Source organism: Peromyscus maniculatus, chromosome 4, assembly GCF_049852395.1.
Source record: "Peromyscus maniculatus bairdii isolate BWxNUB_F1_BW_parent chromosome 4, HU_Pman_BW_mat_3.1, whole genome shotgun sequence".
Taxonomy (NCBI): domain Eukaryota; kingdom Metazoa; phylum Chordata; class Mammalia; order Rodentia; family Cricetidae; genus Peromyscus; species Peromyscus maniculatus.
In genome coordinates, this window is record NC_134855.1 from 62,593,179 (window position 1) to 62,664,996 (window position 71,818).

The window sequence follows — 71,818 nt, forward strand, 5'->3', positions numbered from 1 at the left end:
CTTGTTTTCACCCTCACTCTAGCCAGCCTTGCCGACAAGACTGGGCCTTAAGTCTTCCTGTCTTCTACAGACGATCTCACCTATCATTTTCTCAGATTCCTCAGTTTCTCTTATAACACAACACACAGTAGGAACCATTTCTCTTCCTTTCCAAAAATTTGACTGAAAAATGACGTCAACGCAGCCGCCAGTCCTAGTGACGGACTCAGACATTGTTAAGAAGGCGTCTTCTGTTTAGATGTTACGTGTGCTGCCTCTGTGTTTTAGAGGCTGGCATTGTCCCTCTGTGAGCACAATCTGGGCACAGCTGGGCTTTGCTGCCTTCTATTCATTTTTGTGATTACTATTGTGTCAATGACTGTTGAATTCTAGGGCTCTGCTACGGAGGCTTCCAGGACATTCTCTTCCCCCAAATGCCCAAGGGAGCACTGGAAAGAGAACCACGGCAGAACTGAGTCCAGCGTTAGGATGAAGTCATACTCATCTTGAGCCTCTGCTTTCCTACATGTAAAACAGCGTTTTGGTTTGTTTCCCACACAGAGTTGTGAGAAGCCAAGGAGAGGAATGCAAAAGAAGCTGCCTGGACTTCCCAGGGCCCAAGAAGACAGGGAAGATCTCAATGAAGCTGATGACATAGATGAGGAATATGGAGATGACAAAGACGGTGATAATCATGTTTCCACACAGTCCTTGGTGCCTGACTGATTAGATACAGATTTCCTCAATGGAGTCAACAGTCATATTCTTTGTTTACACAGATAACTTGGACAAGAAGCCCAGCTCTCTACAATGAAATTCAGCTACAATTCAGCTGCAAAGTGGGAACAGTAAAAACGGTCTGGCAGTGAGAATGGAAAGAGATGAATTAGAAAATATAACCATGCCCAGAGCAATGCCTGGTCCTTATCAGCAACTTCATTAGCATGGCTTGAATTTGAATTTACATAGCTTTAGAAAGAGTTGTGATGAAGGATACTGATTGTATTTTGATCATGACATAGCATGCTACCTTATCCTTTCTGAGCCTGATGATCTCATCTGCAAAATGGGAACAATAAATCCCCGAGAGCTGTGGTATGTGTGAAAGGAAACTGTTGAGGAGGGAGCTTCTTACACTGCCCCACACTAGCAATCAGGAATTAATAGCTCTCCTTCCTTTATGCTCAAATGAGTGAGTTAATTAGAAGAAAAGACATATAATCCCATGGTTGTGAATGTGGTGGCTTTATCCTCCTGCCCTGGGTACTGACATGCTAGGCTCCAAGCCCTACAGTGTACTTTCCTGGTGAGTTCCTTTGGTGTAAGCACCATGGAAAGAGCCATCACACAATTGGGGTCCCAGGGTGCCAAGACTGTTGCTGCCACCATGGTGGGGGCCTTCTGCCTTCTCCTTGAAGACAAGTCTAGAGTCAGAGTCAGAGACAGGGATAGAAGGAAGGGTGCTGAGGGTGATTACCCTTAGCCGGTTGTCTGTGACCTCACCATGAGGCTGCAATTGGGGCAGCATAGGGAAGTCCCCGGGGGTCATTTTACCCCAAAGCTGCTAGTGGAAGGGGGTCAAGGAGCTGGGGGCCATCTCACTCCTGGAGGGCAGTGGCAGGCTACAGTGGGGACTGGAAAATTGAGTGTCAGAGGGAAGTTTTGCTTTTGCGTACACCTCCTCTACACACTTAGGCCACAAGGAACAGTGTGTTGCTCTCTCGACATACCCTGCACAGTAAGCCCTATCATTTGCTCTGGTCATCCTTTCTCTATCTACTTAGCAGATCATTCTTGCAATTCTTCTTGGACTTTTGAGGCACAGATGATGGACCCTCCTCTGGGCTTCCCTAACACTGTGCTCAGCACTGACATTTTGTCATAAAAGGATGTTTTGGAATTGCTTTCTTTATTAAAAGTAAGTACCTGAAGGGCAGGGACTTGGTTAGATGTGTCTTTCATTCCCAGTTGCTAGCACAGTGCCTGGCCCAAAGTGGATGGATGCTCACACAAAGTTAGTTTCCCAACCTTGTCTGAGCTATGATGGAGGTGGCCAGGGCACCATGATCCCAGGTGTCCAGTGGTCAACACCAGTGGCAGCAGCATGGAGGGATGAGAGGCACCTGTGTCAAATCTCTTCTTCTTCACTGGCCTTGCTCCAGCGGTGACAGCAGTTGGCTGTGATGCCCAGGAGGAAGTTGGTGGCCACAGAAGCGATGGAGACCACAAAACCCACAAACGCGATGAAAAGGTAATCATCCAGGGTTAGAGTCAGGTGGCAGGCCTTGAAGCTCTCTTCAGTGAGTGAAAAGAGGGGGGCACCCTCAACTTCAGGGGGTCCCCGACACTCCGCCAGCTGAGAATCTGCAACACAGAACCCAAGCAGGGTGAGGCTCCTTTGGGAGAGAAGGGATGGGAGAATCTCCCATGCCTTCCAGACAGTCACTAGATTTCACCAATATGCCTCAAATATACTTATCATCTCAGCAACCAGCAAAGCATTTTTACCTATTTTTATAAATGTGAAAAATTACCTGTCATATGGTTGAGTGTCTGTGGAAAGTCTTATGGTTACTTCCAATGGTGGATCTGGGACTTTTGTGAGACATAAAGCCTGAAGTCTGGACATGTCACTCTCTGCTCTGTACATTCTTTTGGCTTCTCATTTGCACACAGAGAGGAAGCCAACAGCCCCCTTAGGGTGCCAAGGACACTTCCCCAGCCCTTTATTTTCTTAGCTTTTCTGCTCCAGAGACACATCTCTATCATTCCTCCATGGCCCCAAGCATGTCTCCTCTTAGATAGGAAGGGGGGACCTTGTTATGAAGATTCTGTTCTAGGTCTCCATATAGCCCATTCTCTCACTTCCTTTGTGACTTTGTTCAATACAACCTGCTTAGTGATGCCTTTCCTTGGGAGCACACCACACCGGTTTCCACCACACTCACTGTCATACCCATTCTGCTTTATTTTTCCCTATGGTGTCCTTGCCTGACAATTTTGTCACTGTCTCTCCTCCCTTGAAGATATGCTTCTCCCACAGCAGCCTCAGCCCCAGAACAGCATCTCTTTGTTGTAAGCACTCAATGGGTCTTTCTTAAATGGATGTGGGACTTTAATTTAAAAGCCTTGTGTCTTGTTACTAGCTCACATTTTTTTTTTCCTGGAGAATACAGTCAAGAGCATAGCCTCTGGAGATAACACCTGACTGTGAATCTCCTCACCCCTCATCAGTTGTGTGACTGTGAATATTTAGTCCCTCTGTATCTGTCAAGTGACAACAATATCTGTCTTCGGTAATTGTAGGCAGGATTTAGAGAACTAAAACACACAAATGCTTCTAGTGCATACTAAACATTAGGTAAAGTGCATGCCCTTTATAATCATCATAGTTGGGTCTCTCAGGTGTCAACTTGGGGTTATATTCTATACTCAGACATTGGAGGGAAGAAGCCGCTCCTTTAGTGGGATGGCTTTCCTCCCCAGCCTTGTGAAACAATCCTTTAGGGTCACTTAAACAAGTGCATGATGGTTGTCAGTGGTCTAATCTTATCTGTTTGGGGAGTGAGAGTGGCCCTCAGAGACAATTCCACCCACAGATCTGGGCAATAGCTTCAGAGTAACACCTATGTCTTGGGTCAGGATAAAAATACTAATTGAGGCTCTAACCTTGGGCAAATCTTGTTTATTTTTTTCTGTCTCTTCTGTGTTGTCTTTATAACAAGGGAATAATCCAATCTAAACTTTCCAAGCAAGTCAATGTAAAGCTTTAAAAATTAGTGTATAAAAATACAGGCTGTGTCAATGCTTGCTATTGATTATACAGGTTTGAGGGCAAAGAACAAAGTGATGGGTCTGGATTGATCCTTTTGACAGATGGATATGCATACATATTATTAGCCTTAAAAGTGTGTGTGTGTGTGTGTGTGTGTGTGTGTGTGTGTGTTCATGTTTGGGATAAGAATGCAGTTTCCCTCAAATCATGGGTTGAGTCAATCCCAGTATACTGTTTGCACAGGACTGTAGACTGATTAGATCCTGGTCGTATCTGGAGTTGACTCACAAGAAGCTCTCCAGGGACTCTAGAAGACATCAACTTCCAGAGTTGATTGTGTATCTATGTAAAGCTGCAGTGAGACAATGCAGACCAGCTAGAGAAGGCTGAGGGCACACAGTAGCCACACAAGGTGGGAGGTGATGGGCTGAGAAAGTTCTCTGGAAATCAAGAGATCAGTCTCGAAATCAGATTATATCCCAGTGGCTCTCTCAAGTCTATGTTTGAATTCTGTCTCCCAGCATGGATAATAGGGGAATTTCAGTAGGAGAAAAGAGAGGAAGTGATAAAAAAAAATGTCTAAGGGAATGACATCATCCAGGTCTACATACTCTAGCAAGCTTTGGCCTCTAAGAGGAAACGTAACCTGTCCTCTGTGGAGAAGGACGGGGGCCTGAGGACCACCACTGTTCTCTGGAGCTCGAGTGCCTCACCCGCAGTAATGTCTGAGGCCGCACTGCTGGGGCCTGAGGTTCTCCTGTCTCCTGGAGGCTCCAGTCCCCTTCTGTGTAAGCCTTCACGTATGGGAACTGGGCTTCTCACTCCTGTGGGGGAGAGCTCAGGTCCCTTGCCTGAGTTGATGTATAAGTCTACAATGACAGGAGCTGGTCTCATCTCCTCCTCTCTGAGGCAGCCAGGTCTTTGGCAGGGCAGCAGGAACCCCTGGAGATCCCAGCAGAAGAGGAATCCCTACTGTGAGGAGAGCTGAGTGCCTCTGAAGGCTCTTTCTGTCAATAGTGACAAGAGGGAGGGAGGCACAGCTTACAGAGAGATTGGGTTGGTAGGGAGATGGCTCTAGGCAGCCTCCCCATCCTAGTCCCCACCATCACCCCATCTCAGTCTCCTGCTATTTTGGTACTGGAGAACTTCCTCCCACAGCTCTGTGGAAACGCTGGAATCGTGACCCACAGCCCCCCTAAGTTATTTTAGTCTTGGGCTCCCCACTCAGTCCTCTCCCTCTTGCCTCATTCAGCATTGTTTTATTTTTTCCCCTTGAGTATGCTGAACTTAGGCTCTAGGGAATTCCTGGGATGGGGCTCCAGCAACTCCTATTGTTCTGATGCCAAGGCTGGGTGCTATACCATAAGTGCATTGGTGGCTGGGAGTATGGCTAAACTTTAGTGCCTCTGGGCCAGGTCTCAACACCACTGGATGAGACTAGGACCCACCAAACTTCTGTGACACTGGCTCTTTCAGGTCTCAGTCCATTCTCTGGTTGGGACTTTCCAGTTAAACTGCCTCATTTCAGCCCTTCTCCCCAGATGCCCACCCCATGCATAAACCTTGAAGACTCTGCTAAGGCCATTTGGCCAGCCCAGAGCTTGGTTATTTAGTTCAGGACCTGATTCTTGACAGTACAGCCAGAGAACAGCCACACTGCCAGGGTTTGGATCCTCGCTCCAACATGTGCTAGTTGTGTGATTTTGACCAAGCTACTAAATTTTTCTCTGCTTCTGTTTCCTCCTCATTAGGGTTCTTATGAGGATAAGAGGAGCCAACACATGAAATACGCTTAGAATAAGGCCTGGCACATAGTAAGTACTAAAATAAATAGGATTAGTCATGATTGTTTCTTTCAGGGTTTTCTCGGCACTGACAAGCGTTAGAGTAGAGTAGAAGTCAAATGAATGTGTTTTTATCTACGGCTCTGCCAATTTCCAAGGGAGTGACTCTGGGAAAGCCTTCTTACGGTCTACATCTCAGCTCCTTCACCTGTAGAATGGGGATAATAAAAACGGGGGTTCACTTAGATACTGGACGCCAAGGTCTCTGCTCACGGCAAAAGTCCAACAAATACCAGCAATGACCAGCTTCTCCTACTCTGCTTGTCATGTGTCTTCTTCCTCTCTCTGATCCTAGGTACCACAGAGGCAAGGGATGTCTGATGCTTTCGCAATTGAATTTCTCTAGTAGTCAGCATGCATCCTACATATTTAGCAAATACTTTTTGCACAAAAGAGAGGTGTGCACACAGTATCACCACCTTTTTTTTGGGGGGGGACATTACCTCTAGAAACCCTCCCCCTGATGACCAGCCCAGTTACCTCCCTTACCCGCTGTACAGCGTTGTATCCGATTTCGCAGCCACTTCAGCAAGGGCTCCATGGTGCAGCCGCACACCCACGGGTTACCCCCGATCTGCAGGGTTACCAGCCCTGGGAGGCCCTCAAGGGCTTCAAGGCTTAGGAAAGCCAGGCCACCATAGCTGAGGTCCAGGTCTCTGAGATGCACGAGGCCCTGGAAGGCCTGGGGGTGCACCCTCCGTAGCCAGGGGTTGTGGCTCAGGTCGATATGCACCAGTCCATGAGCCTCCCGGAACATGTCGGCTGGCACATGGCTGAGGTTGTTGTAGCTCAGATCCAGGTGTGCTAAGCGCTTGGCATGGAGAAAGAGGCCCTGCGGCAGCTCCATCAAGGAGTTGTTGCGCAAATCCAGCACACGGAGTTCCATGTAGCATGTGAGATAGCCCGGCGGCACCGCTGCAATGCGGTTGTGGGCCAGGCTGAGGTTGCGGGTGTCCATTGGCAGGTCCGGGGGTACGGAGAACAACCGCTGGCTGCTGCAGTCCACTACTTGGTTACGACATGTACAAAGGACTGGGCAACTGGTACCGGCATCAGACTGCATCATTTCAGCTGCCAAGAGGAAGAAGACCAGCAACAAGGCTGGGTGCGGAGGCCCGGGCCAGGGAAGCTGGGCCCAGGTGTCACCCATCTTTGGCAGCTGGCAACAGCAATACTGTAGGGAGCCCATGAGAGCTGTGTCCCTAGGTTCAACAGTCAAGGTACAGGGAGGCTGCTACATTAGAGGCCTGAGTCTGGGAGGTGGGGCTTCTGAGAGTGTGCTATCATAGTTGAAGACTTCCTTGGGAGCCTCTAAGCACCCAAGACTTCCCAAGATCCACAGGATGTCCCTTTTGTGGAGCCTGGGGAGCAAGGACCCAGCTGAGATACCCTAGGGTCTGAAAGCGTGATCAAAGCTTGAGAAATGAGGGGAACAAGGACCAAGCTGGGGCAGCCCTCAGCAGGTTCTGCAAGGGTCCCTGCAGATCTTTTGTGCCCCTGTCACTCATACCTGCTGGGTGCTTCCTCTGGGTGCTGGTCTGAGTGGTGGGAGGGACGATGTGAGAGAGATGAAAGGTGGCCTTTAAAGGTCCTGGCACTTCTTCTGAGAAAACTTAAGCTCTGTCCTAGGGCTGGGACTGATTAAGAAGTCAGAACTGCACCTGGATCTCCAGCTTCCAAGGTCTCAGAGGCCGTTTCCCCTGGTGATCCAGCGGGCATGAGTTCACAAAAGACCTGGGGCCAGAGATTTAGGAAGGGGCCTTGGAGAAGAATGTTCTCATGGCCTCCTGAAAGAAAGCCTGACTGTTTAGTCTCATTGGCCTCTGGAATCTCAAGGGATGCTCTTTGCTGCCCAGAGAGGGGTGAGTCCCGAGTGATACCCACTATCTGGGCCACTGAATCTGGAAGAAGCCATGAGTTCTGGAGGCACAGGTAGGGGTCAGTTAGGAAAGCATTATCTATGTCTTCAAGGTATCACCACAGCTGTGCACGCAGCAGGCAGAGGCAGAATTCACTCTGTCAACAAGAAAAGCGTTCAGGCAGAGGCATGGAGAGTCCCCTATATCTCTGTCCCCTTACCTTTGTCTTCCCCCTCTCCTCTTTTATTTCTCATTTCTTTCTTCTTTGAACCTTCGTCCCCAACCACAAAGTGCCTTGCTTACTATCTTCCCGATGAGGACCACGGTGAGCGCAGAGCCCAGCCTCCAGTCACCTACTCACTCTATCCACCTGACCTAAAATCCTTCTCCCAGGTTTCTGTCCGGAGCTGGATGCATTTTTTTTTTCTCTTGCTCATAGCTCCACCCTTGTGAGCACTGAACACCCCACCCTGAACAACTCCCTAAGAAAAACACGCATCCGCGCTCTGGTGGTTTGTATACCCCCCCCCCAAACACTTTCAGCCTCTCTCTGTCCCCCTCTCTTTCTTACACACGCACACACACACACACACACACACACCACGCACACGGACTCACGAACACACACACACTCTCACACTTTTGTAGTTTCTTTCTGCACACACTCTTGCAGAGCCCCCTCCCCACTGTGCCCCCAGCATCTTTTACACCACCACACAGCCCTAACCCCAGCATCCTGTTCCGTTCCAGTCTCCAGCTCCCAGCCTCCCTCTTAAGCCCACACACATACTTGGTCTAGCAAAGGGATCCCACCCAGGGCCTCACCCCGCGGCTCATCCCTCACCCTCTGTGGCCTCAGCTTCTCTTTTACCCACCTGCTGTCCTCACTTACCCCCCACAACCCCCACCCTTTTATCCCCTCGGTCCTTTCCCACCCTGTTCCCCACTGCTCCGGAGCATCAGTCTCACCACTGGGAAATCACCCCGGCACCACCTTATACAGACTCAATTTTCTCAGCCTCAGGGTCTCCTGCTCTACTCCCACAGACCCTCGGGAGACTACTCACTCTGTTCCAAGGACACAGACATCAATCTGCAGCAGACAAACGGCTCTGCCTCCCTCATCCTGGAATCCCCGCTTCTTTGCTTGCTAGCTTCCGAACAGATTGCCTACTGGGCTCTTCCCCTCCCCCGACTCTCCTCTTCCACGTCTCCTGGATCCCAGGCCAGCATCTTCTGCGTTTTCCTGTCCTGTGGTCCCTGTGCCCCTTCTTTTACACTGAAGGGAAATCTGAGAGAGGATGCTTAGAAAGTTCACAGAATCTGAATGCCTCTTGGGAAACTCAGCCGGTGCCGAGGCTGCCTTGGTGTGTGGCTTCCGCCAGAGCCAGGTCTTCCCCTCCCTCCTCCCTCTCTCCCTCTCTCCCCCTCCCTCCATCCCTCTCCCCTCCTCTCTCTCTTTTTCGCTCCCCTTTTTTCCTCGAGGGCCAGGTAATGACGTTTCACTGTCTCTTAGCAACTGCCTCCACATCTCTGAGCAACAGGAGAACTGGCTATAGACCCCATCAAGATGAGAGGGGAGAATGAAGTACTCCTGGTGCATTCACAGCCACGCTCAGGGTCCTAGTGGTAGGGTAAGGGGAAGAAAGAAGAGGAAGGTAGACAGCCCTAGGACAGGGGTGAAGGGAGAGGAACCTGCAGCGGAGAGAAGGCAAGAGGGTTCAGCAGGAAAGAATGGAATGGGCAGAGCACTGGTGTGGAATCTTAGATGGAGCAAGGAGAGTTTAAGTGCATCAGACCCCAAAGGGATAGAAGAGCAGAATATGGAGAAAGGAATTTAATGGGGTGGAAAAGAGCAAAATGGATGAGAACAATGAAGACAAGGATGAAAAGAAGAAAGGAACATGGTTGATTCTCGGTGTTTGCTCACCTGATGGGCAAACACTCTCTGTTAGCTGCTATAGTATACCTCTCTCCAGGTCTGAGTGTCCTTTGGTTCCCAGTGCCACGTGACTGGACGAAGACTTATTGGGAAGAATCCCAGGTGACTTGTTTCCTCTGCTCCTTCTATCTAAGTCCTTACCCCATGAACTCTCAGGAGTTAGGAGCTTTGGCTGGAGTGCTGGTTGATCTGAGAGCCCTGGGGAATGCAAACAATTGGCTAGTTCAGGTGAGGGCAGCTGGGCTTCTACAGAAATTTGGATTTATCATTAGGGAATGGAAATGGCCAGGCAAGTATTATGCTCTTGGGTGAGGGTGATGGCTCAGCAGGTAAAAAAAAAAAAATTGTAATACAAACACAAAGACTGGACTTTCCATCCTCAGCACCCAGGTAGATGCCTGATATTTGTGGCAGCCTCCTTGTAATCCTAGTGCATGGAAGGTAGGCATGGGATCCCCATGGCCAACTAGCTAGAGAGACTAGATGAACTGAGGGCTCTGGGTTCAAGAGTCCTCGCCTCAATGCACAAGGTGTAGAATTATTGTGGATGACACCTCTGACCTCCACATGCATGTGTAACATGTGCACACACATGCACTATTATATACATGTGCCACGACACATATGAGCATGGACACACATATGTATTTGTACTGCACATATTGCACATGATAAAAAAAAATATTATGCTTCTTTCTTCTTTCCAAGAGCCCCAGGAATCCCTTTGGCTGCTTTGTTCCCTTTAGGAGCGTCCTCCCACACTCTACGCTGAGTTCATGTGAAGGTGACATGTCACAATCCCTCTTTCCTTGAGCAAGTCTCTTATTCAGTGGGGCAGCATTTACAAATTGGCTTGGCTAGTTGGTTTGAACAAATAGCTGGCTTTCCCTCCCCCTCCCTTCCCCTTCTCTCTCCTCTTCTCCCCTTTTTTCTCTTCTCCCCTCACCACCCCTGCATCGGGGTCTTACTACGCAGTCCAGGCTGGCCTTGAATTCTCAGTCTTCCTGCCTCCCAAGTGCTGTTGGATTACAACCACCACACTTGTTTTCTTTTCCTTAAAACAAAACAAAACAAAACAAATAACTTTTTGAACATTTACTGTGTACCAAACAATTAACAAGATGGTAGTTTCTACCTTAGGAAATGGAGGTAGGATTGGGAAGATGGCTTAGTTGGTAAAGAACCTGAGTTCTACCCTTAGCAGCCAAGCGAAAAGCTGATGTAGTGATGCAACCTTCTAACCCCAGGGCTGTCTCAAAAAACTCCTAAGGAATGAATACCATCCAAGGTTGACCTCTCCACTACATGTACCTGCACCTGCATGGTACACACACACACACACACACACACACACACACACACACACACACACACAGAGAGAGAGAGAGAGAGAGAGAGAGAGAGAGAGAGAGAGAGAGATATGGATATGGACATTGACTCTATGGAGAGGGGAACAAAATAATGTTCTAGAGAAGAAATGTGAACTTATACAGGTTCTGGGCATTTAAGAAGTTCTCTAGATCAAGTGACCTCATCCTATCTACAGGGCTCCCCTTCATATGTAGTCATAGAAGGTCACCTTACAGACACTCTCCCTATTGTGCAGCCTTTTGCCTTTTATAGTGTCTAGTGCCGAGCAATATGCAACTGATTTGTGAACACTTGTGCCCTGATGCTAAGATACTGACTCATGAGGTTAGTATCTCCTCCATCCTCAAAGCAAGGTGGTGGTTGTTAAATCTTATTTATCCATTTCGAAATACAATACTGATCCTAGCCCAGTTGTAACTGAGGATGGTTGGCCTCTGGAATGCAAAGCTGTCATCTCATTTTACTAATTAAAAATGCTTGGAAACAAAATCTCACTGGAGAGAATCATGAAAAATAATTATGAAAGGCAGAGAAAGGTATTCACAGTCGAACATTTAGTGTTGACTAAAAATAAGACAAAAAATTTAGAATTTTTTTCCCTTTCATGATATGAAATTTACAGTTACAATAAGAACTAATGTGGCTAAAAGAAAAAAAATATAGTTGGTTTCCTTAAAAAATGGGGGGTGGGCAGGCAGACGGCTTAACCGGTAAACTACTTGCTGGGTAAAGACAAGGGCCTGAGTTTGGATTCCCAGCACCCACGTGAAAGATGAGCTTCATGTCTGAAAGCCCAGTGTGGGTGGCCATGGCAGTAGAAACAAGAGGGTCCTGGGGATTCACCAACTAGCCAGCCTACTCAAACCAGTGAGTTGCCTCGCCTCAAAAAATTGGGGCTGGGGATTTAGTTCAGTGGTAGAGGGCAAAAGGAGAACCCTTAGAGGGATTCTCCTGGGAAGGGGAAATAGATGAGCTCTCCTGGGTAAAGTGGGGGCGGGGCGGCATGGAGTGGAGGGGATGGGGAGATGGGAACAGGAGGAATCCTGTTCGTCCAGTCCAGTTAAGGACAGCATGGAGGGGGAGAGTAATGAAAGAGGTATCTTGATAGAGGGGCCAATTATGGGGTTATGGAGAAACCTGGTGCCAGGGAAACTCCCAGAAATCCACAAGGATGATCCCAGCTAAGACTCCTAGCAATAGAGGAGAGGGTGCCTGAAATGACCTCCTGTATTCAGGTTGGTGACTACCCTAATTGTCATCATAGAGCCTTCATCAGTAACTGATGGAAGCAGATGCAGTGATCCACAGCCAAGCACTGGCTGAACTCTGGGAGTCCAGTTGAAGAGAGGGAGGAGGGATTATATGAGCGAGTGGGAGCAGGCAGAGGGGGGGTGGAAGGGGGTTGTCAAGATGATGAAGGAGAACCCCACAGAAACAGCTGACTTGAGCTAGTGGGAGCTCAGGGACTCTGGACCGACAGCTAGGGAGCCTGCAATGGGACTGACCTAGACCCTTTGCATGTGGGTGACAGTTGTGTAGCTTGGTCTGCTTGTGGGGCCCCCTAGCAGTGGGATCAGAACCTGTGCCTTGCACATAAATTGGCTTTTTGGAACCTATTCCTCATGCTGGGATGCCTAGCTTAGCCTTGATGCAGGGGGAGGAGCTTGGTCCTGCCTCAACTTGGACCAAGTTGCCATGCTTTGTTGACTCTCATGGGAGGTCTGCTCCTTTCTGAAAGGAGGAGTGTATGGGGGGAAGGGTAGAGGGGAGGTGGGGAGAGGGAACGGGAAGAGAGGAGGGAGGGGAAACTGTGGCTGGTATGTAAAATACACACACACACACACACACACACACACACACACACACACACACACACACACACGACCTAGGCTACACTGCTTGCTCATTGGGAACTTCAGTTTTCTACTTGTGGAGCAGGATAATGACACCTGAGCCCTGGGGCATCTCACAGGCATGCTGTACCAATAAAGCATTTAACCAGCACACAGCACTACAGATAGGCTTGTCAAGTGAACAAATAAGAAGATCGGTGAAACACTGCTGAATAGTTATGCACAAAGGAAGACATTAATTTGCATGAAAACAGGCGACAAAGGAAAACAGTCGTGTTTGCTGACGATTCGAATGTATCCTCACACAAGGTGAGCCTCGAGATTTACAAGAAACCTTGATTAGAGAAAACCATGGCAGCATGTAATATATCTTCTGTAAATGTGAAGTTCAATGAAGTAGAAATATCTGAAGCATCTTTTTTACTTTTAATCATTTTTTGACTCATTAAGGGCTTCTGTGAATCCTAAATTGGTGTTTTGTGGCACACAATGTACTGTGGGAAAAAAATGCTTGTTCAAAATAAGTTTAAGAGATAGTGCCTTCAACAAAATGAAGCAGGTTTATTTACTGGAGGATGTATCTGAAGCTTAACATGAAAATAGTCCGTTTGCAAGAGCAGCAGGGAGAAGACTTCATGCGAATCTGACGCCCACCTGGCATTTCCTGCATTTACTTGAGATCTCTTTCTTCTTTTCTTCTTCCTCCCCCTCCTCTATCTCTTCTTTCTCCCTTTCTTCCTTTCTCTGCTCTTTGCTTCCCTCCCTTCCTCCCTCCTTCTCTTCTTCCTCCCTTCCTTTCTTTTCTCCTCCAGTACTGTCAACCAGGGGAACAGTTTTAAGTAGGAAACAGCTTTAGAAATGCTGTAAGTTTTTTTTTTTAACTGTTATTTATTAAAGTTTATTCTTGTTTTCAATCTAGCCCTTGTAATGGCTTAATTGGAACTCATTATTTTATTTGTTTATTTTGTATTAATTAAATTTATTTATTCATTAACATTGTCCTATCTACAATGATTCCTTTTCCTATATGGTTATAGGAAATCATATATAGATATATATCATATAAAGATATATATCTATATATCTATATATCTTTCTCCTATCCCATCAACTCCTCTTTCTTTCCTACAAGTCCCTAGGGCTATTCTCATGACCACGAGTGTGAAATTACTCATTGGAGCCTCACCAGTAGGTATACAAATGACAACGACTCCCCCTCACCAAGTTCTTACCCCAAAACCTCATGAGCCCTTCTCCCATCCATATGGACTGAGGTGAGAGTCCTCAATGTAGAAGTAACAAACCCCTGTTGAGACACTGTGCTGGGTGGTTGGTCACCTGGTTGTCCTTGCATAGTGACAATCTCTTGCATAGCAGGCAGTGGGGGTCAATTAGCAATATGATGAATTCATGACATATGTCTTTTCAGGGTTTCTTGCATGTTGTGGAGTCTCTGGACTGTAAAGAATTTTGTAGCTCAACTGATAGAATGTCTGGTGAGCATGTATGAAGCCCCGGATTTGGTTCCCAGCCTCTCATGAACTGGGCATGGAGGTACATGTCTGTAATCCCAGGAAGTGAAGGCAAGAGAATTAGAATTTCAAGGTTGTCTTCAGTTAATTTGAGGCCACTCCATACTACTCCAGACCTTTTCTGGAAAAGAAAAACAAAACATTCTATTGTGAAAATTTGTAGAAATCAGTAAGGGAGCTGGAGAAAATGAAATCAGTTGAAAAATCATTTTCATTATTATGATTTCCTGAATGCATGACAAATTAGTTGTAACAATGACAGAAAAAAAATTTAAACAAATGAGGATTAATTTAATATATCACATACAAATTTGTTCAGGGAAAACTATGACATGTTAGGAGAATGATAATAGAAGAGAAAATGGAAAGCTGATTTCTCATATTGCTGGGAAAGTGTAAAAATAGGAAAGATGGCTTTTGCTAGATTATTATAACTTAATGAAGCGTTTAGCAGAAACTGGGGAGCTGGAAATGAAAGCCATCTGGGGAAAACCTGGTCAAGAATGCACAGATGATGTTACTAAGACAATGGTGATGATGACAATATTGGGATATGCTTAGATTAATGACGGGAGATTTGCTTAACTAAAAGGATAAAGTACAGATTGCACGCTGAAAACCACTCAGTGGCATTATTCAATATGAATGCTTTGAAAAAATGACCACAGATGTACCATGTGCTTAGCAAGTGGTTCTCACTACCATCAGACAGAGCATGAAAAATGGAAAACAAGCCAACAATGTTGAACACAATCTCAGAGTAAGAATGCTATTAAGATACCAGGTCTATGCTTCATTTTTTCCATATATTGCAAAGACAATAACAAAAACACAAGCTAGGAAGAGAGGAGAGTAACACATTAATCCTAGCTGTGAGAGGAGGCATCTTCTTGTGTAAGGAAAGAGGCAATGCCATTAGGAATAAGATTGCATTTGTCAAAAACACAGCATTGAAAAACAAGGTTTTATAGAAAGAAATGTGATAAAACAGGAGAGAACAGAGAGAAACTCAATGGAAAATAGATTTTAGGTACAAATATTTGAAATGACACATATAAAATATATTGAGGATGCCACAAATGTATTTTTTAACAAATGGATGCAATATGTACTTTGCTCTAATGCAAAGACATGTGGTACTATTTTCTATCCTTTGGCAGAGAGACTAATACCTGTGCATACGTAACCTTTTAGGGCACAGGGGACTTTGTAGATGTGCTTAAATGGAGGTGGGAAGATTGTTCTGGATGATTCACATGGCTCTGATGTAAGCCTAAGGGTCCTTACAAAGAAAAGAAAGAGGTATAAGGGACAAAGGAGAGGAAGATGAAGTGAAGGTTGGAGGTATCACACTCCCCGATTTGAAGATGGAGGAAGGGACCATGAACTGAGAGACACAGGTAGTCTCTAAAGCCTGTAGAGAACCATGAAATAGACTCTCTTCAGATATTCCAGAAGGAATATAATCTTGGTGACCCACCAGAGGCTCCAATTTCTAGAACTGTGAGAAAATAAATTTACTTTTTAAAGTCACTAATTTTGTAGTAATTTGTCATAATAGCCATAGAAACTAACATAGTCCTCAAAATGACTACCTTCTGGGCGGGATAGGTGAGTAGGGTTGGTTGTTACTTCTGTGATTAAGTTACTAATCAGCAGCCTTCATACTAATCAAAGGGGATGGATGGTAGAAACTGGGAAAATGGCTTAGTCTGTAAAGTACTTGTCCCACAAGCATGAAGATCTGAACTCAGATTCCCATCAGCCTTGTAAAAAAGTCACACACTGGGAAGGTGGAGACAGGTGGGTCCCGGAAACTCAATGACAGGTCAATTCTGCCTAATTGGAGAGCTTCAGGGTCATTGAGAGACCCTATCTAAAAAAATGGAGTGTAGAGAGATCAAGGAAAGCAACCCAACATTGATCGTTGGCACACACACACACACACACACACACACACACACACACACACACACACACACTCACTCCCCTCTTTCTTCTCCTCACCTAGTCTTCCTGTGGCTACACCATTAGAGAAGATGACATTCCCTTTGCAAACCATTAACATTCATGAGCTCTTCAGGAAGGGGTGTGGTCTCATGGGAGTCTCCTCATCTGCGATGGAAAGTTGAGAATCAGTCTGAGCAGGTATCCAGTGCTGCTGTGTTCACAGCTGCAAAGAGCACACCCTATCTGGATGGCAGCATTTCATGGCACTCCTTTCCATCCTCCTGTCTTCAGTTCTTTCTGCCTTCTCGTCTGTGATCAAACTCTTGGTGACTTGAACGGGAACACCAGTAGGACATTAGCTCATCCAGTGAGTGATACTGAAGATGGAGAAACACATTGATGAGCCAGCACCAAGCAATAATTAGCCACTCACTTTGCCACTCATTGGATTTGTGCTCTGAAACTCTGACATGTCCTTAGTGTTCAGTGTTTTCGTGTCTAAAACGAGGATTGTTTTGGTATGTGTTTCATAGGCTTGCTGGGAGAATCCGGAGAAGCCACACCTGGTACAGTTCTCTGTCCTCTAGAAAAGCTGAGTGAATGAAGCACTCCCACCATTATTATAAGTATCATTTTATGGAACTGAACTAGGAGCTTCTGTTGCTGATTTGTTGAAACCTCTTGCTTCACCTTACAAGTAAGGGCTTTGAAATGAGATTAACACCTGACTTAGGCTATTAATTAAATGACCCACAAAAACATATCATAGTGTTTGGCACATAGGAAACTCTCAACAGACTTTTGTAATTATTATTTCTATCATTGTTACTATTATTTGGAGAGGAAATTGATAGAGGAGAGTAGGAAACCACAACCCAAATGAGGCCTTTGTTCTTTTTTATTTGTGACCAATTTCCAATTTCTTTCTTTTCTTTGGCTCCAGGATCTGTGCTCTAGGTCTTCAGTGGTGTTATTGCTGTTGCATGTGTGTGTGTGTGTGTGTGTGTGTGTGTGTGTGTGTGTGTGTGTGTGTGTGTGTGGTATTGAATACATGTTCATGTGTGGACGTTTGGAAGCCAGAGGTTGACAGACTCTGTCCCTCTCTATCTCTTTTTTTGAGACCTCGCCATTCACTAAACCTGGAGTTGAGTAATTTGCATAGATTAACTGGCCAGCAAGCCCTATAGGTCCACCTGTCTCTGCTGCTCCAGCCCTGGGATAGTGGGCTTGCCTTGTTGCTCCCTGCTTTTTATGTGTTGGAGATGTGAACTGAGGTTGTATGTTTGTGGGAAGCATGCGCACCTTCCCAGGTCCATTTCTTGATCTTTTTGACATTTTCTTCCTCTTCCTGCTTTGGCAATTCTCTAAATTATTCCTTTGGCATCAGATTTGGCAATCTATATAATTCCTGACCACTTGAGTGCAAGTGTGTATTTGTGTGCATGGATGGAGCTGTGTGATACATATATGTACAGTGTATGTGCATACGTAACAATCAGTGTGCATAGGTATGTGTGCGTTATACATTCTGGATGTGTGCACAAAAGAGAGTGCAGGGAAGGTGGACATGGCTGCTTTGGAAGCATAAACCATACATTTCATGATTAACTGTCTCAAAGAAAGGTGCATTCATACACGGTATGGCAGGTATCTCCACTCACGGAGCCCTGCCTCTGTCACCAGTAAGCAAGGCTAGATGGGGAATGAGAAGTAGATGGAGGGTAGGTTCTTTCACTGCCAAGTATTCTTGCAGACAAATCTTTCCTGGACTCACTTTCACTATCTTGCAAACCTCGGGCAGCTCTGAGACTTAGAAATGTTCCCAGTGGCACAAAACTGAATTGGTGAGTGTTTTTCTGAGAAATTAATTTTACTAACACAGAAGTAAAAGACTACTCTCAATGTGATTGCCTGTTTATCTGCCACTGTTCTAGACTATGAGTAATCTGTGGGCAGGTATAGTGGTTTTCTTTCTATTTTTCTCTCTCCCTGGTTTAGCACACAGCAACCAAAGCACTATCTCAGGCATTCATTGCAGTAATGGGTGAATTCCATTTTGAGCATCAGGCTAGCAGATCTCCCTGTGCTTCCACTTCATGGAGAGCTTAGCAAGCTCCCAATAGATGTAGTGGCCAAAAGTCTAATGTCTATACTACTGTTGTCCACTGGTAGACAAGACAGACAGGTACCCTTGCTTCTTAGGAGAAAGAAATGGATTGAAGGGATGAACAAAAAGATTCATAGTAGGATAGTAGCAATTAGAAAAAACAGATGCTATCACCCTGCATCCTGTGGAAGGAGGTCATCTTTGCTCTGGAGGAGACAGGCCGGGGATGGAGGAAAGAGACTGACTAGTCCTTAGCTGCCAACACAAGACCACTGTGAGTATGGAAAGGAGTCAATATATACACAGTCACTGTAATGTACAAAATCAGTCTCAGAGGGTTTGAAAAAGGGTGGCTTAGCTTCATCTATTTGTTGAGCTCCTATCGGGCACTAGACATGGAACCAGCTCAGGTGCTGGAGTACAGCCAAGTTTGATTAGCCTGCGAGCTGTGTGCATCTCTGTTTAGATTGGTCAGTGTCCAGGATGCCTAGGTAATTATTTTGGCTGCCCATCCTCTATAATTGTAAACCAAACACACTGTTGTTTGCTTCATTCTTGTTTGGAAGACACAGATAGTAAACACAGAGAGAAATATGCAATGATTTGGTGGATGATACATGCTGTGGATAAAAACAAATCAAGGCATTAGAATGGAGGTTAAGTCATCAGCCTGATATTCTCTAGCTCAGGAGAGGCAGAATTAGCATTTATTAAATTGGAGAGCTGACTGATTGACCTGCTTAATCTGTGACCAAGAGACCATGCTGAGCGCTGGAGATGCAGCAGTCAGCAAAGCAGACAGTCTCTTGTTCTGGGAGGCTGGAAGCAGAGAGGACAGATCGTAAACCCTGGAAAAGATACAAAGTGTGTCAAAGGGAGAATGCAGGATGGGAGAGGAGGTGAAAAGGAAGGCTAACCCAAGGGAAATGAGGTCAGGTTACTTTAGACTTAACCTCCACTCCCACATTCATTGCAGCACCATTTGCAAAGCCAGGATACGAAATCCACCTAAACATCCACTGAAGAATGAATGGGTAAGTCAAGTGTGACACATGTATGTCATGCACATCCTGGAATATTATCACTGGCAACAACATGGATGAACCTGAAGGACATTATGATAAACGAAGAAGATACAGAGAAAGGCAGATGGCACATGATCTCAGTTCTGTGTGAAATATGGAGGTCTATTGTATTGCACAGCAACTATACTTAATAAAATTGCAAAGAAATTCGATCTTTGATGTCATCTTCATAAAAATTTGTGTCTTGTAATAGATACATTAATCAGCTTCATTTGATAATTTCACTATATGAAAAAGCATCATGTTGAACACACATAAATATAAAAAACTTTTTAAAAAATTAATGACATGGTTATCATACTCATAAGCTCACAGCAGCTGTGGTGACCTTCATAAGACCTGCACAAGATCAAGCCAGTCAAAATTCAGGCATAGATGGGAAGGCACCCTCAGACTCTGCCCATCATTGAGGAACTATTGACAGAGGGAGAAGGGGAATCATTCACTTTTCAGGGTGTGGCCACTGGTAGGTTTCCCATGAACCAGTGGATGTTCCCACACCCATGAACATAGGATAGCACTAATCAGACAGTAGATTATCAAAAAGAAAGAAAAAAGAAGAAGGAAAAAAGACAGAAAAAAGAAAAAAGACAAAGACATGAAGTTGGAAGGGGTGTGTGTTGGAGGGATATGAAAGGAGTTGGAGAGGGAAATTAGTGGTAGAGATCATACTTTATTGTATACGTGAATGAAATTCCAAAAGAATGAAGTAAATAAGAACGACAAGGGAGGTAGAACTGTTCTCAGCTGGGGTGGTGGAGGAATACTTCTTTAAAGAAAGGCGTTAGTTCTGGTATTGGTCATAAGCTTGTTGACTTTGCTTGCAACCCTTTCTGCCTGACTCCCTCCATCTGCCTTTCTCTGTGGGTGTCTGCAGATGCTGAGTCCTTCATAGCCACCTTCCATTTATGATTCTGATGCTGTCCAAGGGTGTCTCCAGTCTATCTACTCCATAACCCAGACTCAGGAGCTGTTCCTATGACCACTGGCTCTGAATTATGCATATGACCCCTTCATTCAGGATGAACATATTCTCCCAGGCAACCTGAGAAGTATGGAAAGAGGATGGTGGGAGTGAGGCCAGCTCCTGCCTAGGTGTTTTCTGGGAAATGAGAGCTTTTGGTGTCTAAGGAAGAGGGGATGAGAAGCAGGAATTGGCAAGAGCAGCAGGCTTCGTTCCTACCTCCAGTATCTATGCCCTTTGTTCTCTGTAAAATGCTGGTATGGAGAAAGGTGTGCTATCCCTCTTTTGGATAAGGTGTAGAAAGCTGTAATGACTTGGGCGACTTACTCCTGCTTGCTTCCTTGAGGGCGCTGCCACTGAGTTCTTCCTTTTGTCACAATTACTGCTCTCACCCAGGCCTTGCTGGATCAGAGCTACAAGATCTGAGTTGGAGCTGTAGCGAGCAGAGGTGGGGCACTGGAGACAGGCTTTTGAGAGTATAGCCTGACCCCAGTTCTGTTCATGCCTTTCAAGTCCTGATCCACCTAGGTATGATGAGGAGCAGCATCCCAAGCTCCCGTTATCATGGTCCATACTACTCTACCGTGATGGACTGTATCTTCCAAAATCCAAGAACTAAAACAAACTTTCTCCCCTAAGTAACTTCGGTCAGGTATTTTGCCACAGGAAGACAAAATGTACCGAAAAGTTTTTCTAATGGGAACTCCATTGGGATATTTAAGAAAACTTAACCTAGCTATCAAGACCATTTCCATACCAAACTTTATAGGCTATGGTGTAGCCCAACTCCTTCCCATCTGTATGTGCACAGCCTCTTCCAAATCTCCCTTGGAGAAAAGGCCTTTGCTCTTGAGGACACTAATGCACAGATAACTTTGTGGAATACTTTTCATGCCCAGCATGAGATTAAGTGCTGTTCAGGGACTATGGACTATTTTATTTCATTCTTAGAGCACTCCTATGAGGGGAAGTGTTTCTATTTCATGTTTTTCAGATTATAAGTTAAAATGTTTATTTACTTTAAAATTATTTTTATGTATGTGGATCTCTGCATGTCTCCGTGGGGCTTGTGCACAGGGTATTCAAGTGGACATGCACACGGAAGCCAGAAGAGGGCATTGATCCTTTGGAGCTGGACAAGAGATTGTGAACTACCTGATATGAGTGTTAGGAATAGAATTTCCATCCTCTGTAAGAGAAGTATTCACTCTTATCTACTGAGCTCCAGCCCTTAAATCTCTCTCTCTTGCTTGGTTCAGGGGAAAGGCTTGCTAAGCCTTGCTGTGGATATCGTGCTGTATTAATAAAATGCTGATTGGCCAGTAGCCAGGCAGGAGGTATAGGCGGGACAAGCAGAGAAGAAAATTCTGGAAACAGGAAGACTGAATTAGGAGATGCTGCCAGCTGCTGCCATGAGTACCAACATGTAAGATACTAGAAAGCCACAAGCCATGTGGCAAGGTATAGATTTATAGAAATGGGCTAATTTAAGATGTAAGAACTAGATATCTAGAAGCCTGAGCCATTAGGCCAAACAATTTAAATAATGTAAGAGTCTGTGTGTTTATTTTATGAGTGGGCTACAGGACTGCCGAGACTTGGCAGGACCCGGAGAGAAACTCTCTAGCTATAGAGCCTACTGAGGCTGAGAGTAGAGATTTAACATGGCTTCTCCTTGTAGCAGCTGGTGCAGAGGGAGGTGCCAAGAGCACTGCAGAAAGTCCTAGCTGTTCTTTATTCTGGTGTGAGCATGGGTCAATCCCCCAACCTCTCTGAGCCTTGGTATCCTTCTGTGGCAATGAAAAAAAAAAACCATTTCCTTCCTCAGCAAATTTCTAAGAACATTTTATGTTTTTGAGCACTTTGAACATATCTTACTAACTTTCCCTTTTGGATCACAAAAAGACATGTTGAGCTCCCTTAGTTGAAGGCTTCTAGGTCTGGTTATGATGCCAAAGGCTCAGAGGACTGAAGGAGCAAGAGAAGGTAGATTTAGAAGGTTCTGAGATGACTTTGCTCCAATTGACCATTCACTTAGTTGCTATTTTTTCCAGAACTTCCTTTGTACCTGGCCCTGGGTTCTGTAGTGCTGGGAGGAAAAAACCATTGGTTTTCCTTGGTAGGAGTTTGTGGTTTTAGGTGAGAAGACAAGACTAATGACAACTCAGAATTATTAGAGGTGCAATTCAACTTATCACTAGTGGAGAGGGAGGGGAGATGTTGAGTTTTACAAAACGGAAATTCATGGAGAGATGAGAGTAAGCAGGGAAGGTCTCCTGGCAGGAGTGGGCTAAAAGGGCTGAGAGCATCAGGGGATGTGCTGGAGTCTGTGGCGACACTTCTCATCAGGCCATGTTGTGTGAACATTGTCATCTTCTTGGTACTCAGAGATACTGAGCGCTTACTGTATATTAGACATAGAGCCAAATTCATCATCCATCCCAATCCTTTGAGGCTGACATCACCATATCTCATTTTTTTCTGATGGGAAACAAGCAAATGGAAGGAAGTATGTCTAGGTTATCATCAATGGCAGAGATGGCTTCTATTTGGTCTATTTGGTATGGGTAGAGCCGGTGGCTTAATCACAAAGCCGGTGTGTGAACTACTGTCAACTTGGGCAAGAGAAGGTGTGGACAGTAGGAAGAAGACCGACACTTGCTGAAAGAAGAGGAGGGGGTTCGTTCTTAAGCATTCTTTTTGTTTTGATGTCTATCTGAGAAGAACTTTGGGGCAAAGATATTTTTGCCTGGGAGACAACTGACCTGGAGGAAGAACCAAGTCATGGGAATAGGAAGGGGCTGGATTCTTTGGGTTAACTCAAGTTCTGTCCAGAAAGAGATTGGGGAGCCCAAGGCTACAGTGTTCTCAGTGTAGTATATGAGGGTGGGGAATAGGGGCTGTAGTGGTAAGCCATGCCTTTAGTTCTAGTATGGCTCTTATTGGGAAATGTGGGCATGAAGATCTTGACATGACACACCCAGGAAAGCATGCTTCAAGAAATGGACAACAATGAGACCAAGAATGACAATCAAACCACAGCCTAGTGCTCAGTAGCTCAGGTGAAGGAGTCATGAACTTAGACATCAGGTGACTCCCAGCTCCCCTTCAGGTTTGTTATGGAACCCTGGATCAAACCATGCCTTCTCTCTGCCTTCAATTTCTCTATCTAATAACATGGGCGTTTGGACCAGATGAGGGTTGAGTAGGTGTCAAGTTCCAGTAAGGATGATGACTAAGCATTTGCTAAGATTGGAGATGCTATTTAGAAATTTTCTTTTCTGTAATAGGATGGTTATCTTTGGGCTGACTGCTTGGCTTGAAGTCTTCAGAAGCGGACTTAACATTAGTTAGGACCTGGAAAGAGGTTGGAGACATCCCTACTGCCCTAGAGAAGAAGGGACTGGCAGGGCTGGTGTGATGGAGCAGCCGTCGCCCGCATCCCAGAATAGCTGCAGCCTCCTGGCATCTGCCATGCTGGCTGCAAAATCCCATCCTATTGGCTGCTCCCTCTCTCTGCCATCTGCCAGGTGCTGCTTTCCAGGTTTTTGCGGCACTGGCTAAGCAGTCCTGTGTGCATTATAGCATGCTTGCTAGCTTCTTTCTCCAAGTGCCTAGGACCATAATAGCAGCTCCTCTCTGCTTTCCTCAGTTCACCTCCCTGGTGGTTGAGGATAGAATAGTAGCTTGAGACAGTGGTAAGGGGCTCAGAGTTCGTGTCAAGGGTTGCAAGGTCCTTTTGAAGATTACCATCTGGCTAGACATGAGTCTGAGCATCTCTCTTGACTTTGATATCATCACTCCAAAATTAAAGGGCAGTTGAGCCATTATTCTGCTGTTTGTTTGTTTGTTGTTGTGGAGACAAATTAGGTCTTGACTTTCTACTCATTCCCAGCCACACAGTTGAGATGGAACTTATTCCTATCCCAGCTCCAGCTGGGCATGTTGAGGTGCACAAATCTTTGCTTTGGTCATAGCAACACGCTGGAGTCTGAACCAAATTCTAAAGGACTTACCAGAGGCAACCCTGAGGCCGAACCACTAAGAACATATGTTCTCTTATGGTGGTGATGGTTCTGATGTACCAATCAGGTTATTTCTCTGAAAATATTCTCATGGGGAAGGGTGGGAAATGTTCTTTGTTGAGTTATGAAAGTGAAAAATTCCATCGACTGTTTTGGTAGGATGGAATTGAATCAAGCAGAAAAAAGACCAGAGACAAAGACCAGAGGTGGCTAGTCCTGATGAGATTAAGTCCTGTCTCTCACTGATCCCCAGTCCTTTGCTTCCTCTAGCTCCACCTTCAAGCAGAATGAAGAACAAAGCATCACAAGGTGTGGGACACACTTCACAGTTTTACTTTAGTGGGTAGAGAAAACTTTTCTCTTAGTATTAGTGTGATCTTAGGTTTGAATAAAGCAAGAAAGTGATCTGGGCAAATACACAGAAGAGGGTGAGTCTAGAGCAAGGGAGTAGAAAGTGCAAAAGTCTTCAGGTATGAGGTGTCTGGTATCTTTAAAGAATGGTAAATATATTTTGTGTGGATGGGAAGTCAGATGGTAACTTAGAATGTCTCTTTTGGGTATCCAAAATGTGGGGTTACTTTTTTCCTGCCTGCACCAGAGTAGAGGTGGTATCTGAGCTACAGTTTCATAGTGTTTGTCAGCTGTAACTTGAGGGTCCAGAAATGTCAGAGACCAGCATTGAGGCTCATCCTATAACCGAATCTCTCTCTGTTCATTCTCAAGAGATACGACTTCCCTTGAATAAGCTTCCTCTGATAACTCCCTAGAATCTGTCAAAACTACTTCTAAAGGGCTCTAGAGGACAAAACAATTCTTTGTCGACAGAAAAGCTTCAATGGAATGGATTTCTTTCATTACAATTGCTGAGGTGTGACATTCCATGAACACATGCCAATTTGTTCTCTCTGTGTTTGTTCCTTTCTTCATTCATTTAACAAGAATTTATTGAGTGTCTGATATCTGCCAAGGTATACAGAAAGGCACTGAATCTACAAAGATGAATCAGTCACAGTTTCTGTTTTCAAGGCTCTCAGCCTCGGGTGGGTGTGGAGGAGGCAGCCGTGTAAATAGACAATTAGAGAGAAACAGGTACTGAACCGCATGAAGTAGGAGCTTAGTGCTATCGCAGGGTCCCCAGGGAGGGGTGGTTTTATGAAGAACCGGGTGGTCTATACAGAGGACATGACTTCAAGCAGGACACCGAGGACCCAGGGAAGTCTGACAGCAGGGATTACTCATGGGAGATGACATATGTTATGAATATGCCATCACCAGAAAGGATGGCTTAGGACGTTGTGAATAGTCCCAGACTGCCTGTCCACACTGTGGCTTGTGGACTGCATGGGCCCCAGGGTAACAATGACTATCCAACACGAAACTGTAAACTTATTTAAAACATTATGAAATGTATGTATGTATGTATGTATGTTTATGTCTCGGCAAGTGTGTGTGTGTGTGTGTGTGTGTGTGTGTGTGTGTAGATTAGAGAACCTAAGTTGTCATTCACCACACACTGTCCACCTTTTGTTTTGAGACAAGCTCTCTCAATGGTCTGGAACTCGCCAAACAGGCTTGGCTGGCTGGTCATCAGACTCCAGAGATCTGCTTGCCTCCACTTCCCCAGTGCTGGGATTACACACATGTGCCACAGTCCAACCTGACCATTTTATATTCTGAGGCTCAAACACCTCCCTTTTCTTGAAAGCTAAGCACTGTACCCAACTGAGCTTTCACTCCAGCTCCATTAAGATTTTTTTTTTTTTAAATCTTAACTCAGTTTGTGCAGTTCTGGAGTGTGAACTTTGTAGATGACAAAGCCATATCATAATGTTGGCAGATTACATGTGTCTATCAGGGTTCTCTAGCTTCAGATTTAGTTGATAAAATAGAGGAAGATAGTCGAGTCAACCTAGAAAGCATTTGGAGTTTTGACTTTGTTCTGTTGATTTCAAGAATCACTGACATAAGTCAGGGACTAATGAAACATTAAATTGTTACAATACATATATAATATGATAAATTCAGATAACATGATAATAATGGGGGTGACCTGAAGAATGAGTGGTTAATTGTTTGAACACTCAGCTCTAAGTGGCACATGAGAAGATGAGACAAGGTGATAGGTTTTGCTGTGTCCTTACACTAAGGAGGGCAAGGGCTACTCCACCCAGGCAACAGTCATCCCAGAGGGAACTGGGGTGTAGGGCTGTCACCACAATTTCTGAGTTTTCAAGAGCAGCTGGAAATCCAGGTCCTTATGTAAAAAATCTCACCATTTTTAAATGCTGGCAAGTAATTTAAATTCTACAAAATGCTATCTGGGCCAAGTGTAACACATCTACCAGGCTGATTTGCCTGTAGGCCACTGGTTTGTAACTTCTGAGTTGAGGAAAGAGTTTTTTTTTTCCTCCAAAAGATAGAACAAAGTGGTTTTAGGTCTCATGGAATGGCCCTCTGTTCCTCTTCTTTGAGCAAAATCCTAATCATTACTTAAGTGTCTGTGTATTTCTCTGTGGTACTTTTTCCATTATCCTGCCCCTCACCATTCTCTACCTCCCCAAAGTATTCATCATTTGTGTGTGTGTGTGTGTGTGTGTGTGTGTGTGTGTGTGTGTGTGTGTGTGTGTGTATCTGCTGCATCATTTACATATCTTGAATCTGGGAATGAAGAGAAAGCAAAGATGTAGAACAGGAGAAAAGCCAGGGCCAGAAAACCCATGGGGCTGTTGGTAGACGGTTGGAATGTGGACTTAACAGGAGAAGTGGGTGAGATTCAGTTCAGGTCCCCATGGTCTGGAACTGTTGTATGACAGGAATGGCCTGGCGATGGGGAGCAGCAGACTGGAGCTGAAGGGAAGGTGACACCCAAGAAAAGGAAAGATGGAAGGCTCAACATCCAGTTTCCCCAGGACTTGACTCCCACTTGAGATGCGGACTGTCTGGAGTCTGTAACTATATCTATTTCAAGCTATACTGTGCTGAATACTGACCTGGGGGGCGGGTCTCTGTGAAGAAATTTAGGATTAAGAGGTGGATAGCCACTGCTTTTTGTGGTGATATATTGTGTCCCCCAATATATTGTGCACCCTAATAAAGCTTATCTGAGGATCAGAGGAAAAAGTCAGCCACTATAGTAAACATAAAAGTCAGGCAATGGTAGCACACGCCTTTAATCCTATCACTTGGGAGGCAGAGACCACAATGGGAATAGAGCCAGGCATGATGGCACACGCCTTTAATCCCAGCACTAACGTTAGAGGTCTGGAGGGGTGTACATACAGACAGGAAGTGATGTAGCTGGGCGGAGAGAGGGAGTGAGATGCAGATTAGAAAGGCATATAGGCGTGGTAAGACAGGAAGTAGCTCTCTTTGGCTGAGGATTTCCAAGTGGTGAGAATGTGGCTGGCTTCTTTCTGCTTTTCTGATCTCTCAGTTTTTACCCCAATATCTGGCTCTGTTTGTTTTTTTATTTTTTTATTAATAAGACCATTTAGCAATTCGTCTTACAGCTTTTGCTGTCTGGTTTCCTTTAATCCATCTCTTGGTTTCCCTAGAAATCCATCCTTTCTCAACCTTTGGTCCATGTACTTTACGGTGTTAAGGACTGAACACAGGGACTTGCATGTGCTCTGCAAATGCTTTACCACAGAGCTATGTCTCCAGCCCCAACGTCTATGAGTGCTTTTTACTGAAGAACTGAGCATGGGATGGAGACATGCCTCACTGAGAGAGGAGAGAGGAGAGGGGAGAGGAGGGGAGAGGGGAGAGGGGAGAGGGGAGAGGGGAGAGGGGGGAGAGAGAGAGAGAGAGAGAGAGAGAGAGAGAGAGAGAGAGAGAGAGAGAGAGAGAGAGAGTTTCCTCAAGGGTTTGAACCTCGGAGGGTCTAAATCTTGAGCAACTGGCAGCTACCACAATGGTCTCTCAAGGGAGTCAAAAGTGTCAGAGCTGGAGAGGTCAGGGTTCAGGTGATAACATTTGAATTGCGAATCAATTGGTGCTTACAGATAGTCAGCCCTAGTTTTATATATATAAATATATTGTGTTATGTATTTTTTGTGTTTTTTCTTCCTTAAACTAGCTTATGTTTTCTTTAATCGTTTGTGACCAAAGGAGTCTCTTCGCATCAAGGAAGGCATGAGAAATGTTTCCTTCAATGAACAGTCTTAATTGGCAAAGCATCTCTACATGAATCCCCCTGATTTTCCAACTCTTCTGTGAAGGTGATAAAGCAGGTGTTTTTCTTCCCTCACACAGGGAAGGCACTGAGGGCTTAATGAAGTTGGTATCCATAGGAAGATGGATTCAAATGTCAGGATAAAAATCCTTTCATTTTGAGTCTGGTTCCAGAGTTTCTCTGCACCAATAACGTACTAAATTAAACTTCAATAATGTTGAACTAAATTACTCTAAAGTACCCCTGGAAATAGACTCTTGGAGTCATAATTCATGCTGGGTAATTACAAAATAACTTTCTTCTCATTATTTCCCTACTTACATACCTCTGAGGGAAGACACGGTGACAAATGTCAGAGTTGGGACAATTTAGATAATTATTTGGCTGTCTGGCTAATGGACATTTCTCATAGTGACTACAACCTGCCTGCTTTTAGGTTTTGCTTGACAATTAACAAAAAACGGAGACGGTCCATTTTATGTCTCCCACAAGTCAAATTTGTTAGTAAAGATAATGACAGGGTGGAGGCTTAGTGGGTAAAAGCACTTGATGACAAGCTTGGCAAACTGGGTTTGATCATAGAAATCTATTTAAAAAACCTAAGATGTAGAGGCATGAGTCTATGTCCCCAGTAAGGGGAGAGGAACAGATAGGAGACTAGCCTGAAAGCTCTGAGGAAAGCTAGCCTTAAGTATGTAGTGTAGCAGCAGAAACGACGAGAGACTTTGTCTCAACATGGTGGAAAGCGAGAACGATTCCAAAAAATTGTTCTCTGATCTTCACATATGCACACGCACACACACACACACACACACACACACACACACACACACACACACACGAGTAAATAAAAAGAAAATTATTGAGGGCCTTCCTTATGCTATTCCACATTTTTGGAATGATTTCTTCATTGCACCTATCTCCTGCCCACTCTTTGGGTCTTGGGTTCTATACTATCTATGTATAATAGTCTCACTTCACAAGGAATAGTTCTTAGCTCTCTACTATCCTCAATTTTGTGCATCTTAGCCTGTGTTCTATTTTTCACATTTCTCACAACTAAAAATTTCCTTAAAATGCTCTTTCTTTATCATTAAATGCTTATAAGTATGCACGCCTCATCTTTGTATCTCTGACACCTAATTCAATGCCTGGTGTGTTCTCAATAAATATTTTGTTCTCTATAAATATGTGTCGGTTGAATAGATGACGGAAAGAGTGACTTATCCGAGAGTATCTTAGAAAAGGTAGCCTGTGAACCATGGGAAACTTAGAGAAGAATCAGAGTTGGAGAGTTTAGCTTGATGGCTTTCTTAACTAAGGATGGATTGGGTAGAGGGAGATTAATTCTGAGAAACAATGATCATTTTCAGGAACACAACACTGGACAAGAGAATCAGAATGCCAAGTACCAAACCCATGGGCTTAGAGAAAAAAAAGGGGAGACAAGGCAGAAGACAGGGATGGCTGGAAAAGAGGAGAGCTGCGTAGAAACTACATTCTAAAAGCCAGTACAGAGTGGGGCTCATGGAGAAGAGGGAGGGGTCAACACTGGTTTTCTGTACCTCTGTGAGGTGCACCTGATTCACGCCTAGCTCGCTTTTCTGATTATTTATACCCTGATTGCAGCAGTTGGCAGGTTTCCAAGTGGCAGTGTGATTTTTGTTTTCTGTCTGTAATTCTCACCTCTCCAGCTTTAGCAGGCACGAGTCCTCTGACCTTGCTGGTGAAGGTGGCACCTCCCATTTTAGCAGTGCTTGCAAATGTCAGCTGAGATGCTTCATGTTCTCTCCACTGAGTCTTTAGAATTGTCGCTGGGTTGGGGGCTGTGAAGATGGCTCAGAGGGTAAAGAGCTCACATGCAAACACGAGGAACTGAGTTTGGATCTAGTAACCAATGTGAAAACTGGACACGGCAGCTTGTGCCTGCAACGGTTGCTAGTTTGGGGTGCTTATCCTGGAACCAGCATGTTCTAGCTTTTAACACGTGGTCATTTAACTGAATCTTCCCTTGAGTCCCATCAGGACTTTAATATTGGCTCCATCTTACAGGTGGGACAACGGAGGCTTGGAGAGGTATGATGGCTTCCTGAAGTCATCATGGAATAGACATCATTGAGGAGATGGGTTGGCAGCTGAGGAAGAGCTTTCTCCATGACCCCATTGGGTTGGTGGAAGTTCTGAGTCACCCAGGGTACCTGATGGGGACTTTGTCTGTCACTGTAATAGGCTAATGAATCTCTGGTCCTGTACTTAAATATTGGAGAGAGACATACTGAAAAAAAAAATACAAGTTTATAGTTAACGCAGCTCAGGGCTGCAGGTGGGGGCGAGGAACTTCCACTCAATGGTTTAGTTTCTTGAAGGAAAAAGAGAGGGTTTCTCTATTGAATATTCAAACGAAATTCAAGCCAGGAGGAGAAAACAGTTTTAAACAGGATTTAGCAGTTCTTTGTCATTTTTCAGCGAGAACGATGTTTTTGTCTTTTATCGAAAATTAAGCGGGGGCAGGGGGATTTCTTCTGTGACTAGGCTGAGGGATTTCCGGTATCCACCCCAGGGCTGCCTGCTCTCCCTAGTCACATCCCAGTCCCTGCCAGGGCAGATGAAGGGCAATCAATGAAGCAGCAGGCGAACAGCATGAATAGGGAGCAGATGAAAGCTTCCCTCCCAGGCTCTTTTCTGAGAGAAAATGCAGCTAGACCACATAAAACAACATCCGAGGAAGCTGAGGGCTTGCCGTGGATGAGGCTGGGCCCATCACCTCCCACTCCTTGAGCTCCATTCGGCGTGTCTGACGTCATAGTGAGGCTGGGCTCTGATGGGGAGGTGCGATAGAGTCTGGTTCACTCGGTTCTGCTGTCCCATCCCGCTTCCCTGTTAGCAAGAGGAAGCACTGGTTCAGTAGCTGGAACCCAGTCTGCACCCAGGAGTCTGGTTTTCATCACACTTGCTGTCCTTCATCCCTTGGCTCTGCTTACTTCCTTGTGGGGAGGCTTGGCAGTGACGCTAGGCATTGCTGTCTCAGCTGCTCATGCTGTCCAGTTCTTTAAGCTGCTAGAAGCGCCCTGTGCCACAGAAAAGCAGGCCCCCCGCGCGTGTGGCCTCTTCCTGGATCCCCTTTGCCTTCAGCTGCGCAAGCTGCTCCTCAGTTTCCCGTTCTGATGCCGTTGACCTTGCTCTACTGCCAATGTTTAGAGGCCTTCAAGAGGGGACCTGGTAGCTTCTTGGCTATGGTTTCCCAGACCTTTGCAATGGCTCCTGTGAACCAACAACATCTCTCTGTATAGGAGTGGAGGTCTCTTGATAGGAAACTATTAAACCCACAAACACATTCTATTCTGCAGCACCCTGTACTTTTGCTTTTACAGGACTTGCTGGTCTTGTAAATGCTGGCTTGGTACTTATTATTCTTAATATTCTGTGTTTTTGTTTTTGGCAGTACTGGAATTGAACCTATGGCCTCATGTATGCTAGACAAGTGTTCTTCCACTGAGCCATAGCCTCAACTCTTATTTTTCCTCAATCCTCTGAGACCACCATAGGAATAGCAATGAGAACTGGGATCTACTGCTCTCACAATGCGTACTAGGCTCTATACACCCTACTGAATCAAAAGACATTACAATGAATTAGGTGTTGCCATTACTTTGGCTTCATAGGTAAGGCACTGGAAGGGCAGAGTAAGAGGCAGTAAGTGTTGAGGGCAAGTAGAAGGCTGGGGTTGGGTATCTGTGACTGAATGGACTGGATGCATAGATGGATGACCCCTGTGTCCCCACTTTCCTTTTTGAGATAGGGTGTCACTATTTCGCACAGCATTTTTTGAAACCTGTTCTCCTCCTGTTTCTGTCTCCTGGGTGCTGGAAGTTTGTCAGCAGGTGGAATGTGTCCTTTGTATTTGGGGGATCTAGTGGGTAGACTGGAGATGGATGTGCTGGGAAGGTGCAGTGGCCGGAGAAGGGACTGCTGGGAATGGATTCAGACAAGCAATGAGGAAGAATATCAGTAGGAACTCTTTAAATTAGCTGCTTGGGTGTTTGTCTGTGGCTAGAGAAAAGCTTGGTCTGAGTGCTGGAGAGGGGACTTAAGCCTCAAGTGGAGCTCAGGTAAGGTGGCCTTTAAGCTGTCTTCCAACTGAAACAGTCTCGGTTGCTTTATAAACCTTAAAGAAACTATAAAGCCTTCTGCAAATATGCAGCAGCCCAGCCCCGGTGCTCCGCTGTTATTAAAAGCAGTTGAGTGGATGTTCATGCTGGAGCCATAAATGCCAACCTCAGTAAAGCCTTAAGCCCTCTGGGGATTAGTATCAGTGTTCAGTCATCTAGGATTCGCATTAACAACCATTGGTATTTATGGAGTGCTTACTATATATCAACCAGGCTTGTAAATTCTATGCATGCATAAACTCAATTTTCATAACAAACCTTCACGATCATAGTATATTAGTCGGGCAAAGCTGCAATAACAAAGTGACCCGAGTCCTCGGTCGCTTAACACAGTCAAAGCTTATTTTCTTTCTTTCTTTCTTTTTTTTTTAAAGTGCAAAAGGGTTGGGTTATTTTTTTTAACCCTTCCTGCCTGAAACATGAGGCCTGTAAGGATGCTATGGTAATGGAAAAGACAGCGGGGTGAGGTCCTGGGTGGAGCAAGGGCTCATATGCCTACTGTGGTAGCCCAGTGGGAGTAGAAAGCCTGCCATGAAGTAAGGACAGATCAAACGGTAACGGTAACAGTAATGATGCTCCTGAGAGCCTTAGAGAGGGCAGGCAGGAGTCCAGAAGTGGGAAGGGCAAGAAGGGTGTTTTCCACCAATACACCAGCTAAGCCCTTTGTGCCGGGAGTCCTCTCTGCTCCTCTCAAGTTCAGTCTAGAGTAAGTTGAGAGGCCGTTCTCACCAACATGTGTTCCCATCTCCTCAGAGATGGCAATGTGCTAGGCATTCTGGTTCTCTCCCCCCTTATTTATCTGTATATTATTTTTATGCATCTGTCTGTCTGTCTGCGTTGAGGCTAGAGGCAGTCTCAAATCCTTGATGCCTGGCCACCTTGCCTGGCCTTTGTCAGAATGCAGGGTTGTGTGATTTAGTGGTGCGTCTGCTGTCCCAGACAGCCTCCTCTGTCCATGTGCTCTGTGTGTCTGGCCTCCAGACAGCCAGGCTTTACTTCTTATTTCTCATACTCGCAAGTTATGTCTTCCTTCCCTTCTCTCCCTTATGCCTGGGTCTGTATGAACCAAGCATATGAGGGATGGGGAAGGCATGCATATTTATTCAGGAACATTTTTGCAGAAGGACTGCAGGCTTTGCTTGTGGTCAGACTGACTCTGCTGTTTCCTGATAAGTGATATTAGCCAAATTACTCATGTCTCAGTTTTCTTATCTGTAAAGTGGGGATAATTAAATCACTGAATTCAGAGGATCAAGAAGATTAAGTGAAACAATCCCCATAGACTGAAAAGAGCAGTAGCCAGCATTTTACGTATGATAACAAAAACATTTATTATCATTATTCTAACCCAAATCTGCCACTGAAACTTCTGATTTCCCACTCCATTGTGCATTGTCAAGTATTGCCTTGATGTAAAGCCTAGAAAGACTAGCTGATTTTTCTCTGCATTCTGATATATTTGCAGGGAATTCTGGAGAAGCGTACTTTTAGGAGGCTTTACTGAGAAACATAGCAGGTAGTCAGATGGTAATGACTGAAAACAAGGCCCCTTCAGTCTACAAGAACAACTGAGTGGCATTCGGGTGTGTAATAAGATAAAATACACATCTGGAGACATCATATGTGATCCAAGTGGAAGGAGAGCCTCGTGGATTCTTGCCAGAGGGTATGAGATTAGCGAGGACAGCAAAAGCAGACCCTTGTAAGAGGTTTTGTTTCCTACCTGTCAACCTGGAAGTTCAGCATCATCTTTTTCTCCCAAGGCTGTCCTTCAGAGCACAGAAAGGAGGTCACCTCCTGATGATATCTTCTTGTGGTTTATGCTCCCAAGGGTGTCTCCCATTACTCAGTGACTCACAGGCATTACTGAAAATCTCATAATGGTCTCTGTGGGGAAGGACAGTGTCTTAGTGCTGGAGCTTTCCCCTGCGAACCATTCATCTCTTTGTCTACTTCCTGAGAAGGTGAGGTAGATCTAGTGGTGGTAGTTCTCATATCTCAGTTGCCTAGAAACAATTATTTCCCAGAATCACCCTCTAAATCTTCACAGTATATTAATCTTGCACTGTCATAAGTCTGGCTTGACGGAGGAACGATTTCTAGTATTTCTCTTTGATCTCTGAGGAATACAGGGAGGACTGTTGTTTCCTTTTCTTAGAGTGGGCACATGTTTTAGCCCAGCTGAACAGATACTTCCTCTCCAGGGCTTTGAACCCTGTGACTGGAGTTGTGGGCATGGTTTGGTAAGGAGTAGAAGACTGAGCTGTAGTTAGGGACAAGTGCAGGCATGGGTTTCTCCACTGAGGCTACTTCCTACTTTTATTTGCATTCCAGATAAAAGTATGAGAGGTACTGAGGTGAAGGATGGAGGAGAGATGGTCACAGAGTGCAGGTCTCTCCAGAACAAAGTGTTGTACTTTCTGGTTTGTGAGTATAAGCTGGTGTTAAATATACCTACTGTCTAGACTCTTGCTTGAACTGGTCCATACACTCCAACATTTTAGCAACCAGATCCAACCCCTTAGAATGCTTCTTGCTCCCCAAAGTGGCTTCCAGATCCTTTGTAGGAATGTGGACTCTAATTCAGAATTAAAAAAAAAAAAATCAAGTCTCCACAGTAGAGCCTGTGAAGGAGGGACTAAGAGCTGGGATTTACCTGTCTTCAGGCTATCTGAGCCCAGGTCATCTGAGCTCAAGTCCAGACATCTGTTTACAGGAGAAGGAAGGATAACCCTGGTTTCTATATGGCAATTATGAACATGTCCATAATCACCTAACTCATCCTCGACTCTCTTAACAGTACGTGTCATGCTGCTAATAGAAAGGGAGGGGCTAAATTACCCAAACCAGATTCTTCAGGAATTCTCATGGGAGTTCTTCAAGCTCAAGTCTGGTAGTGAGCTGACAGTGTCTATCATGACTCCAAAACATTCCTGTCCCTCCATGTGAAATCACATACTCTTTCTGTTGAAGTTTTTCTGTTTCCACTGTTTGTTTTCTGGTCATCTGAGCTCAAGGGAAGAAGCTGTAACTTCCCTTTAAGCTAAGGCTTCCCTGAGCTCAGGCCACTGTCTTTAAGACTGAACGCTTCCAAGAGAGCCAATCATAGCCCTAGTTACTTATTCTCCTGATTGTTCTTTTTATACCTGAGTCTCTAGGCCACTCTTAGGAGGACAGGGTGGATGTGAGGATTACATAGACCTGAGGGTGGAACTCCTGACATGATACCATGATGTGTGTATTGTGTAATGCGATCCCCTAAACTCCTTGGCTCCTGGTTAATGAAATAGATATACAAAGGTATGGGCAGTGGGGCTGGAGGAGAGGGAGGAAAGAAGGGGCTACACACATAGACACACATGGTGGGAGCTCTTTCACTGATTTATATGTCAGTTGGAGGCTTGGTATTGTGAAATAATTGGGAAAAATTAGAGGGTGAGTAAGTTATAGACTCAGATTGTTCTGGCTTCATATCACAGCTCTGTCCAAGGCTATGGGCAAATGACTAAGTCAAACTTTAGGTCTCCATTTATTAAAGGGGCTTATTATTATCATTATTATTATTACTATTGTTGTTGTTGTTAAATGAGGATTCTATGTTTTCCTGCTTCACAGGCTAACATGAAAATAACTCAAGGGACAGTAAGTTAGCTTGTCAAAGTCCTCCTTCCTTCCCTCCCCAACTCTTGCCACTTTTTTCTTTTTTCTTTTTGCAATCAGAGATTCAGAACAAAGGGTGAGGCTTCTGAGATGCTCATCTAGTCATTTTTTTTCTTCTCCAGTCTTTTGAGAGATGAACTTGTTCTGAGAATTCATTTGCTAACTGACTTGTCTAGAGTTGATTTGACTCTACAGAGCCCCTCTCCCACTTACCTTCTTTTGGGCATGGCAAAACCAAGACCTTATAGGCTTAGTCCCCTTCCAGGGACATGCAGTAAGGAGGACATGATGCTGGTGTCCTGCAGGTGTTAACTGAGCCCAGGGATCCCCCACACAACACACACGGTGACCCCACCACTGTAGGGGGACCAGATCTCCCCCTCCCCCTTCTTTCCTTCCTATCTGGGAAGATCTGAAGCAAGGCGCTTGAAGAGTTTTCCAGAAGGCTGCATTAGTGAATTCCTATTCCTTCTCACATGAGGAGTTGGGACCTTCTGACCTCAGTATGCAAAGAGACTGGAAACATGTAAATCAGCAGCTCTCGGGTCCATAAAAATAGCTCAGCTGCTCCCTCCTCCCTTCCAGAATCAGAACTGCTCTGTGTCTCCATGCCCTTTCTTTTCCCTTCTTGTTCCTTACCTCTATCCCCCTCCTTCCCTCTATCTCTCCATCCCTGCCCCTTTCTACCATCTGCTCCCTTTATCCCCGCCCCCACTCCCCTTTTCTCTTTCTTTTTTGCATTTCCCTTGTACCTTCTTGCTCTAGCTACCTTCCAAACCAGGATGTGGGTGGGCACCCAGGACGTTGATCACCAGAGTCTGGAAGCACAACACATTGACATTTGCAGGAATCCCGAGGTGTTTTGGCTCTTCCTATGTTGGGGCATCAGGATGACAGGGAAGCTCCTGGCCTTGTCAGGAGATGACCCTGGGCAGGCAGCTCTACCCATGGAAATGTCTGCATTAGCGGGTTGCTAGGAACATATGAAGTAATGCAGATGTCTAGTTCAGAGAAATTGAATTGGCCAACAATTACCAGCCATTATTCTCAAAGATAACTATAGTGCATTCCCAAGGCAAGGCCTGGGCATGAGTAAGTGAACAGGCTTGGGGCTGTCTGGAAAATGCCATGGAATTGATTGCCTATGACAATCAGAGATGACAAGTTTTGGGGCACCACCGGGCAAACACAAACTTCTGGCTTTGTGTTTTCATAGCTGTATAACTCAGGTCTCATCAAAGGCATTTCTAGACCCTAGGGTCTCCATCTGTAAACTGCCATGGAGAAGTACTGGCTTGGTGGAACAGGCCTCGAGGCTTCCCTGCATTGATCACACACAGGGTGGAGCACAGAGGCCCACTGCATCAACAGTGTATTGCTTGATGCCGTGTGATGATCCTGTATAAAGCAACAGTCACTAGAATGGTGTTTCCCACTCTTTCTCAACATCACCCTGAGGCACAGTCCTCCCCAACCCCCTCCACTCCATGGATTACATTTTTTACTACACTTATTTATTTTCTGTGCATATGGGACATGGGTGTGTGTGTGTGTGTGTGTGTGTGTGTGTGTGTGTGTGTGTGTATACATCCATAGTGTGTATGTGTGGATGGAGGACAACCCAAAGGACTTGGTTGTCTCCTTCTACCTTCTATCTCTCCAGCCCCAGCCCTCCATGGATTTTTATTATTACAAATATATCTATGTCTGTTTATGTATGATATGCTATATATAAGCATGTATATTCACATATATACGTTTCATGCTTTGGACACAAAATGAATAAGAGAGTCTGCCCACCAAGAACTGGTTTTTACTCCCTTGGCAGTGATATCATCTCCACGGAGAACAATAGTCCAGCCTAGTATTTCCTCTCTCCCTCCCCCTCTTTCTCCCTTTCCTCCTTATCTTTCTTCCTCTTTCTCTCCATTCCCTCCTCACCTTTCTCTTTTTCTTTCCATTTTTCCTTTTTTTTTTTTTTTGTTAATGTGGGTCAAAGAATCTTCCCAAAGCCGTGAGCACAGCTAATTGAGTGGGAGTCATGGGTGCATCTCTGATCAAGGATGACTCAGTACCCTAGTTCTGGCTGTGTCTTATCTGCCTTTTTTCTTTAGTTGGCTAATGTAACTCTGACTTCATTTTTTGAGGGTGTTTAAAAAAATCTATCTATCTATCATTTATTTATTTATTTAAGAGAAAGATCATGAAGTTGGGTGGGTGGGTGTATCTGAGAGGTGTTGGGGGAAGGGAAAGAACAGAATCAAAACTTACGAAATTCTCCAAGAGTAAATTAAAAAATAATAAAAATAAAAAGTTTAGTGTTCACAAAAAAGAGAAATACTGTATTTTCAAGGTCATGTTTTAGGTAATATTAGCAGGGCCTGGGAAAGAGAATCCTTTTTTGGAAGGAGATCATGTTGTAGTTCGGAACAAGGCTATCCGTATACAGTAGTGATGCCCACTTGCATTTCTTTGACTGTAACTGTGAATCACGACAGCTACTTTCCACATCACAATCCCGCGGGGCAGCATGGCTGCCGTCTTCACCTCTGCTTTACAGACAAGGGTCAAGTGAGGCTTAGGATGCCTAAGTAACTGCTTTAACGCTGTGTAGGTAGAGTACACTGCCTGGCACTGGAACTCAGGACTCTAGACACACATTGAATTAGATTGCCTCCTGACTCTAACACAAGACGGGCTCTTTTAAATGTCAGAACTATAGAACTATCATATGACCCAGCTCTACCACTCCTGAGAATATACCCAAAGAACCCTGTATCTTAACACAGAGATATTGTCTTGTCTGTATTTATTGCTGCTCTATTCACAATATTGGGGAAGTAGAAGCAACCTAGATATTCACCAGCAGATGAGTGAGTAGTGAAAATATTGCACATAAACAATGGACTTTTATTCATCTGTAAAGAAAAATGAAATCATGAAATTTGCAGGAAAATGGATGGGTGTGGAAACTCTATCATTTAGCAAGGCCACTCAGACTCATAGAGACAAAAATCACATATTACTTCTCAGATCACATATGCAGATCCTGGCTTGTGTTGTTTATATGTGTGTATATAAATGGGGATGAGCACAGGTCTAGGCTGTGAAATTGAGAAGGAGATCACGAGAGTGGAAAAACGGGGCTGGGCAATGGGGAAGGCAGTAGAACACCAGTGACTTAAAAATAGAAAGGATGGTTATGGTTTGGAGGACACAAGTAGGGGTCAGATGGACGAGGGAGAAGAGAGAGGGAGAGGAGAATTGACGCTAAATTTTGTTTGAAGATGCTGCAGTGAAATCTAGTACTGTGCGAGCTAATTTGAGAGGCTTAAGGGCTAGCAAGATGGCTCAGCAGGTAAAGGCGTTCTCTGTCTAAGCCTGGGAACTCATGTAAAGGTGGAAGGAGAGAACCGACTCCACAAAATTGTCACTGATCTCCACATGCATGCTGTGGCACATGTGCCCCCCCCATCATGCTTCTACATAATAAAACATTGAATCAAATTAAAGAACAAAATGTCCCCATTGGTCAAAGCCAATGGCAGTGGTGGTATGGATGTGCTGCTGGCACTCAGAGCCTGGAAGAGAAAGAAGGGTGGCGGTGATACCAGTCAGGCCTGGAAGGATGATAGGCTGTGGCAGAGGGAGAGAGGGTCAGGTGAGACGTGACAGCTTGAGAGAGGGCACAAAATTAGGAAATGCCAGAAATGGTCTTCCTTGGAGTCACAAGGTCACAGAGGGCTTCCTGGGGGGCTAGTGACACTAATAAACTCAACTGTGCCCTGGTTTGTGACACAGCTGTAACAATTACCAGTGAGGGCCTGATGGACAGCGGTAGACGGGTGTTTGAATGACTGCTTCCTGTGGTGGCTCTTTGATTCTGGAGTCTGTCAATGCTGGATTGTGGACATTCTGGGCAGGTTGAGTCTGCTTAGAAGGCTGACTTGTGCATCACCTGGTGTGAGTATTTAGTAGCAATCCCTGTTTTTTTCTACCCCTGTGGAAGATGACAGAAAATGTCTCCTGATCTTGCTAGATGATCCCTGAGTGGGGCCACAGCAGCCCTGCTTATGAATAGGCTGGAGAGACAGGGAACTCAGCTTCTCATGCTCTGGAGTTAATGTGAAGTGACTCTTGGCAAAGTATTTCTTATATTTCCAAGCCTGGGATTTCTTACTAAAAAAGTGAGGCAGCCAGAGGCTGGGTGTGGTGGTTCACTCAGGAAACGGAGGCAGGAGGATGGTGAATTGAAGGCGAGTCTGTGCTATGTGTTGAGACATTATTTTTAAAAAAGAAAAAAGCCTGGCTGCTGTTGGTTGGTTGAAGGTCCCTGAAGTCTCTTAAGTACAGGTTCTCAGCATTGGCCTCAGAAGCGTGGCCAGCAGCTCTTGCTGCCTGTTGCTCTACATTATGCAGCGCCATGACACCCCTACCCCATGCTGGGGCAGCTGGCAGCAGCTGGCTTGGTGCTGAGCCCTAGGCTAATCTACTGTCTTCCAGAGCAGGTGTGTGAAGGGCTCTTGGTGTCACTTTCCACAGCAACACCCAGGTGACATCTTTAATTATAGTCAGGGAGAGTAGGGCTCAGGAGGTGGCAATGAGCAGTTCTTGGGTGTGAGAAAGTGATTAACACCAGGACTTCAGCCAGGTGGAGCCGCTGAAGTCATTTCCTGAGGTCCTAGTGGAAAGTTTGGCCTTCCCATTTCCATTTCCTTAGAGGACTCAGTTCCCTCTCCCTTTGTCCTGGGATGAAGCAGATGTGCTAGGGAAGGGGACGATTGTTGGGGCTGCCTTTGGCTGTGAATTTAGGATCAGAATAGACAACTGGGAGGTGCCATAAGCCTTCAGGATTGCTGCTACTGTGCTTTGTGGGAAAAGAGGGTCTGCTGGGGGTAGACTTTGCTACTCTGGAAAAAAAGAGTTAGAGACTCAGAGGGTGATGGAGACTGAAGGGGAGGGAGTTCGTAGGGACTTCTTCCACACATCCCCACCTGTCATATACCATCCTTAGAAGGATGCATTAATTTACAGATGAGGATTAAGGTGAGCAAAGTCATTTGCCTGATGATATTTGTCTCTTAGTGGTAGAACAATGTCCGGAGGGAGAATAGGGGTAGATTCCAAAGCCTGTGTCCTGATTTGTATGTGAAGTCAAGGATTTGGTTCCAAAAAATCCTTCTCCACTGACCCTAAGGTCTGTCACTCTGTCCATCTGGCTGTCTATCTGAGGCCAGAATGCAAGCCCTGAGATTTTGCTATCTTGTGTAGCCTCTATCTTTTGTATCTTTCTCCCAGAAGTGGGAGAAAAAAAACAGCAGCACATGCACTCTGTGTGTGTGTGTGTGTGTGTGTGTGTGTGTGTGTGTGTGTGTGTGTGTGTATGAGATGAGCTGATAAGGAGACAGTGACGGAGAGGGGGGACATCTGATAAGAAGCTGGAGAGCCAAAAGGAAGCAGACATGGGTGAGCTGGTGGTGGGGGTGAGGGTGAGATAAGGGGACGAGGAAGATGAAAAGGCTTTTGGGAGATGGGAGATGGAGGAGAGGGACAGAGGATAGATAAGGAGAGGAGGCTTAGGCATTAAACAGAAACTTAGATAAGAAGACAGTGTGGGGAGAGAGATACACACACAGAGAGTAGGGGAACACATACACAGGGGAGAGAGAGAGAGAGAGAGAGAGAGAGAGAGAGAGAGAGAGAGAGAGAGAGAGAGAGAGAGAGAGAGAGAGATGAGAGTTTGGTTAGGGTCATTGTTTCCAAATAGCCTTTCTAAGTACCCAAGTATCTAAACCCATCTTTATCTCTTTATTGTGAAAATAAATCTCCAGGCTGTGATTCTGGCATGGCTGTGATACCCAGTGAATAAGGGGGCTGGTCTCATGCCCTCCTCTGTCCACAGGAAGTATTTGACCTCTCCGCATTCTTCCTTCCCTCCTTTCTCACTTTATTCTTCAGCAGTTGCATTGAAAACTTTTGTTTCAAGCATAAGGGAAACCAGGGGAAGGGAGGAGCCTAACAAGAGGGGGCGAAAATGACTAGAGGTTAAAAAATGGGAGCAGGTGGATATGATCCAAGTGCATGATGTACCTGAGAGAAATTACCTATATGAAATTCAACATGCTGAACAATGCATACATGTCAGCTTAAAAAAAATTGGTTTCTAGTTTGCAGATACAGTAAGGTTGCTATAAGTTTAGTAGGTGAAGACTAAAGATTCACAGACAAATATGCTTTGACATGGAATTACTTGCATGAAGAAAACAGAGTTGTGTACCATGTCAGGTGTTGATGGTGGTGTTCTTTCAAGTTGATTAGTGAAAGCAGGCTTTTGCAAGACTATGACCATTTAGCATGGTATCATTGATAGGCAGGAAGTGGCCATGAGACTTCCTGAGGGAGAGCACCATAAGCAGAAAGACTGGAACCCTTAGAAGCCCTGAGGTAGGGGTGTGAGCGTGGCTTGTGGAACTGCACTGTGATAATGAGCTTGGAGAGGTGGAGGGGCCAAAGCTTGCAGGTCTTTAAAATTCAGATTTTGTATGTGATAAGCAAAGGAGAAAGTCAGTTGGAACGTCTGAGGTTTCGGGTGCATCTTATGAGGTGGAGGTTACGGAGTCTAGTAGAAAGAACACTAGGTTGGTCAGAAGACACACTTTACCTCTGATTGTCTAATGCATTTTGACCCTTGCATTGTCAATTCCTCTCTCTGAGCTTCTGTAATAGTTACTTATGAGCAGGAATAATGAGACTCAGCAATTTTGGAAGCCCACTTCACCTTGAAGTTCCATGGACATTTGAACAAAGTCAACAAAGGCTACTTTACAAGCTTCCAGAGTTCATCTTTCTTCCCTGGTTTCGTTGTTTAGGCAGCAACAGCTGAGATCTCTACTCTGCCACTCAACTGATACATACCCTTGAATGAAGGTTAAGTCTCTCTCTCTCTCTCTCTCTCTCTTTCTCTCTCTCTCTCTCTCTCTCTCTCTCTCTCTCTTTGTTTTGAGACATGGTTTCTCTGTGTAACCTGTCCTGGAACTTGCTTTGTAGACCAGACCAGGCTGGCCTCAAATTCACAGAGATTTGCCTGCCTCTGCCTTTCTAGTGCTGAGATCAAAGGTGTGGACCACCACACCTGACTTAAATTCTCTGAATTTCAACTTCCTCATTTGTAGTGTCAATAATAATATTTACCTCATGAGGCTATTATGAGGAAGGAAATGAGCTAATTATGTAAAGGATTTAACACAATTCCTATGCACAATTAGCTACTAATATGGAGCCTAAATATTTGCTATATGGTTAGATCTGTTACCAGAGCATGGGTGGCAGTATCTACCCATTGACTGACCACTTCTGCTTCAAAACTAATGTCCTCCTGCTGAACCCTCCAAATAAACATAAACCCAAATTCACTCCCTGTTTTCTACCCCCTTCTGTCCTGCCTATCAGGTCCTTATCTTGGTTCATGGGACTGTGATATTCTTAGACCCTTATGGCCAATCTCAGGATTATCTTGGACTTCTTTTCCATATCACTCATCAAACCCTATCACTAAACTACCATGGTCTCATCTATCCCTCATTTTAATTCCTTTTTTCCCCCAGCTCTTTCTTATCCCTCACTTAGGCTAATCTCTGAACTGGTTCCTGTGCTGTTTCTTCCTTCTTCTCCCCCATCTCTGCCATGCATTATCATCACTTTTCAAACACTGCTGCCATAACACATATCACCACAAGAACACTTTTCTGTTGAAATGTCTTCTCTGTCTCCCAAGTCATACTCGAGGCTACCAGATAAAGCCCATCACTCCCAGGTTACTTTCAGAGATTTTCAAAATTTGGTTCTACCTACTTTTCTAGGGTCTTCCATCTTCCTACCCCAAACTTTAATAACACTTGCCTTCTTAAATTTCCTGAGTGGGGCTTATTTCTAGAGAAATTTGTTTTAAATTTTCCCATATGTGTAAAGCTAATGCAAGTTCATCTAAACCAAGAATGTGAACCTCAAACTGTCCTACTCCATGTAGCCACCTCAGATGTTTTTGCTTGGCCAGTGTGTTGGATCCCACTTATATATCACCCTGTATTTATTAACATTTATACAAGACATCTGAAAGTTTGGAATTCCAATGCATCATTCTTCTTCCCTAACGTATTTATTGATTGCTGGAGGATGGGGCCTAAGTCTTGGCCATCTTTTTAATTGTTGACCAGACTTAGCAAATAGCTTTAGAAGTCTAATGAACCTCGTGCATGTCATAGAGCTAAAACAACCCCTGGTTCTATATCCACTTACATCTTATCCCCTGAAACATACTATGAATTTCCCCTTCCCTCTACCCCTCCTTGGTAAAGCATCATCATCTACCCAGTTGCTCAAGACCCAGACAATACAGTTTAGTGGAAAGACATACTGTGCAAACTCCATCTCTGATTGTTCAGTTAATACGTTGTGATCTTGAGTCAGTCAATTCTCTTTTCTGGGCTTCAGCCATTGTTATTTATGGGTTGGATTGATGAGACCCAGTGATTTTGAAGGTCCAAAAGGCCAGGAACCATCCCTGATTCTGCCTTTTAATTTCCCAACCCAGTCTAATCTATTACCAAGTTAGCACTACCTCTAGAATCCATTTTAAATTTGTCTACTTTTCTTCACATAACCTGACTCCCAATGAGCCTCCTTACCTCTGTTCTTATTGCCCTTAGTCTCCCATCCAAGGCAAGAAGTTTCTTTTAAAATGTACAACACATTCTATCATAGCTAAATAAAGATCCTTCAATGGCCTCCTGTCATAAGGAATGACATACAGAGGTCTCAGTCTAGTTTATAGAGCCTTCTCAGTGTCTGTTTCTTGTTTTTGGTGTGATATTTGCCACTATTCATATTGTTTGTTCCTATATTTATGATGAGTAAAATCATCTTTCTTTCTTCTTTCAAGATTTCACTGTCTTTAAATTCAGTTCTTTGACTACGATGTGTTTAGGTGTGGATTTTCTTGTTTATCATATCTGGCACTTGAGAGATTTTTTTAAACCACTCACTTCTTTAAAAACGTTTCCTACTTGTTTCTCTATTTCCATATGGACTTACACTCTGTCTTTGTATAGAGAACAGCACTGCTGTTCCCTGCTATCTTAGTACATGCTCTGATGGGCCATGTGATGGTTAACATTGTCAGCTTGTCAGGATCCAGAATCCCCTATGAGATGAACCTCTGGGCATGTCTTGGAGGGATTTTTACATATTGGCTAATTGAAGTGGGAAGGCCACCCTATCATTCTATGAGCTGGTATTCTGGAGTGAATAAGAAGGAGAGCATGAGTTGAACATCAGCACTTATCCCTGTCTTTCTGACTATGGATGCAGTATAGCTTACTGCCATGCCTTTCTGCTATGATTGACTTTTTATGCTTAAACTGTGAGTCACAGTAAACCCATTCAGTTGCTTCTTGTCAGTTATTTGGTCACAGGAATAAGAGAAGTGCTATGGAATGTCTTTCTGTAAGTTGTGAATATGTGTTGCTCTGATTGGTTGATAAATAAAGCTACATTGGCCTATGGCAGGGCAGGGTGGAACCAGGTGGAGAATCCAAAAGAAACAGGAGAAAAAAAAAGGAGAGTAGGGCAGATGCTGCAAGCCACCGCCAGGAGAAGCAAGATGTAAGGTATGGGTAAGCCATAAGCCACGTGGCAAGGTATAGATTTATAGAAATGGGTTAATTTAATATATAAAAGCTAGTTAGTAAGAAGCTTGCCATGACCATAGTTTGAAAATAATATAAGTCTCTGTGTGTTTACTTGGGTCTGAGTTGCTGCAGGACCAGGTGGGACACAGAAAAATTTCCAACTACAGAGAAGTGACTAATAAAGGCCATGTAAGCAAAGTTTAACTACTTTGACCCAAATCCTGGTTAACTATCTCTGTTACCTCAGCTGTCATGAAGGGAGATTGGCAGGCTTTGCTGAGAGCTCCAGGACAAAGGTTTTTATGTATCTTGTTGACTTTCAGAAGGCTGTGGGCTCAGTTTCATCTGCCTCCCTGATGTGTACCATTGGTCTTTTGACCTTGACCTTCTTAGGACAGAGTGGCTAATAGGCGAATGTCTTCTAAATTGCTGCCCGTTGCTAAGAGGAAGCTCTTCAATACTGCAGTAACCCATGGCTTGATCACCCTGCTCTCTGGGCCTCCTGGTTGGTTGGTGTTGGAGCTGGTGACACAGGGTGCTAACAACACACTGGTTAACCTCGTTTTTTGTACATCATTGCTGTCTACCCACAGGCCTGATTTATGAGATTGTGCAACTACAGGAGAGGTTCCTGTTGGTCCTTGTGTTGACTGACAGAAGACTGGAATGCTTAATGATGTCTCTGCTGGGTTAAACAGCATTCTTAAAAATATGATCTTGTTTGGAAATAAAGCTTTCCAATGCAAATTAAAATGAGGTTATACTGGGTGAGTTTGGACTCTAGTCTAATGGTCTAGTGTTTGTATAAGAAGAGGGAAGTTTGCCCAGAACACAGAGGGAAGATGATGAAGACATGTGCTGAAGGAAACAATATGGGATTGAGAGGATGAACTTACAAAGCATTGTCAGGATCGCCTGCAGCCATAGAAGCTAAGAGGCAAGGAAGGAATCTTCCCTTGAGTGGTCTTAAGGTAGAGCACTGACATACCAACCCATAGTCTTAATTTTGTAATAGCTAATAGAATGGAGGAACAATCCATTTCTAATTTTTGAAACCATCCCGGGTATGGTACTTGGTATGTACAGTGTATGACAACCCCAGGAAATGAATACAACATCACACAAGTCTCTGAACTTTTAAACTCTATACTATTTGATTCCTTAAAATAATTTCCAGCTCCTTATTGGGCTTCTCTGTTTGTTGAGTCATTGTCACCATATTTTTCTTATTTCTTTAAACATTGTTTCTTGTAGGTCTTTGAATATACTTCTTTATTTGAATAACTTTGGCTCTGAAATCCAACATTTGCACCCATTCAGAGATCATGCCTATGGAACTATTTATGTCCTGGGTATGGATCTTTCTTTCTCCCTCCCTTCTCCCCCCACTTCCTTTCTTCTTTCCACCTCTTTATTTCTTTATATTTTCTTTTGAGACAGGGTCTTATATATCCCAGACTGGCCTTTAACTCTCTATGTAGTCAAGTATAACCTCAACCTACTGATCCTCCTGCTTCTACCTCCCAAGTTCTGGTAATACAGGTAAGTATCACCTAGCTTGATTTGTGGTTTACACAGTGCTAGGCATTGAACGCAGGGCTTCATTCATGCTAGGCAAGCACTGTACTAACTGGGCTCCATCTCTTGCCTATGCTTTCCTAGTTTTGCATGTTTCATAATTTCTTAAGATTGAGACTTAGATAATTTAGGTCACATACTGTAGCAATGCTGAATTTTGATCTCTTCCGGGTTTTGTTGTTGCTGTTTGTTTATTTAGCTACTGATCTGGACTCAGCCTGTGGGTACTATTTCCTGGTGGTGTGTGGCTGCTGACACGTCTCTCTTCAAGTGTCTTATTTTATTCAAATGTGACTCCTCTACTTCTTCCTCCTTCAGCCAATGTGTAGTTATGAGTGTTGTTGCCTCTTGCCGTATATTATTATTATATGACTAAAGGACAGTAGTTTATAATTTACAATATGTGAGAAGGTACAGGTTACATGGCTAAAATCATGGTGTCACCAAGGGTGTGTTCTTTGGAGGCTCCACAGTAAGAATTTATGACCTTGCTTTTCCAGTTTAGATGGGACCTCTAGCACTCTATAATACTGGCCTGCATGCCCATCTTCACATTTAGCAGAGAAAGTCAAATCCTCCTCATAGAATACATCTTTGCCTCAGCTGGAAACATTCTGTGCATTTAGGGAATCATGTAATTAGATCAAGTCTGCCTAGATGAACTATCTCCTCTCCATTTCAAGGCTCTTAACTTTAATCACATCTGCAAAGTTCCTTTTGCCATGGTAACATAGTCACATGTTCCAGGGCTAAGGTCTGACCTCTCTGTGAAGTGGGGAGGTGGAGGGGACATTTTTCTGCCCACCACCTATTTCGGGACAGTAAGGCTCCTACACAGTTCTGTCAGCTCTGTGGGTGTTATTCAAGTTTAGGCAGTTTCAAGTCTGCCATCTTCTCTGTGTGTGCCCCAGTGTCCTGGCTAGCCAGGGGTATGTGAACATTTTGCAAGCCCCTTTAAAACATTATTATTTCTTGGTTTATTATTGGTAATAATAGAACTTTATTAACTGCCTGATCAGTTCTTCAGTCTGTTGCTTGCCTCAGTCAGGATTTCAGTCTCAGGTTTGCAGAAACACTGCTTTCCTGTGTTTACTTGCCTCCATGATTGTTCTCATTACTGAAGATGTTGTAGACACACACACACACACACACACACACACACACACACACACACACACACTCCATCTCTAAGCTAAGTGAGTCCCCCCCAGGAGCAAAGTTGCTGGTTCTCATGTCCTGTCTTACTGGGCTAGAACCACTTTGCTGGAAGCTGAATGGAATCCAGGAGGTGGATGAAACCAGTTCCCAGCCCCAAGCTCAAACACCACAAACTCACACAGTTCATAGTTGAAGTGTAGTGATTATTCTATCTGTTACATGTCTGGTTGATTTCTAGAGCTCTTCAATGGTTGTTCTGACAACCCTGATTTTTAGTGTTTATGATTGCTTTTTGGAGAGGATCTATTGCCCTTTCTGTCCGCCATTAGAAATCTTACTCTCTACCAAACGGAGAGGTTTAGTCCACTTGTGTTTAGAGTGATTGACAATACTGTTGAGGTTGTGTTTGGGCCATATACACAGATCATTAGCACAGAGGTTAGGAGGTGGAAGGTTTTTCAAAAGCAGACTGTTTCAGGTGTAGGACAGTATTGTCACGAGAAGAGGCACTCATCCCGTGTGTAAAGGAGAGCAGAGAATAGGAACTGGAAGGTAAGTGCAAGTGAAGATGGCTAGCAAGTGCCAGTCCAAGAACACGAGCAAGGACTGAGGACTTGCATAGAGTTTTGCTCTTCAGGCATTTTTCATAAGATTGGAGGGCTGGATTGATGTATGAGGTTTCTTTCTAGGGACAGCCTCTAATGCAAGACACACTTCTGTAAATATGTTGGCAACTCTTCTCTCCTACTTTTGTTGTCTAGGTCTATTTCCCTCATTTGTTTGTTCCTAATCTCTGGTTCCAGGTAGTTTGGCTGAGAGTTAGATTGTGGGTCCACACTGCCTCCTTGTGTTCAGTTTGTGCATAGCACTTGGCATATCTGCTTCCATAGTGGTGGAGGGGAGTTGAGCTCAGAGAATTGGGCTTGGAAGCATGGTTCTCACTGTCCTATTAGATCTTTTCTTCATGTGGCCAGGCTGATGTTCTACATTATTCATCACACAGATACCCTGAAGACCTGCCTCCACCAGCCTTCCGGGCTGCAGGCAATGGATGGAGACCTCTACATACTCCTGTGGGTACCCTGACTCAGTGCATGGTACCACACTCCTTAAGTTATAATTATGATTATTATTTTTTGCTGAAAAAAGTGATGTTTTTTTTAAAAGAAAAAATTGTCTGTCTTCCTTTCTAATTACAATGAGAGTTTTGAATTAGTTTCTCAGTCCTTGGGAGCCTTTATCACGAGATGATCAGGCCCATGAAGACTAGTTCCACATTGTCTCTAGCTTACAGAAACTGTCTCTAATGCTCACAACTCTAGATGCTGGAGTATCAGTCCAGTGGCCCAGTTAGGAAATACTGTACCACTGAGCTATGTCCTTTGCCCTTTAGGGTCTGTCCAGATTTGGCCAAGACTTGTTTTCCAGCTTCTATTCTTGGCCTTCTACCTGTATCCATCCCGATTCAGTTGGAAAACACTCCAAATCTCTGCAATTGTTTCCTGTGCCTGGAAAATGCTTATTCTGTCTCTAAACATTTATTTATTTTTCTTAGCGTGTGTGGAGAGGTTGGGGCACATGCCTTGGTGTATGTGTAGAGGCTAGAGGACACTTTGCATCAGTCACTTCTCTTTTTCTACCATATGAGCCCCAGGGTCATCAGGATTGGCAGAGAGTGTTTTTACCTGAAGAGCTACACGTGAGCTAGTCCTGGGGAAAAATGTGTTCTTTGTTACTTTGTTCTGGTACATATCAATACTTCTTGAGAGCTCCTACATCCATGTGCAGGCTCACAGGGTAGCCATCATCTCTGCAAGTCTTCTCCAGGCCTGACTCAGGTCTCAGGATTTGTACATACCTTGCTCATGTTAGTGGCTCTAGTGCCTGATACGGTGGCCTGCTATACTGTAGACTCTCAGGGATTTGTCTGTGGGTGGATGTGCGAACTGTCTCAGGTCTATGAATTAGAAGTGGCTAAGAAGACAGCTGTAGAGTGAACTGAAGAGGTGGGCCTTTAGAGAAAGGGAATCAGCAAATCAACATGTGCATGAAGTACCTGAAAGCCGGAATGCACCTCCATCCCTCACTTACACCCAGGAACACGGTGATGCTTTCCGCTCCTTCCTTTTGATTAACAGGTTGTTTTTCCTCCTGTTCTGGTTTCCTTCCATAGTTCATACCTGCTCTTCACTCTGAGCCTGGGGTTGATGTTGGAAGCCAAAGTATCCTTGATCATGTTGAGTCCCTGAGTATTGTCTTGCCGTTCAATACACTTCAGGTACAAACTGAAGATCCACAATATATTATTGGTTCAACATTCTAGACAAACATATTCACCTCTTGGAGCCTCAGTTTCCTTGATTTTAAATCTGTACTCAGTTTGCTTGTGTAAAAATCATACCTGACAGGGAATCAGAAAGAGCTTCTCTGCAATGCTGTAAATGATTGTCATTATCATGATAATCGATGAAATAAATTGCATGGGGTATTGCTATTATAGTTCTCTGCATGCTTTCATGAAAGCTGGGCCTTCAAGAAAGCTAGACTCAATGGATTGGAGAAATATAACATCTGTTAACGTGCGGAACCCACCAGAAGAAAGTAAGCGGATAGTCGGGGCCTCTCAAACCACATATTCTTATAATAATAAAACAGTGTGGGCGAGTTTCTGAATCCATGAGGTTCTTGCATCCCATGATAGCCTGAAGGCTGTGTAGCTTAATAGTTAAAATTCTGAGGTCCAGGGACTCAAGAGATGGTTCAGTGGTTTAAGTGCTTGCCATTCAAGCATGAGAAGTGGAGTTCAGCTCCTAAGACCTCATGGAAAATACTAAGAGGGTGAGGTGGCCTGCTTGTATTCCAGCTTGTAAAAGAGGGCAGGAATCCCAGAACAAACTGGCCACCAAGACTAGTCAGACTAGGTATATTGGCCAGCTCTGGGCTTGATCAAGAGACCTTGCCTCAGTGAATAAGGTGGAAGAATAATTGAGGGCAATTCTGGACACCAACTTTGGGTATTCATATGCATGCACCCATATACATATATCCACACATGTCCATGCACAGGCACACCTGTGCGTGCACATGCGCTCATGCATACATACACACACACACATACACACACACACACACACACACACACACACACACACACACACACACACACACACACTCAGACACAAATGGAAAAAGAAAAAGGGAAAGCATGAGGTTTAGAGTTCAGTAAGAGTTTCTTAAGCAGTAGCTTAGTCTATCTGTGCCTCAGTGCTTTTTGGAAGATGGGAATGATGATAATGGTGCTTGTTTAATGAGCATGCCTCCACTCAGCACAGCAGCCTCTGTGAGGCACCCTGAACAGTGGCTGGTGTACAGTAAATGTCAGCTTTGATCAGTTGCTCTTGCTTCCTGCTCATAAAGGTTGGCTCTTTTGCTTTTGTTCCCCCTGCAAATAAGATAATGAGGCTAAGTAATGACCTGGTGGAAGGCGAGATAATATATCTAACGAAAAATTGGCTGGTAACCAAGGACAGAAAAGATCTTAGCAGCTCTCACTCCAATTCACTCATTTTAGAAAATGGGAAGGAAATATTTTTCTCAAGGTTACATAACAAATCCAGTTCAATGTATTGACTCTTTTTTTTAATGCTTATTTTATCCTAAACATTATTCACATTTTTGTGGATAAGTAGGTGAATGAGAAATAGTTTTCGCCTGTGTAGGAGATTTTCCAAAGTGTAACAGATGCAAACTGAAGTTATCATGGTTAAAATTTGACCTAGAAAATCCTGGGTTAAATAAAATAAAGAGGCATACTTTTTTGGTGTGTGCATAGGGCAGAGACTTGAACTCAAAGGTTTATGCATAATTGGCAAGCGCTCTGCCATTGAGCTACATCCCTAGCCCCAAAGAGACATTTTTTTTTTTGCATTGTGTTTTTCTCAATCTCAAGAGGGAAGTTTGCTTGCATAGTAAATATATAAGAGGAGGCTTCTATTTCCCTGAAGTTCATCTTGTAGGGTTTGTATTCTATGGCATATTCAATAATATGATGAGCATGGTTTTAAGGTCATAGAAAATTTTGGAGGCAGGAGATACATGGAAACTGATTAACAAGAAGTTCATTAGTGATAGGGTGGAGATGGAATGCAGACTGGTGGTCAGATTGGATTTAGTGTTGAGGAAATCCAGCCCTCTTCTCTCTGCTCCATACTTTTTTTTTGTTAAAATGTTTTTTATTTATTTTATATACCAACCATAGTTTCCTTTCTTCTATCTCATCCCATTCCCCTTCTTTCTACCCCCATCCACTCCTCAGAAAGTGTAAGGCCTCCCATGGGAGTCAACAAAGCATGGAATATCAAGTTGAGGCAGGACCAAGCTCTCCCCCACTGCATCAAGGCTAAACAAGGAATCACACCACAGGGAATAGGCTCCAAAAATCCAGCTCATGCACCAGGGACAGATCTTGGTCCCACTGCTAGGGGGACACAAACAGATCAAGCTACAGAACTATCACTCACATGACCTAAGAGAGCTTAGGTCAGTCCCACGCAGGCTCCCTAGCTGTCGGTCTAGAGTCCCTGATCTCCCACCAGCTTGGGTCAGCTGTTTCTGTGGGGTTTTCCATCATGATCTTTACCACCCTTGCTCATATGATCCCTCCTCCTCTCTTCAACTTGACTCTCAGAGCTTGGCCTCATGCTTGCCTGTGGATTTCTGCATCTGCTTCTATCAGTTACTGGATGAAGGTTCTATGATGACAATTAGGATAGTTATCAATCTGATTACAAGGGAAGGCCAGGTCAGGCACCTCTCCACTATTGCAAGTAGTCTTAACTGGAGTCATCCTTGTGGATTCCTGGGAGTTTCCCTGGCACCAGATTTCTGCCTAACTCCATAATGGCTCCCTCTATTGATATATTCCTTTCATTGCTCTCCTTTTAGTCCCTCTTCCAACTCAGCCATCCTGATTTCTCGTGTTCCCATCACCCATCTCTTACCCTGTATCCTCTGTTCCCTCCCACCCCTAGTTTACCCAAGAGATCTCACCTATTTCCCCTTCCCAGGGCAATCCATGCATCCCTCTTAGGGTCCTCCTTGTTACCTAGCTTCTCTGGGGTTATGGATTGTAGCCTAGCCTGGTTATCATTTGCTTTACATATAATATCCACTTTAGAGTGAGTATATATTCTGTTTGTCTTTCTGGGTCTGTGTTACCTCCTTCAGGATGAATTTTTCTAGTTCCATCCATTTGCCTGAAGATTTCGTGTCACTGTTTTTTTTTTTTTTTTTTTTTTTTTTTTTTTTTTTGTTTTTCGAGACAGGGTTTCTCTGCGTAGCTTTGTGCCTTTCCTGGAGCTCACTTGGTAGCCCAGGCTGGCCTTGAACTCACAGAGATCCGCCTGCCTCTGCCTCCCGAGTGCTGGGATTAAAGGCGTGCGCCACCATCGCCCGGCTCGTGTCACTGTTTTTATTGCTGAGTAATACTCCATTGTATGAATGTACCCCATTTTCTTTATCCATTCTTTGGTTGAAGGGCATCTAGTTTGTTCCCAGGTTCTGGCTATTATGAATATTGCTGCTGTGAACATAGTTGAGCAAGTGTCTTTGTGGTATGATTGAGCATCCTTTGGGTATATGCCCAAGAGTGGTATAGCTAGGTCTTTAGGTAGATTGATTCCCAATTTTCAGAGAAACTGCCGTACTGATTTCCAAAGTGGCTGTATTAGTTTACACTCCCACCAGCAGTGGAGGAGTGTTCCCCTTACTCCACATCCTCTCCAACATAAGCTGTCTTCAGTGTTTTTGATCCTAGCCATTCTGACAGATGTAAGATGGTATCTCAGAATCATTTTGATTTGCATTTCCCTGATCAGTGAGGATGTTGAGCAGTTCCTTAAATGTTGTCCAGCCTTTTGAGCTTCTTCTGTTGAGCATTCTCTGTTTAGCTGTAGCCCATTTTTTAATTGGACTGTTAGGTATTTTGATGTCCTGTTTCTTGAGTTCTTTATATATTCTGGAGATCAGTGCTCTGTCAGATGTGGGGTTGGTGAAGATCTTTTCCCATTCTGTAGACTGTTATTTTTGTCTTATTGTCAGTTTCAGGAGGTCCCATTTATTAATTGTTGCTCTCAGTGTCTGTGCTATTGGTGTTATATTCAAGAAGTGGTCTCCCATGTCAATGCATTTAAGGCTACTTCCCATTTTCTCTTCTGTCAGATTCAGTGTAGCTCAATTTATGTTGAGGTCTTTGATCCACTTGGACTTGAGTTTTGTGCATGGTGATAGATATGGATCTATTTGCAGTCTTTTACATGTGGACATCCAGTTATGCCAACACCATTTATTGAAGATGCTTTCTTTTTTCCATTGTAAAGTTTTGGCTTCTTTGTCAAAAATCAGGTGCTCATAGGTGTGTGGATTTATGTCAGGGTCTTTGATTTGGTTTCATTAATCCATGTATCTGTTTTTATGCCAATACCAAACTGTTTTTTTTTATTACGATAGCTCTATAATAGAGCTTGAAGTCAGGAATGGTAATACCTCTTGAAGTTCCTCTATTGTACAGGATTGTTTTACCTATCCTGGGTTTTTTGTTTTTCCATATGAAGTTGAGTATTGTTCTTTCCAGGTCTGTGAAGAATTGTGTTGGGATTTTGATGGGGATTGCATTGAATCTGTAGATTGCTTTTGGTAAGACTGTCGTTTTTTACTATATTAATGTTACCTATCCAAGTATCTGCTCAGTATTTTTATGGAGATGAAATGCCTTTCCAAGGAATGCTGAGAAGCCGTCTTGACCAACGCCTAAGAGCACAGGACAACAACCAGACTGCGGAAGCCAACTAAAGCTTAGATGATGAGCACCGTTTGCCCAGCCTGCTTTTCCTTGTCACACTGACTGGCCTAACACATGCACTTCTCACATCAACCTTTTGGGGTAGGTATTATTGTTTTCCCCATTTTACCTATGAGGAAACAGACACGACTGGTTCAATAAATTGTACAAAGGTCATTTAGCAAGTAAACAGAGGAGGCAAACTTTGAATCTGAGCAACAGGATTCCGTCTGGGCTTGGGGCCATAGTTAGGCTAGCTTTGGATGTGGCATATATTTGTTTTTGCCTGTATTCTGTGTACTCCCCAGGAAGTTGTGCTTTTTGGTCACTTTGGTCTGCTGTTGCCATCATAGTAGGATGGGGAGATTGAGCCTGAGGTGCACAGTGTGGCTGTTTGCGTGTGGGGATTGCCCATGACCCCCTCCCTGCAGGGGTTTGCTCAGATACTACTTTCTTTGTGTTAGCAGCTTCTCTGTGCTCACTGCACCATTTCTACTCACCTCAGGTGCTTCCTGTGCTGTACCTCGGTTCTAAGATATTGACACAGGTCTAAGATGTTACCCAGACAAATCACCATTGTTTGTTAGGAGCCAATTCTTATTCTTACAGGTTCATTTCCCACCCCAGGACTTTGTTCAGTTATTATAGTCAAGTGAACAAGGAACTGAACTCAACGCCACCCAGGAGTAGCAACCTTCAGGTGGCAATGGTTTATATAGAATTGTTTATTGTTCACCAAATACATCTATCTTCCTGTATTTGAGGAATGTGAAAAATGGTATTTCTTTACTTCTTGTGATTAGATGTGGCCTGGTAAGCTACACTGGGAATGAAATGTGAGTAGAAGAATGTGAGTGTGATTTCTGAGGAAAAGGTTCACACGCTATATACTTTCTCTGTCATGATGCTGACAGTTTCAGACAGTGACCACCCCCAGCCTGGGCCTGGGGGTCTCCCATTGTCCTGGCCCTATAGCACAGGTGGGTAGTGGACTTCTGTTATTTAAACTAATAGGGTTTTCATGATCTTTGTTTCTACAACACAAACCCCCTGCCTTATCCTGAATGATAACTACTGAGAATATCCTAAGTGATGGTCTTGAACATAAACCATCACTGTGGTCCAGGCTCGAGAGAGAAATGGAAAGGAAAGGAGAGCTTGAGCTGGAAGCAAAGCCCCGCTGTGCTCAGTTCACGATCCAAAGCTGGGAATGACAGAGGCGTAAAAATGGTGTAGTACCGAGCACCACAGTGACACTCGGTAGAACTCGAAGGGCTTTTGATCTACACACTGTGGCGAGAGAGCTGATGCATGGGGAAAGTGAGTGATGTGCAGAACAGACTAATGTATTCTAGTCTGATCACACATTTTTTTTTCCTTTTTGTTCACACGTTTAAAAATATTGGCACTACTTGCCATTATTTAAAAGTCCAGGGTTGGGGAGATGGATAAAGTACTTACTGTACAAGTGTGTGGGCCAGAATTTGGATCCCCAGAATCCATGGGAAAGCTGAGTGGCCATGGTGGCCCATCTGTCATCCCAGCACTTGGGAGGCAGAGACAGCAGATCCCCTAGGACAAGATGCCTAGCCGGACTAGCCAGATGGGTGAGATCTGAGTTCAAGTCAGAGATTCTACCTCAGTAAACCAAGTGGGCAGTGATCCAGGTAGACAACCAGTGTCAGCTTCAGGCCTTCCCAACTGAGCACATTTGACGCATACATACACTTGCATAACAGGCCTGAATTTCTGACTTTTCTGGTTCAAACTTAAGACCAAGTGATGTAATACACTCCTTCTTTAGATGGCAGATGTACTACAGGTCCTATCAGCCATGGTTTGGCTCTCTTCTCTTTTGCTTGTTTGATTGTCTGTCCAATCTTGAAGCTACCAGAACTGGAGACTTCTACATGATTTGCACTTGGGCCATCTCATCTCACTGTAATTAAATGAGTACATCTTTTTAGGAGTTAAACACGGTACTTTCTGGCTCACTTTGATAGTAACTGTTTTTCCAGTACTAGACAGTTTCAGGGCCCAAGAAGAACAAAGATGTGTAAGTGTTTGATATACTTTGTAGCGCATAAGACAAAAAGAATCTGAGTCAAAACCAGTTCTTCAAAGCCAAAGCCGCTTCGGCAAGAGAGGATGGGGAAGGCCTTGATTCCAGGTTCTGTTTGCAGATTGGCCGTTCTCGGTTTCCCGTTCTGCAAAATGGGCCAGATCGAGAGAAGATAAAGGTGGAGGCGGCCGCAAGAGAAAGTGAAAAGTGGGCAGAGAGAGGACTGCTGGAGAGGTCTGAGCGTGGAGGAGAAAGTTATATAAGGCTGCAGAGAAACTCGTGTGGAGAGATTGTTCCTGCTCCGCGCGCATGAAAGGAGGTGAGGAACAAACACCCGAGAACAAAGGCGGCAGAGGAAACGCAGGCACACCAGCAGATAAGTCAGGGGAGGAAGACAAAGGGAGCTAAATTTAAACTGGAGAGAAAAGATGCCTCAGCAGGGCCAGGAGCAGTCTATAAATACCTCGAAGGCAACAAACTCCAGAAAGAAAGGAAGAATTATTCACTGTCTTCCCAGATGTAGGACAGAGACCGGGGCCAGAAGGAAGCTGAGCTGGCGTCAGCTTGCTGGCCCCTGGAGAATAAAGTGATGTTTGTATAGTGGTGAGGACCAGGCAGTGAGTGGAGGAGGCTCTGGCTCCTGGCTGGCTGCGTACTGTGGGATCTCCTCCAGCCTGCAGAGCTTCAGAACCCACAAGTCCCTTGCACACCCGCTTCGCCGCCGCCTAGGACGCAGTCCCGCTGGAAGGAAGGAATCTCCTGAGCTATGCCTGCAGAGGCCTGACGGGCATCTTACCAAGCCACTTACTTCTTTCTCTTTCGTCTTTCTTCCTTTTAAAACAAGTGCTGTTGGCCTAACAGGGATAGTGTAAGGATCAAACAGAATTTTCTATGCGAAAGAGTGTTGGACGCCTCCAAGCCCATGACAGAAGTTTACTGTCTGAAAAATCTCCGGCCTTTGTTTACTTGGGATCTCTTGTCAGCTGGCCTGGAAAATTCAGAGGGGTAGTGAAGAGCTCATCACAGACCTGGCTGACCTGTGCTGTCCCTCTCTGGTTCTGTTTTGCAGCTTCTTCTGCATTTTCCTTGGGTTCTAGAAATGATAGGATTGATTGGTGACATCTTAGGAAAGAGGACCAAAACTCCTGCCAAACAGTGAGTGTCACAGGACCCAGCATCTCAGATGAGATCACCCCAAATGAGGGCCATTACCCCGTGATGGGAACCAAGGCTGCTGCTAGGACAGTGGCAATCATCTCAGGGAACCAGACTGCTCTCCTCAAGCGATGAAAGCAATAGAACCAGAGCTGAGATAATAATCAGTCAGACCACTGGCCCCAAGAGCATCCTTTCCTCTGCCTGCTGTGCAGATAACAATTTCTCTCCACTTTGTCTCCCTGTACTATGAAATTACAAAGTTCTATTTCTGTTTTTAGAGGCAGAGCCAGGGTCAGTGAGCCCCTTCATCTGCCCTTCCTGCAAATTCATAAAACTGCCCTCTGGGTGCCACCGAGGCAGGCGCTGAGCTACAGGTGCCCCAGGAACAGAGGTGCAGATCCCCGAGGAGCAGTGTGCAGGAATGGAAGCAGCACACCGTGCCTTAGGGAAATGCACCCAGCTGAGAGGGGACATGGACTGGGTTCACTGTAAAGTGACAGGGCTTACAGGGATGGTTGTGCAGGGTCTTTGTGGCCATGTCAAGTTCCCATGAGGGCTTCAGTGAATAGTGTGGAGCTGGGGAATACCACAATGATCTCTTCATTAGGCCAGTGGCCTGAGCAGTACACTGCCAGGTGGCTAGGTGTGTGTGTGTGTGTGTGTGTGTGTGTGTGTGTGTGTGTGTGTGTGTGTGTGTGTAGAGAGAGAGAGAGAGAGAGAGAGAGAGAGAGAGAGAGAGAGAGAGAGAGAGAACAAACATGCAAGAGAGGAATGTAACTCTCCAGGAGTGAAGGACTGACTGGTTTTGAGGTTATGTGTAGACTGATGGGTGAAGATGTTTTAATCAGTTGAGGATAAATGTCCAGAAAACTGCATTTCCTCTCTGTGTGGAAGATAACATACCACTCCTTCCTCTATTCCTCCTGAGGAGAAACATCTCCACGAGGTCTAGCTTCTGTAACTAAGGAGCAGGGCCATGTGCCTTCCTCCATCTATTTTTACCTGCCTGTTTGTATTGTGCTTAAGCAATGGAGTGGGCAGGGCAAAACAACGCCAGTATTAAAGCTTCTCAGAGAATTTCGTGGTGGCAGTGAACTTCACAGGAGTCATATAGCAGGCAGCTTTTGAGGTCTCACCTACTTCCACCAAGCACTCTGAGAGCAGTTTTTCTGCCTTGTAGTACCGATGCACTCATGTTGTTGGTTGTTTTTGCTCTTTTGGGGGGGCCTGCCACCCAGCACCCAAATAAATCACACATGGAGGCTTATTCTTAATTATAGATGCCTGGCCTTAGCTTGGCTTGTTTCTTGCCAGTTTTTCTTAACTTTAAATTATCCCATCTACCTTTTGCCTCTGGGCCTTTTCATTTTCTTACTTCTGTATATCTTACTTTCACTCATACTCTGTGGCTGACTGTGTGGATGGGTAGCTGGCTCCTTCTTTTCTCACTCCTTGTTCTCTTTCCCTTTCTTCCTCTTTCTGTCCCACATTTTGCCTTCTATTTATTCTCTCTGCCTGTCAGCCCTGCCTGTCCTTTCTCCTGCCTCACTATTGGCCATTCAGTTCTTTATTAGACCTTCAGGTGTTTTAGACAGGCAAAGTAACACAGCTTCATAGAGTTAAAGAAATGCAACATAAAAGAATGCAACACATCTCTTCATCATTAAGCAAATGCTCCACAGCACAAACAAATGTAACACATCTTAAAACAATATTCTAAAACACACTCATGTAGATCTAGATGTTACTAGCTATGTTTTTACTCTTATTTATTTTTTCCTTGTTTCTCTAGTCATAGCCCATTAGTGAAGGAGTGGACACCTCACTTAGGAAACCAATCTAATTATACTTCTAAAACTTTTGGAATTAGCTAATAGAATTGTTTAGTTTGCTGTGAATTTTTGACCCACATAGTACAGATACTATAGAATTGAGGTCTGGGCAGAGGGGGGCACTGGTCCTCTTGGGTCCATGATCACAGTGAATAAGTGCAAAGAACATGTAGAGAATGAGGAAAATTGCTTTGCAGAGAAAATGGACTAGGAACAAATCAAATGATTTCGCAGTGAAAGAGAGTGAGAAATACGAAGAAAAGAAAAATGTAGGTTGGGGAGGGGGAGTGGAGGAGAGGAGGAGAGAGGGAATTATATGCCTTTGGACTGTGGAAAAGAGTGCTGATGTCTAATTTCATCTTGGCTGAGAACACAGCAGTCTCTTTGACGGGGAGGTTGAGGGCAGCAGGGTTTACAGTTGAAGGAACCCATCAAGAAGCACAAGATTTGTTGCTCATTAACATTTCCAAAACCATTTCAGTATATAGAATTTAAAGGACTTTTTAAGAGTTTCTGAAAAGATGGTTATCTCAAATGGAGATATTTTATGACCTCCAGGACTTCCTTGCTGATTGCAAAAATCCATGTTTCCTCTGACAAGGAGTAAGTAAGACTACTTTTTTTTTTTTTTGCATACTAACCTCATCTTACGATGGCTTTGACTCAGTTACTTAACCTTCTTAACTTCTGTTCTTTCTTTAAATGAGACTAAAGACATTTTCTACCTGTGTAGGAAAAACAAGTGTGGTTTCCTCTTGCGTTTTCTATACTTAGAGAACATTCCACTTCTGATACCAGATGTGGTGTTTTTCTTCCCACACTAGTCAATTTTCCCTCTCTCTAGATACTGATAGAGCATTCTATATTCATTTCTGACACTTTGGACCTGGGTTTAGAACCACGGGGGGTGCTCAGTCTAACAAGACTGCCTCTACTTCAGACAGCAGTCAGGAGCCCTGGGCTTCCTGCCCTGTTACGTGGCTGGAGGATCCACACAAAATCCTTCTTGGGCTTGCTAATTTTTTATGGTATGTTTCAGAGCTCAAGAATACACTTTTTTTTTTTTTTTTAGTTTACCATAAAGGATTTAATCGGGGATACAAGTGAACAGCCAGATGAAGGGGTAAATGTTGCCAGGTCTGGAGAGCCTGAGTGTAGCACTGTGGTGCAGTAGGTTTGTGGGGCCCTCCCAGTGTGTGTGGGCATGTTTACTAGCCTTGAAGTCTTTCGTATTTCAGGTATTATGTGAAGGCATGACTACATAGGCAGAGTCAACAATTAACTCTAATCTCTCTTCTCTTCCTTAGAGTTTGGGATGTCCCGGTTTTTAATTGTGTCTTGATATTTCTAATGATGACCCCTTGTCTAGAAACCCACCAGGAAATGCCTATTATAACAAAAGATATTTCCATAAACCTTGAAATTGGGAGCTTTATGTCAGGAACCCGGGCTAATGGTCAAATATTAGAACAAAAGAATCTTCCAGAACCTATGCTGTTTAAGGGATCATAAAGGATTTCAGGACCTCTGTGTAAAGAATAGAGAATGAAATACATGTTAACCTCTCACAGTATCATGCCACTTATAGAGTTGTGGTGGGTGATGCTTAAGCTTGTCGCTCTCATGTTGACTGTGGCCAACAGTCTTCAGAGCATGACTTCCAGGAAGTCCCAGGGCTGCAAAGGATCACGGAACACCCCTAGTGGCAAGCCTTTAGCTGCCGCAGCAGCAGATGACTCCTCTCCTGGCTTAAATAGAAAGGAAATTTTTTATCTGCCATCACAGCAAGGCCTAAAGTGGGAAGTGCGGCGGATTTGCCTAAGATAGCAGTGAGAAGTGTCATCACTCACCTTCCTCTTTGCTACTGTCAGGGAGTTGTCAGCTCTCAAGCTGCCTTCCTGCTAGGTCACAAAATAGCTGTCGACATTTCAGGTGTCCTATCTAGACCGAAAGTCCTATGGGAATTAGAGACCATATTTGCTGTGCCCCTCCACCAGGAGTGAGAAAGCACCCCAGAAGCAACCAGGAGGTTTGCCTGTTTCCTTCTGGTCTGACTTTGGTCACAGGCATGCTCCCTAGACAACCACTGGTAGTAGGAATGGGCTGTACACAGCTGCTTGGGGTAGTTACACTGTTCTGTGAGCTCAGGTACGATCACTTTTCTCTGTCACATGCAAGCTATGTTAGTAAGGAAGCAAAGGGAAATGGGCGTTAAGCTGGCAACCAACCCTTTGTAGAGGTCATTCACCTGAATAACAAAGCCGCTAGAGACCAATAGCTTAAACAACACAAATTTATGCTTTTACCATTTTGGAGGCTAGAAGTCCAAGATAAAAAGGTGTTTAGTGGGTTTGGTTTCTTCTGAAGCCCTGCTGCTTGGCTTGCAGGTGGCTGCCTTCTTGCATTCTCACGTGGCCACAGCTCTGTATTTTGTGTGTCCTAATTAGTTTTTAAAATAAGGATAAGCCACTTTGAATTCAACCTTTTATGAAAACATTTTTAGTATTGTTGGACAATCTCACGTTTACATGAGTGTTAACATCTTTGAACCCCCGTTTCCCTCTCTCATCCCCATCCCTCTGCTAAAACCCTTCTTCTGGACAGGTCCAGCTCCTACCTCTATGCCACCATCTTGTGTATCACCATTGAGTTTAAGTGGAGTCTTTTCCCCTCGAATGAATGGGAAGTTATTTGCTGGAGCAAGGACAACATATCAGTGGCTGCACCATGAAGGAAAGTGTCACTCCTCCAACAACAGTTAACTGTCAGTAGTCCCTTAGAAAGGGGTGGGGCCTCATGGGCCACTACCCCATTTATGATGAATGTGGAACAGGCGAGTCTTATGCAGACAGCCACAGTGAGTTCATGAGTATAACAGCTATGTCATGTCCAGAGGCACCTTTTCTGGTTCTCACATTCTTTTTTTATTTTTATTTTTTTTATTGTTGTTGTTTTTCTTTTTTGTCTTCCTTCCTTCCTCCCTCCCTCCCTCCCTCCCTCCCTTCCTTCCTTTCTCTCTTTCTTCTGAGGTAGGGTCTTGTAGTGGGTAGCCATTCCAGCTTTGATCTGGAAGTTCCAACCCCCACTGAGGCTTCGGTAACTGTCACGCCTACAAAGCAGGGGCCAAGGGAGGCGCCTGGAGACCCAAGATCTGGATGGGCCAGCGCTCTCTCTGCTCCTGGACCCTAGACGGTGGAGGTTGACCGAGCAGAACTCCAGAGAACACCACTGGACTGCGATACACCTTCCCCAGACCCCACAACCTACCAATCCCTTCATTTGTAAGTTACGCCATTAAATAAATATCCTTTTAACTACGTGGAGTGGCCTTAATAATTTCACCAATAGGGTCTCTCTGTGTAACAGAGTTCTGGATGTCCTAGACTCTTTGTAGACCAGGCTAGCCTCAAATTCAAAGAGATCCACCTGCCTCTGTCTCCTGAGTGCTGGGACTAAAGGTGTGCGCCATCATGCCCAGACTGGCATTGTTTCTGCCCCTCTCTTCTGTACTGTTCCCTGAGTCTTGTAGTGGGTGATACAGCTGTCCTGTTCTGGGATGAGTCCATTACCGCCATTTATCCTCTGCACTTAAGCCAGTTGTGGGTTTTTGCACTAAACATTGCCGGCTGTAGTAAGAAGTTTCTCCGATGAAGGCTGCATACAGCACTAATTATGGCTATAAAAACGAGTATTTACAACTCAGTTTGACAATATGCTTTATCAGAACAATACTAGTAGGTTCCTGGATGGGGCCTATGGCTTCCCAGCCAGGGGCTCTTGACTAGCTAGATTTACAGAACTAGGTACGGATTCCCTAGTAAAGTGGGCCTCCAATCCAATCAGAAAGTAGTTGACTACTCCCATAACAGTCATGCCACTATTGGACTAGGGCCCATAGCTTACCTGTTAGGTCATTATTGTAGTTTTCAGGGCTTGTAGCTGAGTAAGGCTGTTGAGGACTTGGTGGTAAGTAAGACAGTATTGCCAGGCTGGGCCATGCTGGGCACACACCTTTAATCCCAGCATTGGGGAGGCAGGGGCCAGCAGATCTCTGTGAGTTTGAGGTCTGCCTGGTCTATATAGAGAGAGAGACTATACTGCTGAAGATCACATGTATTTGGTTACGGACAGAGAAAAATCAAGTTGGATCTGAGCTGGAAGCTTTTTATGTATTCATTCATTTTCACAGTGTCTAAGGCTGCCGAAGACCCCCTTTATCACCCTTTAAAAGGTCCTGTCTATAAAAATACAAGCATATTTTCAGGTATTAGGGGCTAGGATTTTACTGTGTAAATTTTCTTGAGAACACAACCCAGGCCAACATGCCACTGAGCGCTTTCATTTTATAGATTGAAAAAACTGATGCCTACTAAGGGAATGGCAAGAGGAGCTAAATCACACACACTCTCTAGACACAGCAGGCATACACAGTCTCCTGCAATTTCAACAATCATTTTTTTTTAGCCTTTTATGTTATGGTTCTAAACTTTAAGAATTAAGCCTGTATTTGCCCGTGCACTAACAAGCTTAATGTCTAGCTGATGAAATCTTGGTAGGAGGCATGTGTTGCTTTGCTACATAAGGGATCAGGCTAGCAAGGACATGCTGGTTGATTTGTTTAGAGTTTGTTGCTTGGCGTGGAAGATGGCCATCAGTTCTTAGAGAATGTCTCTCCTCTAGGAAGTGTCACCTGGCAGGAGCATTAACATGTCCCACAAAGGAAGAATGTGCATCAGGTCTGGAAGTTTTAACAGCTCTCACCTGTGGCTTTATTGGATTGGATAAAATAGCATAAGTGAAACAGTTGTGTAGTGTGGTATCAGAAGTCCTAAGTAGGGTTAAAAGTTCTTCCACTCTATTCCTTGTGCTTAAGACATATAATACTAATGAGTTAGTTTATGGGTATATCTGTAAGGGAGGACACAGTCTGTAGCATTTCTGAAAATGATCACAGAATTCTTTCATATACTTTTAGAAATGTTAAGTTGGAGGTTCACAGTGCTCAATGATGGAGGTGACTTTAGGGGCTCTGGCTGTTGAGGCCCAGCCTGGCTGCTCTGGATGGTACAGTAATGGAAAGATTGGTCTAGATTCTTATAAAACCATGAATGCCATCAGGGGTTGACTTTCATGATCTTATCTAATCTGAACTGTCCCTCAAAAACCTCATTTTGAACTAATATTAGCATATGAATTTGGATAGTAAGTTTTCAACCCCAGTTAGAATACCTTCCCCATTTTAAATGGGAAAGCTATTCAGGAAAATTTACTGAACAGAGCTGTGATCCAGCAGAGAAATTCAAGGGTCTGGCTACTCTAGGAACAGCAGAATGGCTTTGTGAGTTTGCTACCCACAAACAGAGCTTACACTCCTGTCCTTTGCAGGGTGGTCTTGAGGGCACAATGCCCAGCCTAAATACCTGGAAGGGGCCTAGATCAGACACTCTATATCAGTGTGTGTCCTTCCTTCTCCTCTCACACCCCAACTTCATTGTCTCTGTCCAAAGCTCTCTGCTTCCTGGTTGGCTAAGATGTAATAAGTTGTATTGCTAGCTCCCATCACTGAGAATGGGGCTCTGCTTGCCATGGCTTTCCTGCTTGAAAACCCTTATGCCATGAGCCAAAACAGTTCCTTCCTCTGTTAAATTTTTCTGTCCAGGTATGCTGTCACAGCAGTTATAAAAGTAGCTAATACAACCTGAGTAAACTCTCCAAACTTTCCCCCAACTTGGTTTTCTTCTCTGCAAGAGGGTATAGCAATAACTTCTTCAGATTACCTGTACACAACATATCCAAAGCATTTAAAATGTGGACTGGGACAACTTAGTATAAGTAATGCTCAACTGCTGGTTTATTGAATTGTATGCTATCTCAGACAAATAAAATGGGTAGGAGAGGAGATTAAAAAAGTGGTGCAGAGTGTACTGTATTTGATATAGAGCTGGAGTTTAGTAACTATTAAGTTCCTTTCTTATAATCATTTCATCATATTCCAGTGACTTCACCTGTACCCACTGGGCTTGCTTGCCCTGCAGCAACTTCCTGTAGGCACCCTGTGCCAGCTGGAACTGGTCTTCCTGTTCTTGCTGTCCTAGCCCCCTTTATCTATTACTTATTCTTCTGGGCATCATTAGAGGCTTGCCTATGACACAGTGTTTATTTTTGACTTGTCATAATTTCTTTTTCTCCTGGGGCATGCAGGCTTCCTGAGAGTCTACAATACCGTAGACACTAACTACAGAATGTTTAGTGAGTGAATGCGGAAAGAAAAGAAGGGACAAACCCAGATTTTAGTGGTAATTGATGTATAATGCCTAAAGATCTCAGGATCAAGAGGTATAGGTGCTGAATTCAAATCCCAATGCCATTATTTGTAGCTGTGTTGTTTTTGGCTCAGTTGCTTGGATATGAAGGCCAAGCAAATAAATATAAATACACATAGAGAATGTTGACCGTGAGCACTTAGAGTCATCAATTACTACTCTTGAGAAAGTACAGGAAAGGTCTTGAAGAAGCTGGAATGGATAGTATTCATGACTTCTTGACATCTGAAAAGAGAAGAGGAAAGGAACTGGCTAAAATTAGATAAATTAGTGCAAGACTATAAAGCCTGGGTTCCTTTTCTCTCTGTGTGCTTTTCTCCTATAACAACATTCTTCTCTGACAACTTCATACATGTATATAGTGCTGTCTCCAGTTCCCCCAACCTGTTAATCCTTGTTTCCTTACCAGCCCCTTTATCATATCTGTGCCATTATGTTTTGTCTTGTGACCCACTGAATTTAACCAGAGTTGTCTATGTGACCCTTGGTTTCAAACTATTCATTAGAGCATGGAGGGTTCACTTGGGGGCACACAAATGAAGATGATTGCAGCCTCCTTCCCCCAGAATCTAGTAGCCAATAGTTCAGTGGGTTATGGTATGGTACTGTGACTCCCTCCCCAATCTATGCCTGACTGATAACGGGTCCTTCTTGTGCTGCCCTAACACAGGCAAAATTCAATGCTCTTGTGATCATGATTGTAATGGCTGTGTCATGCCCAGAATACAGCATTTCACAACCCTTCTCTTTATCTTCTGACTCTTACATTCTTAATGTAAGAATTTACCTGGCAGGTTATATTGTGTGAATTAATGTTTATTGCGGCCATTTTGGTTCCTCTGAACTATATTCAGGTCCACAGCAGGGATCTGAGGACCAGGTGTTTCCACTGCACTAAGTCTCTAAGAATAAGAAAGTCTAGTAAGTGTGTTAGTTTTTCAGCTCTTGACTTTGGTATGGTGTACAACAAGAGGTGAAGCCCCTCTGCCTGCATCATCTCTACTTCATTGTATTCCCGTGAGGACATTTAAACCAGGAGGATGCTGAGGCTCGCAGCAGATCAGCAGTTACTTAAGGTAAGCAGCACCCCAACCGGAGTCCAGTGCTAAAGTCTCTGTATTGCCAACCATTGGTTAGCCACATGGAGAGGGGAAGAACCATGAAACTTTGGCAGCATTTCTTTCCAGAAATAAAAACCAATCTAATATCCTTGTATCAGTTCTACTTTGTTATCTCCTGGGAAAAAACTGACTTTCTCAGAGTTTTTGATTTCTGTTATATCATATATGAGTTACCACAGCCTCTATGACAGTTGTACTTAATGTTGTAGGGCTGATCAATTCTAAAGCAATTGGAAAGGCAAGTATCTCTTTCTGGGAAAAGACAATTGTCTGTTATTGAATTTTTTGATCCTCAAGACATCATTTTCCTGCAGTTAGCAAATGATGAACTGTCCAAGTTCTGTTCAGAGGTAAGACTAGGTCATGTAGAAAATTGAAGCTCTATATATCTCAACATAAAGTATAATTGACCTAGGAACCATGCTGAGTATTTTGTGTGCATGGTATATTCCAGTATATACATTTTATTTGTCCCCAATTAAAAGTCAGAATAGTTTATAGGAACATGGGAATTTTATTATTATTATTATTAATTAAATTTATTCATTTACTTTATATCCTGACCAAAGTTTCTCCTCCCTCATCTCCTCCTATTCCTTCTTTCCATCTATGCCTACCACTCCACTCCCAACCCACAACTCCCCTGTTTCTGTTCAGAAAGGGGCAGGCCTCCCATGGGTGTTAACAAAGCATGGCATCAAGTTGAGGTAGGACTAAGCTCTTCCCTTTGTATTAAGATGGGTCAGTGGGTAATGGAACTGCTAAGCCTGACTGCCTGAGTGTGATCCCTGGATCTCACATGATGGAAGGAGAGAACCTATTCCTACAAGTTGGTCCTCTGACCTTACATGCACTGTGACATGACTCACACACTGATCAATCAATCAATCAATCAATCAAGGCAAAGATATTAAAAAGAATAATTTCCAAAATAGTTTCTCAGTGTATCAAAGTTGCAAGTGTCTGCATAGCAATAGATAAACTATAAACATAGGATATTTCCATTAAGGAAAGATGGATTTAATGGAATTTGACTTATTAACAAAAGTTACTTCATTATTAAAAAACAGAAAAAAATCAGAATAGTTTACCTTAAGTTCTAGATTTCTTATTCTTATGAAAAAATGTGAGTAAAATCTGATAAAGTTGTGTTTTTTTTAAAGCAACAGTTAGGCCCATATTGTGGGTGCTACCGCAAATGAGGCATGTGTTCTTTATTTTGATATAATCCACTGCATGTGCACCCATTTCACTGATGATATGATGGACATTTGGTTTGTAATTCTTTTAACAAGTGGAATAGCACTTCAGTGGGAGAGGGCGACTGGAGAACCTGTTTTGATGTCAGAATGCTTCAATGAAGTTGGGTAAAACTCTGAAACCCATCAGATTTTATTAATGGAAAGGAAGTATTGTCTCACCATGTGAAGGTATTTGGAACATCCCATTTAATCTATCAATCAAGTTTACTGATTAGTTAATTAATGAATTCATTCATGTTTATTAAATATATACATCATGCTGGTTGAAGCATGGGCCAGTAGCCAAGACAAATATCATAAGCTTTACTAGTTACTAGTTATTAGACAGAGAAAAGATGTTTTTCTAAGTTGAAAGATGCAGACTGTAGAGGACACATTTGAGGGTTATGTGTCCAGTCTAGGGTATAGGGGAGTCTTTCAGGATGAAAGAAAGGGTTGAGACTTGAAGGATGAATATTGAACAATGGGTAAAGAAAGAAAAACAGCACCTTCGATAGAGAGAACAACATGTTCTAAGGCATAAAAGGAGAAAGAAGGGCATATCTGAGAAACTTAAATATAGCTAGAAATAAGGGGAAGGGGAGTGAAAAAGAATTGGAGCTGGAGATGTGAAGAGAAGCCATGTTAGGAGGGGACATGGAAAGCTCACAAGGCCAAGAATTATGTTAGGACTATTTTATTCTGGGGGCTCAAACTTATTTTGAGTCTGTCTCTTCAGCTATTCAAGGAGAATCAGCAAGAATAGTAGAAGCTGGTCCAAACTACTGACAAGGGTGTGTGGTAAGATTCAGAGATAGTATAGTAATAAAAAAATAACACAGTGCGAGCGCAAAAACAGACATGCCGAGCAGTGAAAGAGCATCAAAGAGGAGACAGCATCAAAGACCCAAACATGAGCACAAGTAGTTTCAGCCACTTAATACTTGACAAAGATTTGACAAAACAGAAAGGATCTTTGAGAAGTGGCGCTAAGAAAAGTGGATGACCATATGCAGAATGAAACTAGACCCATCTATATTACCTTGCACAAAACTAACCCCAAATGGTTAGAGACCTAAGCCTGGAACCTGAAACACTAAAACTGTTAGAACAAAAGCATAAGCAGTGCCTTAAATGATATAGATATAGGAAGGGACATCTTAAATAGGATCTATTTGCCCAAGAATTAAGAACAAGAATTGACAAGTGGGATGTCATAAAACTAAAAAGCTTCAGCATAGCCAGAGAAACAATCAACTGGGTGAAAAGAAAGCCCACAGAGTGGGAGAGAATTGTTGTCACCTATATATCTGGTAGTGGATTCGTATTGAGGTTATATAAAGAACTCAAAAAACAAAGAATCAACAAATAAAAACAAAACCCAAATAAAACAAATGAAACAAATGACCCATTCTAAAAATGAGCCTGTGACATGAACAGAGAGTTCTCAAAAGAAGAAAAAAAACGAGATTTTTTTTTGAAAACTTTATACATTTTTGATATTACTCTCAAGCACCACATGACTTGGGTATGGTGGCATATACCTATAATTCCAGTATTCAGGAGGTAGAGGCAGTGGAATCAGGAGTTCAAGGTCATCTTCAATTACATAGCAAGTTTGAAGCTACCCTGGGTTACTTGAGACCCTGTTTCCAAGAAGCAAGCAAGCAAGCAAGCAAGCAAGAAAGGAAGCACAGGCTAATATATTTAATAAGATAAGCTACATTTTAAGATAGAAAACAGAACCACCCGGGTGAGCTTTTTTTGTGTGTGTAAGGTGATTTGGCTACAGCGTGTGGTGTGAACATCATTTGGCTGAATTACTGATTCAGGGCATCTGAGAAATTAATCAGCTTCCAAATGGGTTTCCCAGAAACTAATTCTTAGCAAACTTCAATTAGTAACTTTAGAAAATGTTGCCTAGGTGACTTTTAAACAAAGACAATAGCAGAGAAATCGTTACTCAGGGCTTTTAAAGAGACTTGATGCATGTCACTGAAAATCTAGGCCAGATGATAGCGTAATGCAGAGTTTAAGTCTCACCAGTTTCCAGTTGAATTTTTGAGGATAATTGAGTGGAAAAAACTTTCATAGCACAAATACATTCTTTAGTTATTTTAAAGAACTTTTAAAAGAATCAGAGTCTATCTTACTATGGTAATTGCTCATATAAATATGAATAGAAAAAGTCTCTTTTTTTGGTGTGTGTGTATGTGACAGAATTATACTCTCTATTTGAGTGTGTGTGTGTGTGTGTGTGTGTGTGTGTGTGTGTGTATGTGTATGTGTGTGTATGAGAGAGTGTGTGTGTGCATATGACTGGAGACTACCTGATACCTCTGTCCTTTGCTGTGGGGGAAATGCTCACTTCTTCCTCAATGTCAAAGTCTTTGGCTCCTCTCCAATCCCAGTGCTTGTTTTAAATTGGAGCAGAGTATGAGGCATGCCTTCCCACACAGTCTAAAAATTCCTGTTTAAAAGGATTATCCACATTCTAGTACATAAACTAAAAGAAAAAAAGACCATCCAGAT

The 71,818-nt window shown here is 44.0% G+C and overlaps 1 protein-coding gene across 17 annotated transcripts; it reads right to left on the bottom strand.

Annotated features, from left to right (window-relative positions):
• Window positions 1-1,869: 1,869 nt before the first annotated feature.
• Window positions 1,870-34,514, bottom strand: Lrrc55 (leucine rich repeat containing 55). Of its 17 annotated transcripts, none has more exons than XM_076569841.1 (10): window positions 34,353-34,470; window positions 16,163-16,482; window positions 13,856-14,276; window positions 10,368-10,453; window positions 9,427-9,597; window positions 8,525-8,748; window positions 7,483-7,614; window positions 7,109-7,332; window positions 6,088-6,669; window positions 1,870-2,343 (listed from the first exon to the last, which is right to left on the bottom strand). In XM_076569841.1, the coding sequence occupies exons 9-10, from the start codon at window positions 6,662-6,664 to the stop codon at window positions 2,108-2,110; spliced, it is 813 nt and encodes a 270-aa protein (XP_076425956.1). In that variant the 5' UTR covers window positions 6,665-6,669; window positions 7,109-7,332; window positions 7,483-7,614; window positions 8,525-8,748; window positions 9,427-9,597; window positions 10,368-10,453; window positions 13,856-14,276; window positions 16,163-16,482; window positions 34,353-34,470; the 3' UTR covers window positions 1,870-2,107. The 17 variants fall into 17 exon arrangements, with proteins under 17 accessions (XP_076425956.1, XP_076425955.1, XP_076425949.1 ...); XM_076569840.1 differs by lacking the exon at window positions 34,353-34,470 and adding an exon at window positions 30,147-31,240 and having other exon boundaries at window positions 8,525-9,220; window positions 13,962-14,276; window positions 16,163-16,270; XM_076569834.1 differs by having other exon boundaries at window positions 7,109-7,614; window positions 34,353-34,514.
• Between the last annotated feature and the right edge of the window lie 37,304 nt (window positions 34,515-71,818).

Coding starts and splice junctions, on each gene's coding strand:
- Lrrc55 (XM_076569827.1), bottom strand. CDS start 6,787: ATGGGCTCCCTACAGTATTGCTGTTGCCAGCTGCCAAAGATGGGTGAC. Junction 2,344..6,087: donor GATACAACGCTGTACAGCGG/GTAAGGGAGGTA, acceptor TCTGTGTTGCAG/ATTCTCAGCTGGCGGAGTGT.